The sequence below is a fragment of the Thermobia domestica genome, chromosome 7, assembly GCF_964235325.1.
Source record: "Thermobia domestica chromosome 7, izTheDome1.hap1.1, whole genome shotgun sequence".
Lineage (NCBI taxonomy): Eukaryota > Metazoa > Arthropoda > Insecta > Zygentoma > Lepismatidae > Thermobia > Thermobia domestica.
In genome coordinates, this window is record NC_137460.1 from 198660581 (window position 1) to 198732669 (window position 72089).

The window sequence follows — 72089 nt, forward strand, 5'->3', positions numbered from 1 at the left end:
TTTAATTCAAAGGTGTTTTATGTTTTCAACCATTTATGTTATAAATTGTGTAATAACAGTTATCAAGATTATAAGGCAAATAATATCCATTATTTTACACTGCTAACAAGATAACATTTTGGAATCAAATTCTGCTTTTTCAGCTACAAGTAACAGAATTTAAAAATACTATAGATTTACTTACCTTTGTTTCAAAAGATTGTTTATTCTCAATATATTTCTCTTCCCACGGGTTCCACATTGTCAAAAGAGTCAAATCGAGTTTCAAAATCAATATTTTCCTTTCGACGCTACTGAATCCTTAAATCTCGACTACTGGTAGAACAAATCAAAAGCTGCTTTCACGAACGAAAATATGAAATAAGTTTTAACAGTGCAGTGTTTCTGAGGAAAATTACTTCTTCCTTTTAATACCAGGCTGCTAACATGTAAGATTCGAATTGTTCCTCTTGAAGAGCAGCTTTTACAACTTTCATTGATATAATAAGAAAATAATTAATAGAAAATAACACTTTCACCTGCAACAATTTTAATATACCTGGGAGGCGCGTTGACAGTGGTAGAGCGTTCACCTCCGGTGCTTGGGAACATTGATTCGATCCCAGCTCGCGCCGCGTGGATTTTGTGGTGAACAAACACCGTGCTCGTGGGTTTTCTCGAGGATCTCCCGTGTTCTCCCACTTTCTTCATTCCATCATTTCATTCATCTCTTATCATCACCGTCTCCTTTAACCTAACCGGCATAAACGTGGGAGGTAAAACTGAAAGATTTCATTTCATTTTCTTTGCCCCCTCGTCAGACAGCAAATCACGTGTAAAACTGGAAGAGCAATTATTTCCTGGAAAAACATTACCAACTATCAAGTTTTGAATTATGAAGCCAACTTTTCGGACATAAAGCAATCTTATTCAAAGTGATTGCGTCTGTTAAGAAATAACACGGACTAGCATCAATTTATAATATAACATTTGGTATTGTCTTTGAAGTAACCAAGAATCGACAGAGGGTATACATTTCGTAAGAAAATATTAACCACTGACAAATTTTCGGACATAAAGTCATCTTGACCAAAGTGAGTGCCTCATATTAACAGATAAGACATAATGGTACAAACTTATAATGTAACATTTGATATCTTTGAAGTAACCAAAAACCGAAAGGGGGTATAATATCGTAGGAAATTATTACTCCCCTACCAAATCTTCGGATTTAAAGCCATCTTGAACAAACTGATTGTGTCCGTTAACAGGTACTACGGAGTGATATCAATTTATAAAGTAACATTTGTTTTTGTCTTTGAAGTAACCAATAACCGACAAGGAGGTAATAATTTCCTAGCAAAATTTTTACACCCCTACCACATTTTCGGATTTAAAGCCATCTTACCCAAACTGATTATGTCTGTTAAGAGATACTACGGATTGGTATCAATTTATAATGTAACATTTGAGTTTGTCTTTTTAGTAACAAATAACCGACAGGGGGTAATAATTTCCTAGGAATTTTTAACTCCCTACCAAATTTTCGGATTTAAAGCCATCTTGCCCAAAGTGACTATATCTGTTAAGAGATACTACGGAGTGATATCAATTTATAATGTAACATTTGAGTTTGTCTTTGAATTAACCAATAACTGACAGGGGATAATAATTTCCTAGGAATTTTTTACCTCTTTTCCAAAAGATTTCCAGGGGGTACAACTTTCAGGGGGTAAAAGTTTCCAAGGGTTAAAAATCCCTGTGACACCGGTACAGCTGAGATTATATTACTTTCATACCTATATGGGAAAAATGAATGCTTATGGAATACAAAAAGAAATGCTCTTTATAGGAGTATTGTTGCTAGAGGAACAGAACTAGAAGCAATAGTTCATGAAATCAATTTAAAAAATATTAAAATGCTTCGAAAAGGTCGGGTGCAGGTGTGAAGAAATATCCCAACCAGAGATATCTTGATTCTTGAAGCTGATCACTTTTACGCTACATTATGCAAGCTCCATAGTATATACAGGTTTACTTTTGCCGCACCACTAGTACGAATTGCTGGAAACTTATAATTCTTTGACTAATTTACTTTTTATTACCCCAAAATGGTTTCCAGGGGCATGAAAATTTCTCACTTGGCATAGATAAAATTCAAAGTGGCGACAAGAAGTAATTAAAAAAATACACTTTCTTTACGATTTGAGTATAAATGTTGCTTCCGGATGTGTAGAATAAAAGCTACAATAGAATAAACACAAACCAGCCTGAGTTGGGTGGCCAGTAAAAGAGCAAATGCCATCTAACCGAGTCAGGGCACGGCTAATCTGTTTGGAAAGCGTGATAACGCTGGAGATGCCCGAAGGGACCAGGCTTGCCAGCAATGGTAGGTATGCGCGCAATCGAAGGGTGTTAAAATAAATTGATTTTGGCAATCTTACAGCAGAAGCACTTGTCATGGTTTCATATTAGTTACATTGTAACACAGTTGTAAACATACGATACAAGTCCTGTGTACACTTTGCAGAAATATGCCGTCGGTGGAAAATAACATATAATAGAGCCATCTTTCATATGCAGTCACTTACTTTGTCCGTTGTAAAGCACTTGTAATGATTTTACACTAGTAACCCTACACCTGTAAATCTAAAATACAGGTGTTTTACTTTATATTTAATTCTGACGCCTACAAAAACATGTTTCTTATAAACATGACTTTTCATGCAAACTATTGATCTTGCCTGTAAATCTTCCAAAATGGGGTGAGCAAAAACAGCCCCTGCACCCGTTAGTAAAATGGTAAGGGTTATGATATGACCTGTTAAAAATAATCTAATATTTTGCGCTAAGAAAGATTTCGCTGCTCCTAGCCTGTGTGGTTAACATACCACTCTCACTTAGTATTCGGCGAAATCAATTCCCCGTGGGGGCACTCGGTCGAAAAAGTGTAAAATGGTTTCTCAGGATAGCCATCCTGAATGAAGTTTTCCTGGGTTTTTCTCTTTCACACTAGGCATATGCATGTAGATCTCAGGCTACTTTCTTTCTTCCCTTTCCCAGGACAGAGTGCTCGCCGAGGGACGACATCCCTCAAAAACGTGACGGACTAACATGGCACTACACGCCAATAGCCCAGAAAACTACATCCTAAATCCTACCAAAGTCGGTTTTAGTGAGTCCATTTAGCTGTATTGCGACATCTTTAAATTTGAACTCTAAGTAGCTCAGAATTTTCTCCAATTTGTCCATTTTTTGTTTACACAAGAAAACATTTTGTACCATTGAAATAAACGAGAAAGGACCATTCCAAAATTTGGGACACTTCGATCACCTGTAGTGCGACATCTTCAAATTGGAATTTTAACTAGCTCAGAATTTTGTATTCTTTTGCCCATTTTTGTCTTCCCAAGAAAAAAATTTGTACCATTCAAACAGGCGAAGGACTGTCATTTCAAAATTTGGGACACATCGTTCAGTTTTAGTGCGACATCTTCAAATTCGATTTTTAATTAATTCAGAATTTTGTCCATGTACCATTCAATAAAACGAGGGAGAGCCATTTCAAAATTTGGGACACTCCGATCACCTGTAGTGCGACATCTTCAAATTCGACTTTTAACTAGCTCAGAATTTTGTATTTTTTCCCCATTTTTGTCCACCCAAGAAAAAAATATACTATTCAAATAAACGAGGAGGGTCATTTGAAAATTTGTCACTCTTCGATCACCTGTAGCGCGACATCTAAAAATTCGAATTTTAAGTAGCTGAGAATTTTGTCCAATTTCTGTCCATTTTCGTCCACCCAAGATAAATGTTGTACAATTCATATAATCGAGGGAGGGTCATTTCAAAATTTGAAGAACGTCGATCACCTGTAGTGCGACATCTTCAAATTCGAATTTTAACTACTAGCTGAGAATTTTCTCCATTTGTTGCACATTTTTGTCCACCTAAGAAAAACAATTTGTGCCATTCAAATGAACTAGAGAGCGCTATTTAATAATTTGGCCACACCATTTATTTGTAGCGACGCCCTCAAATTCGAATTTTAACTAGCTTAGAATTCGGTCCAATTTTGTCCATTTTTCCACGAATGACAAAATTTTGTACTACTGAAATAATCGAGGGAGGGTCATTTCAAAATTCGGCCACTTCGGTCAGCTGTGGTGCCAATCTTCAAATTCGAATTTTAATTATTCAGAATTTTTTCTAGCTTTTGTGCATTTTTGTACCACGTAGAAAAAAAGTATACCAGTAAAATATACAAGGGAGGGTATTTTCAAAATTTATTCACTTCCAAGAGCTGTAGTGCGACATCTTCAAATTCGAATTCTAGCAAGCTTAGAATTCTATTATTTTTTTAACATTCTTGTACTACCAGCAAAATATTTTATACCATTCAAATAAACAATGTAGTGTCATTGCAAAATTTGGCCGCTTCGAACGCCTGTAGTGCGACATCCTCAAATTCATCCTCAAATTTAATTAACTGAATTTTTTTTCCAGTTTTGAACATTTTTGTACCGCGAAGTAAAAGTTTTGTACCTTTCAATTTAACCACGGACAGTCAAATGGTCCTCCTCCATTTATTTAAAAGGGAAAATTTTTTTACTTGGTACTACAAAAAAAATACTTGAATTTGGACAAAATTATGTGCTAATTGAAACTCGAATTTGGAGATTGTCACACCAGGTGATCAAATTGGTCAAATTTTGAAATGATTCTTCCTCGTTTATTTGAATTTTACAAACAATTTTCTTTATGGTAAAAAATGAACAAAGTTCTGAGCTACAGAAAATTCGACTATGATATTGCTGTCAACGGCTCGAGCGGCTAGGCTCACGGCTCAGTTAACCATAGAGTCGAGCCAAGAGCTCACCCAACCGAGCCGGATAAACCCGATGGCTCACCTGAGCTGAGCCGAACCGAACCGATGCCTCACCTGAGGTGAGCCAAAGCAAGATGCTGGCTCACCTGAGCCCAGCCGAACTGAGCCGGTTTCTCATTGCAACCGAGCCGGATCTAGCCGATGATTCAGTTGAGCCAAGCCGAACCGAGCCCATGGCTCACGTGAGCCAAGCTGAACTAAGCGGTGGCTTACCAGAGTCATATGAGCTGAGCCGATCGCTCACCGCAACCGAACCGACTCCATCTGAACCTAGCCGGTTGACATCACTATGAAGAGGTCGTACTACATGTCTTCGAATTGGCCAAACATTGAAATGACCCCTTGCTGTGTATCTAAGTGGTAGATTTTTTTTCTACTGGTGACGGAAGAGTATACAAAAAATAGACAAAATTCTAAGCTTGTTAAAATTGAAATTAAAGATGTTGCACTACAGATAATCTATGTACCTTTAAATTAAACCGCGGACAGTCAAATGGTCCTCCTTCGTTTATTTGAAAGGTACATTTTTTTTCTTGGTGGTACAAAAATATACTCGAATTTGGACAAAATTATGAACTAATCAAAATTAGTATTTAAATATTGTTGCACTACAGGTTATCGAACTGGTCGCGAGGGTTTGAAATTACCCTTCTTTGTTAAATTGAATTGTAATTTTTTTTGTCTTGGTGGTACAAAATGAACAAAACCTAGACTACGTTCTGAATAATTAAAATTAGAATTTGAAGATTCGCACTAAAAGTGATGGAAGTAGGGAAATTTGGAAATAGCACTAGCTCTTTTGTTGGAATGAGAACACAAATTGGACAAAATTCGAAAAATTGGAGCTAGTTAAACTTCGAATCTGGAACCATTGAAATACAGGTAAACGAAGTGGCCAAAATTTGAAATAGACCACCGTCGTTTATCTGAATGTTACAAATTTTTCCTAGGGTGTACAAAAATGGACAAAATACACAAATAGTTAAAATTCAAACGTGATGATGTCGCACTGCCGATTATCGAAGTAGCCAAATTTCGAAATGGCGTTACCACGTTTATCTAAGTTGTACAATTTTCTTTACATGGATGGACAAAATGGAAAGAAATTGGTCAAAATTCTGAGCTAGTTAAAATTCGAATTTGAAGATATCGCACTACAGGTGATCGAAGCGTCCCAAATTTTGAAATGACCCTCCCTCGTTTATTTGAATGGTACGAAATTTTTTTATTGGTTGGACAAATTTAGACAAAAATTGTACAAAATTCTGAACTAGTTAAAATTGGAATTTGAAGATGTCGCACTACAGGTGATTGTAGTGTCCCAAATTTTGAAATGGCCCTCCCACTTGTATTTGAATTGTACATTTTTTCCTGGGTGGACACAAATTGGACAAAATTCTGAGCTACTTAAATTTCGAATTTGAAGATATCCCAATACAGGTGATCGAAGAGTCCCAAATTTTGAAATGGCCCTCCCTCGTTTATTTGCATGTTACAAAATCTTTTGTTGGGTGGTAAAAAAAATAAACAAAAATCAACTAAATGGACCCGGTTTTAGTAGCTACCTAGCACGAGTTGGTTACTCCATTTTATCTACTGTTAGTTTTTATGGCATTACGCTTTATTTGTACCGATAACAGGTAAGCTTTTCTAAAGTAAATCTGCATCCAGTAATGCAAGTCATCCCTTCTGCAAGAGAAAAAATGCCGTTGAAAGAAATGGATATGTTATAATTCTAAGTATGCGTACCTAAACTAGGACTGCACGGTTTTCACTAGTAAGTTTTAGATAGTAGGTTTTCCTAATAAAGAATTTTTAATTTTACAAGATGATGTTAATTTTTTTAAAAAATTACATCATTTTTCATTATTTTATTATTACTTAATACATTGCAAGTGCAAGTTTACAATAGATCATCAAAAAAATTGTAATTTTTTGGGTAGAAATAAGTTAACTATAAATGAAGTTAACTATAACCGTCCCGTAAAAACAGGATTGTCCCATTTCTTCTCTAAAATTCCCGGTGTCCCCAAATATTTTCCCGGAACGCCAAAATGTCCCTATTTTCGTACATTGGGTACATACAAACTTCCCAACCTACTGCACTGTTTTTCCTCCTAGGTCTCTCTAGGATTACCAATTAGCCGGTTTTTCACCGGCCTGGCAGGAAAAATTGCTGTTATTTTGAGTATAGCCAGTGACCGGTAAAAACTTCGTACCAACCCCTTTGTGACCGTTTTTTTTAATTTATATCTAATTTCAAGAAATTTCATCTAGTTCGAAGTATAGATTTAAAAAGTAACTTTTTTCTGTAAGTCCAAAATTGTCACGTTTCACTACTTATCAACGATTAATATATTTTAATTCATCTGTTTAGATAATTTTAAAGAGATGACAGGGACTGTATCACGGAAAATTTGAAATTTACTTATAAGGAATTTTATACATTCATTGAGAGTGAAAAAGAAGTTCTTAAAGCAATTTCGTGTAGTTGAAGTATATGCTTAAAGTATAAATTTCATTTTCCAAATCCAAAATTGTCACGTAAAGGTTAATATACTTTCGTTCATCTGTTTCGATAATTTTAAAGAAGTGTCTGTTACTGGTAAATACAATAAAATGATCAAGACCGATTACAGATTCTGATTTATAACACAATGTATCTATTAAGCTTATTAGTGATTGTACTAAACATATGCAGAATACAGGTGCTAATGTACTTTGGTTCACGATAGTACATTTCCTTCCGAACACAGATACTTCACTTCGTTAGACCTATATCATAGGGAATTTTGAGGGGGTGGTGGTTATTTTATTTTCCAGAGTTGGCAACCCTAGGATTCCCAGATGGGTATATGACAGTGCAAGGTGCTGAAAGTATTATGAAGAACAATGTAACTTGTTTTTAATCTGTTTTTGTTGTGGTGGAAGATTGAGGCGCTTTCATCAACAATAAAGTGTTTCCGTGATTTGACTAAGATGTAACACACTACGGAAGGGGTACAAATGTATAGAACTATAAAAGTGAAAGTAAAAAGAAAACTAGTTCTCAGTAAAACAATGTTTAAAAGTAAAAAGCAAAAACAAATAAAGGGAGTTGGAATCCGATGCTGAAAGTAGTTCGTTATAAATTCTGCCGGTGATAGATTTTGTTGATTGACAGATATTGATAAATATTTCATATATTTTTAATAATGTTTTCAAAATTTCGTGTTTTTTAGTTGCTGATAGTTTCTTATTATTTAATTAATTCCACGACCTTTCAATAGTTTTTCAACTTTTCAATAGTTTTTAAAACCGAAAATTGTAAATTTGCCTTTTTTTCTGAAATACACACACACACACAAAGTGTTACGTTTTCAAATAGCACTAGATGTCCACACTTACGATATGTTTGCAAAAACATAATTCCACTTGATTGTATTATTCATGTTATATTGGACATTTCCATTCACTTTCCCATAGTGAGACCTTGGAGGAACTCGACATTTGAACACCCTGTATCTCGGAAACGAAGCAGCATCAGACCCATGTTCATAGGAATATTTTTACTTATTTAGATGTCCGCAATCACCTCCTGTCCGAAATAGCGAAACAGCCAAGTTTCGAGAGGCCCAATTTCAAATTCCAGAAACTGTACATGGTGGTCCATATCTGCAATGGTAAAGGAACTCATGCATACGCAATCCAAAAATGAATATTTCATTAATGTTCAATGGGTATACAAGGTATTCCATGCAGCGTAAATTTCCCAGACATGCCATAAACCATATTTTCAGATATACTCTGAGTTGGTCCAAACCAGGCAAACGATAAGCCTTGATATCAGTGAACACGGAATCCTTTGGGACGATGTCGGAAGTGTTAAGGATCGCCAGCAGCACGGTCTCTCTTAATCGGGAAAACGAATGCTGCAATGTTTTCTTTCAAGTTTATCAATGAAGAAAACGTGAAATATACCGTGACGAAACACATCGCATCACAGGCTATTCCGAACACAAAAATCATGAAGCTGCCGGTTCTTGACACTTCTGACTTTCCTCCGAAGCATTAGACATCCCTTGGTATCAAGGCTTACTTCCTGCATACCGTTTACTCTCCTTGAAATCAGCGTATATCTGAAAACTCTGTTCAGAGCGTACCTGAGAATTACACCCTGTGGGGAATACCCTCTACATCTATTTAAAATTGACGACATATGAACTTTGGGATTGTGTATGGGTGGCTTCCTTTACACTGATAAAAACCACCATGCATAGTTTCTGGAATTCGAAATAGGGCCTGTTGAAATATGGCTTTTTCGCGATTTTGGGCAGCCTTAGCTCTGAAACTATGCACATTCCGCCATAGGTCCATATGAACTTTTTTCTTTTATTTTGATGTTAGGAATCAGCTCTACAGTGTACCACATTCTCATTTGTCAGAATATTCTAACTTAAGTAGATATGTCAAACCATATACCGCTTACCATTCAAAACATATTGTGATATTCAATACCGCGGAATCCAAGGTATCTCCCATGAAGTCCATACTCCATCAAATGCAGTTTTAGGATCCATACCCATCTGCAACATATATTTTCCTCCGGCAACCTGTATACTGTAAATCATATGGTGTAATGAAACACCCCAAAGTACCCTTTTCAGGTGTGATGTAGCACCTATGAGGTGTTTTTGTGAATAAAACACCCTTAGGTGTCACGTATACACCCTCTCCGTGTTAAAGTGCCACATACAGGTGTAAGGAAAGCATAAGGTGTTACTTTACACCCTTTGAAAAGGGTGTAAAGTTAGTTGGCGAGGGAGTAAACGATTACGCAGAGGTGTAAACTGCTCAATCAGGAAGTTCACATTAGTCGTTTTATACTCTGGCAAGTATATATTATTGTCAGGCAGGCAAATATAGTATTTTTTTCAAATGTAAATATTTTTAACTTTGATCTTCAAACGAAATGTACGACAAGTGTAAATAATAGCGCACGGTGTAAGAAATTAGTATGACTAGTTAATTCACGTAGTGCCGGAAACTGATTTTTGAATTACATAATATTTTGCGTGTATCGTACGGGCTTTGGGAAAGAAACACAGCATTACAGGTAAAGTTCATAATGTTAGTATCATTAGGGATAACATTTTTATTACTTAGTATTGTAAAAAGTTACGAAATGTTTAAGAACGTTATATTGAAGCAACTCTTGCTTGCTTTATTCAAAACTGGAATAGACGTTGTTATATTTAATTCGCAAAGGTTGGAACACGAGATGCACTTTTCTCTGCTACAACTTTGAACCTTGAGCACAACGCTACAATGGGATGGTTCTAGATTGCTCTTAAACCAACATCTTTCATACATGACTTCGCTTGGCATTACTGCGAAATAACATTTCTGTAACACTGGGTAGAACATTGCCACAGGTAGGCCTACTGATTTCAGGAAGCAAATTAAGTAGGCAAGGTTCTACAACACAGGTCTCCCTTCCCACTGAGTTGTAATAAAGATCGAAAACAAGGTATCCTGCGGGGCTCTAACGCGCCTTCACTCGCTGACGCTCGCTCGCCAACCTACTTCTATGTTAGTGTATTACAAGAAATGCATATTTTTCTACCATTTTCTGTGATTTTCTGCGTCAATAAAAACAGTGTAACATAACTAAATACAGGGAGGGAAGAGTTTCACTCTGCAGTGTTTCCAACTATTTTTAAAGGTTGCAGTTTAGGCCCATATGTTATAAGTAGCCCAATCTGTTTGTGCTTAATAAAGAACGCCATAAATTATATACTTGTTATTGAATGGATGGATGGTTCACCATTCCTGTAGTAATGCAGAGCTATTGTGTATAATGGCATATGCATGGAAATTACCAATTTAAGAACAACGTAAACACGTAAGTGAGATTCTACCATGTATTAAGCAGCGTGCGGGTTTACGTTCGATGCACTAATCGAAATAATTGTTGAAAAATTATAATTCTTTCACCAATTTCCTTCCTATTGTTTCCTAAAACATTTGTGCTGAGTGACATGAAAATATCTCAATTTCCGTAGCTAAAATTCAAGGGGGCCACCAGAGATAATTGTTGAAAGATTACAATTCTTTTTCGATTTGCTTATTAATACAGTTTCCGGATGTATGGCATAAGAACTACAGTGGAAAAGCATAAACAAACCTGTGATAGGTGGTCACTAAAAAGCACGAATGATACCTAACCGAGTCAGATTAGGCGAAGCTGGTGTGCCCGCGGTGGGAGCGTACGAAGGGATGAGGCGCGTCAGTGCTGTTGGGTATACGCGTAAGCGAAGATAGTGAAAAAGAAATGGATTTTGGCAAATATATGAATTTCAATAGCAGTTATCATGGTTTCATACTAGTAACGTTCCACTTGCAAACATAAAATACTGCTTCTGTACATTGTGGAGAATACACCGCCAGTGGAAAATAACATTTAATAGAGTAATCTCTCATATGCACTCACTTATTTTATCCACCGTAAGGCTCTTGTAATGATTGTACACTAGTAACCCTACATTCGTAAACCTAAGATACAGCTGTATTACTTTGTATATTTTTTTTTTTCGCCTGCAGAAATACATTCCTTATAAATATATTTTTTCGTGCAAAGTATTAAATTTTACCTGTAAATCTTTCAAAATGTGGTGCGCCAAAACTACACCACTACCTTAAGCAGATTGGGTAAAAAAAATATATATTACGTTTTATTCGAGTTCATTATAAAAGAGGAGCAACCCTAAAGCACAGCACTGACGATGTCAATGACTAAAAGATTGCTTTAGTGTTGATAACTTAGAGACTTACACAATATCTTGTAACTGTAAGTTTAAATCAATTTAAGGCTCACTATGCTTGAGTTTGTTTTAAGTATAAATTTTTCGGTTGACAAATTATTTTCTCTTGTTTTAGCCAGGGAAGAATTCAGATACGTTTCCACTCGAGAACTGTGGTAGTCCTCGCCGTTGCTCTATCGGCTAGCGCATGTGCCTTTGCTGTACGTGGTTCTGGATTGAATTCCAAGTGAGAACCAAAAATTAATTTTAGAATTCTTTACTTGCTAAACATCTGTCTTCTCTATCATAAAGAGCGTAAGCATGGGACGTTAAACTAACGAATTTTCATTTCATATTTTTTTTTCGACGAATGTGAGTCCTTTGGGGGAAAAGGAGGTGAAGAAGAAATTTTCCATTATTTATTAAAAAGGCTATATGGGATTGGATATTTTCTCTTTCGGTATTGACTAGTGAAACCTGATTATAGTGCATCTTTCTTTTAGGATTATTATTGAAATCCAATATTTTGGTAAATATGGAATAAAAGTATTGATAAAACATCAGCGTGTGGATAGTGTAATTGCTTCAGCACATAATAAATTTACAATTCCTTTCAGATTTTAAGTCTCAAATGAAAAGAATTAATTTTATTGTTTTAACATACAATATAATTTTGAAACTTGGGAACCTAATGTTATGTTTGTGTCTGTTATACATACTTATTTGTCGATTGACTTCAGATGACTGAGTTTAACCCATAAGCACAATTTGCCTAAAGTACAAACAGATCAGATGTACGATCGTCTTTAATAAAATCTGACCCTCTCTTTCCTCTACATGAAAAGCCCTGTATTGTTATCCACATATGAAATTCAAAGACAAAGGCAGAGCTCCTTCGTGGCTAAGCGGTTAGCGTAAGCGCCTTTGGCGCGGAAGACCCGGGTTCGATTTCCGGCGGGAGCTCATGTGGTTCGGATTCCACGTTAATCAGTAGGTCCACGTCTCATATAGCCTCGCTGCTGAAAAGGGACGTTAAACTCAAAATCAACTCAACTCAACTCAACTCAAAGACAAAGGCAATCGTCATCAACCAGTTGTATTTTTATTTCAAGTCTAAGTATTAAACTGAGCTTCGTATGGTTGTAAAAGTTTTTTTTGTTAATCTTGAATTTAGGTACCTAATATTGGCATTCGTCTTCTTCATGAATTGATGTAAGAAGAGTCCGCGTGATTTTCGGCCAATTGTTTCATCACCGGTATCTTTGAGCACTGAGGTAACAATGGAAGATAAACTTCGTTCTTCTTAAGCTTCATACTTTGAAAAACTTATGCAAGTTGTTTTGTTATTGAAATACTCAAATAGAATGAAGAAATAAGAATAGAGTCTCATTGTTATCTTCTATGCAAAATAGATGAGTTCGCGGTGGCTCAGTGGTAGAGCGTTCACCTCTGGTGCTTGGAGTCCCTGGTTCGATCCCAGTTCGCGCCGTGTGGACTGTAATGGACAAACACCGTGCTCATGGGTTTTCTCGGAGTTGTCCCGTTTCCTCCCACTTTCTTCATTCCACCATTTCATTCATTTCTCATAATCACCGTCTCCTTTAGCCTAACCGGTATAATCGTGGAACGTAAAACTGAAAGATTTCATTTCTATGCAAAATGGAGTTAGACTATCACCACTGTTTTAATTCAAAAAATATATGGCTACTCCAAGAAATCTGAAATGGTTTGGAAACCTACCGGGGACGCTGGAGTAAAACTTCTTACCTCGATACGTTGTATTTTGCTATTTAATGATGATACACTTTGTTTCTGTTTTTCTATCTGTCCCACTGTTTCACATTTAGAGGAGTGCCCACAGACTTTAACGAAAACTGTGTTGAGATTTGGATCTTCCGCCAGTTGGCATAGGATTAGCGTAGAGACTCGAGACGGTATGTAGATACTGGAAACAAGTTAAATGTTCTGAGATTTTCCCTCTGATTTTAATAGCCGCAGTTACCTTTAGTATGAGACATCTTCGCCGTGGTTTTTTGTTTCATTCTGTAGTCTTCGCAGCTTCTTCTCAAATCCTCTAACATTGCATTAATTTTGATTTTAGATTCCGGGAATTGTTCCATCTTTTTTTCTTTTAAGAATACCTTGCAAACGCTGTACTAATTGGTTCCTCTTGTCATTTGAAAATTCTATAGTTGAACCTTGCCTGGAACAATTCGCGGAACTCTGGGTAAATTTTGTTAACTCGATACGTGATACGGTACAGAAATGAAGAAATACCTATTTTCTCGTTTTGACATCTCTTTTACGGGATGGCAGTGGACTTCATGCCCATCCTGTATATTTAAGCGCAGTCAGCTTTGGCTTCTCTCTGAAATGAAAAACATTTAGACAAGCAGATATATATATATATATATATATATATATATATAGTTTGATATCGATTGGTTTGTTTATGCTTAACACCCTTATTTGACCGCTGGGTTGAGGGAAGGGATCTGATCCCCGGTTTGCACCCTAGTAATTTTCTAGCCCACCGGGTTTCGAACCTGGAATCTTCTGACTAAAATTCGAAAATTAGATACAATCAACGTAGATGGATTGACTTTCAGATATAGAGAAATGTGAGCCTAAAGTTTACACGATAAACTATTTAAATAGAGTTTAAACCTGTGATGGCTAACTTCTCAGGACTACGGGGCCGCGGAGTGCATATTTCGAATCTCGAAGTTCGAAGCCCTGTTTCAGTTTTTAGTGTCCCTTTTATTTAGTTCATCAAATAAATAAGGGAATCACTTTTGATTGGGATGGTTGATCAAAGTATTTGCAGCGGTTTAAGGCTTTCTTTGGAAATAAAACATTGCTTGTCGGTTTTCCGAAACCTCGGGGAAAAATAGAAGCTATATCAGGTTAAAATACTTTTCTAGTTTCAGCAAGATTTCAAGCTGGAATTATTATAGAAACTTGCTGGGTTTTGCTGAATATGCTCGATGTAGGAACAGGTTTCAAAGCCGAAAGACATGCTGGAAAATTTTACTGTATTAGGCTGGTTCAGCAAAGATTTTCCAGCATATATTTAAACCTGTATAGTTAATAAAACGACAAATGCTAAAATTGTCAGAGATAGTACAAATGTTAAAAGCCTCCATAAGTTAATATTTATGCAGAGTTCCTACTGGTCAGGGAAGTCAGGAAAAATGACTTGAAATCAGGGAAATTTTATAAAACATATTTTTTCTAACATTAATTGTAGCTACACCAATATCAGCTTAGCCAACCATTAATGATCACAGTATGGAACGTTAGTCAGATTAATATGGGTAGTAAGTGGAATGTAAGTATGAGCAATTGATTACTGTTTGCCTCTAAATGTTCTTATATATAAATATTCACCGTTACTTATTCCTTATTTATATGTCAACGTCATCCAACACCAGCGAGGGAAGTCAGGAAAATTTTATAAAACATATTTTTTCTAACATTAATCGTAGCTACACCAATTTCACCTTAACCAACCATTAATGATCACAGTATGGAACGTTAATCAGATTAATATGGGTAGTAAGTGGAATGTAAGTATGAGCAATTGATTACTGTTTGCCTCTAAATGTTCTTATATATAAATATTCACCGTTACTTATTCCTTATTTATATGTCAACGTCATCCAACACCAGCGAGGGAATTCAGGAAAATTTTATAAAACATATTTTTTCTAACATTAATTGTAGCTACACCAATTTCACCTCAGCCAACCATTAATGATCACAGTATGGAACGTTACTCAGATTTATGTGGGTGGTAAGTGGAATGTAAGTATGAGCAATTGATTACTGTTTGCCTCTAAATGTTCTTATATATAAATATTCACCGTTATTTATTCCTTATTTATATGTCAACGTCATCCAACACCAGCGAGGGAAGTCAGGAAAATTTTATAAAACATATTTTTTCTAACATTAATTGTAGCTACACCAATTTCACCTTAGAAAACCATCAATTATCACAGTATGGGACATTGCTGAGATTTCTATTGTAAGTAAGTGAAATGTACATATGAACAATTTATTACTATCTGTCCGTATAGAATAAATGTTCTCATATATAAATACTCACCATTATTTATTCCTTATTTATGTATTGTCATCCAACACTTGTCATGAAAGTCAGGGACTTTCCTAGCAAATGTCGGGGAAGGTCACGGATAAGTAATACTATTTAATAGAAGTACTATTTATCCAGCGTAGAAAGTGTGGCTTATTAAATCACTTAAGAAGGCATATATATCTGTTCTTTTTTTGGGGCTGGGTCGCCATGACCTCCATTTTGTTTTCCATTCGGTGTGCACCGTCTATATTTCTAAAGTTCAAAGAATTTCTCGGTAGCTTCGGCAATTTGTTTTCAATGTAAGTACTATTTTTACCTGAATTTTAACCTGTTCTGTTTAAGAAATGGATGCTTCAAAACTGTGCGGTACTTGCCCAAGGAAAGAGCTTGACGAATCAACAGTAAATTTCATTGGTTCATCATAGCTCTGGGGAATCCATTGCGCACGCATCGCACAGTTTCCAAACGTATTTTTAAAATAAAACATTTATGATTTCGTAAGTGATTTGTTAAGCTGAACTTTCTTTTACGTTGGATAACATTTGAAATATAGGCCTCTGAAATTCATTTCCCACCCTTTTGTAAGCATATATCTCTGAAACGTATATTTTGTCGAAAGTTCAAGAACAGTTTTTTTCTTGTTTTCACATCCAGTATCTAACATTCATTTTTTGTATACGTATTAATCTAACACCCTGTATACATCTGAAAACTTCTAAATTGTGACAAGGAAAAGGCAGATAATTTTCGGAATCCTGTCATATTTCCTTTTAGGTTACTAATAGATATATTCCTTTTATAGCTTGTTTCCATGTATGTAAATGTAATGTTTAGTTAAGTGAAATAAACGAAATAACTTTATGTAAGACTAAGTTTTCCTTGATTTTGTTAAAAGTGTACAACTTGATATATAGTAAATGATGCACGTTCATTGTATGTGTTTTCACTTGTAATCAAGACTTTGTCAAACTGTAATGGAATATGCTCTCACCGAAGGTGTAAGATATCACCTTTCAGGTGCTTCCCTTTCCCGCAGGTATATGCTATTTGCATAACGTTACCGGCAATGCATTGTGTTGATTTCTATATTGTTTTACATGCAGTGCACACGGTAAGGCGTGAAGGCCTGTAGTATCTAAAAATTGGGTTCAATTGGTGGATTTAATCAAGAGTAGAATACGTGAAAGTTTATGCAACTTTTCAGATGTAACTGCTGACTACAACACTTCGCATGATGGGCTGTTCTCACTTTGTCTTTACTTGTTGGTGTGTTTTTCCTCAAACACGAAGAAGAAATCAAAATTTAAAGCACTCGCCCATCATGCGAAATGATGTAGTCAACAGTTACATCTGAAAAGTTGCACGTATACTATTTTTGATTAAATCTGCCAGTTGCACCCAATTTTTAGAGACTACAGACCTCCAGGCCTTATAATGTAAGGCAATATACAGATCAACACAATACATTGCAGATAACGTTATGCAACCAGCATTCACCAGTACGAAGGGGGAACACCTGAAAGGTGATTTGTTACACCTTCGGTGGGAGCATATTCCATTACACCTTTCGCGTAGAAGCATTTACACCCTAAGGTGTAACTCAAAGTTTACACCCCAACCCTAATTTTCCACCCTAAGGTGTAACTAGGGTGAAACAAGAAAAAATTGTTTCACCCTAAGGTGTAATGTTACACTTTAATTTTCAGTTACACCTTCCACCTTGTCAATTGCACCTCAAAGGCGGCAGCATTTAGGTTCCACCTAAGGGTGTAAGTGAAGGCAGTGAAGTTACTCCTGAAAGGTGTTTGTTTACACCCAAGGGGTGATAGTTTGGCGGCAAAATTTGCAGGTTCGTTACACTCATAAAGTGTTAGGTAGCACCTTACAAGTGTTAGTTAACACTTTTCAGTGCAACCTTACATCTCGTAAGTGTAGTTGTGCGAACTCGATACTGTACACCTTTGGGGTGTAACAAATAAGCCGGTGGAAACTTTACACCCTTCACTTACACCTTGAGGTGGAACCTAAATGCTGCCACCTTTTTGGTGTAAAGTTACACCTTTTTGATTTACAGTGTATCGTTATTACTGATATTTACGTAATTAGCATCCACCAAAACCTGATGGATACCATTTAGTTTTGGACCTTAGTTCTTGTCATTGATTTCCCTTATGGCGTGCCCCAGAACGAAGTTAAATAATGAGGATGATAACGCATTTCATTGTTTCAGACGGGAATTTTAAGTTATCCCACTTACACCTCGGAATTTGGCACCGTCACATTATCTTTATCAATCTTAGCATAATTTTCTTAATGGTTTTAAATTAGCTTGAAACGAAGCCACTAAAAGACAATGTATTCCTTTTTTCACCAGAAGCACAGAAGTTTTGTAGAGGAGGGATTATGCTGGAACGTGAGAGGGTTATAGAATAGAGTAGTCCATATTTGCCTCATGATCTTTATTCGAAATGACAATAAATGTCATTTCAATTTTGAACCCAAACATTTAATACTTTTTAGACAACCGATATATGCCAAATTCTAATTTACGTATCCTCGATATTGCAATTAAATTTCTACTACGCATTCTGTCATATTTGTTACTGTGTTATATTGATTAATTATTTAGAACTTATAGTCCCTTTCTATCACTATTCTTTTTATAAATAAATGCACAAAACACTATTCGAGTTATAATTTGAGTTGAGCACATTGACCCTTGCAGAAATTAATATTTACATCGTAATTATAGTACGAACAACGGGAAGTCTTCTTCGTTCACTTACACAAATGTTCTGATTTTGACATTTCAAAATATAAACCAAGAAACACAAGAGATATTCTATATTTTAAGAAATCCTTGCGGAATGGTTTTATGTTACTATTCAAAGGTAATGCGTACGAAGACCTTGAATGCCTAGGAAGACAATAAATCGGGAGAGAGACTTTTCGTGGGACAGTATTGTCTGTTGGAGAAACATCTGGGAGTGCGAACCCGTTCTACCAGGCGTGCTCGCCTGCTTACCCCGTCCAGTGTGTCCATTGTTTCGATTAGCATAATAGTTTGTTAAGTAGTGTTTAGCCTTCCTTTCAATATCGAGTCTATATCAGATGAGGACCCGCAATTCAGCGTGGGTTCCAAATCTCATGATATTGTATTGAAAATAGAACCTTGGTCTCTCGTGTTCGAGAAGGTAGTATTAGAGTAGTGAAGATGCTTTCTACCTTGATTTTAGCTATAACATTTTACACTTACTTCATACGTATAATATTGATTGCTAATCGATTACGTTAATGTATGATTATTGAAAAAAAACATTCTGAATTTCCATCTTAGATTAGGGCCACGGAATAACGAACAAAATCGAAAGAAAACTTGGAATCTGCAGGATCTGAAGAGAAGAAAATATGTTTAAGAATTTTTCGCTGAAAACTGCTCAATTACTTCTCATGTTATATCAACTCTGCTTTGTGTAAATAGGTTCTCCGCTGTTTTTTTCTTCAAAGTTAGATAATCGGAGTTTTAGGCGATTAATTGAAAGTTCAACTCTCAATATATAAACGCATTTTTTGCACAAGTCAAATTTTTCTCTTACGCCAGAATAACTGAAAGACATTAAAATCTAGGATTTAATTAGTGTTGAACTGATCATTTTTAATAATAATGAGGTAACAATTAAATAAACGTTAAAATTTTAAGATAAAACTGAGGTCTTTTCAATACGACCTTAGTAAATCGTAAAGACAAATATGAAAAAATTAATGTATTACATTTTTAAGCAAGAGATGGAAACTTGAATCTTCACAGCACATAACTTTTGAATATACTTCAGTTTGAATTGCAATCCGTGCTCAATGTAGTGCGCAAGTTCTCTTGTGAAAATGGAAAGATATATCGGAATGAGAGGAAGTTAGAGTAGGGGCGCAAGAACGAAGGTAAATATTTATGAACTTTTTCCCATCAATTGCTCCAATTTTGAAATGTTCAGCTTATTTTGATCCTTTTCTAACTTATATAAGAACAGTTTTTCTTTTTTCTCATATACAGAAAATAAGATTATGTAGTAAAATAATATTTTATACACATACCAAGTTGTTTATATATATATATATATATATATATATATATATATATATATATATATATATATATATATATGTGTGTGTGTGTGTGTGAAAAATGAAATAAAATCGTTAAGTTTTACGTCCCATGCTTATGCCGGTTAGGCTAAAGGAGACGGTGATGATGAGAAATAAGAGAAAGGTGGAATGAAGAAAGTGGGAGGAAACGGGAGAACCCCGAGAAAACCCACGAGCACGGTGTTTGTCCACCTCAAAGTCCGCACGACGCGAGCTGGGATCGAACCAGAGACCCCAAGCACCGGGCGTGAACGCTCTACCACTGAGCCACCGCGGGTTGCTTACATGAGGATGGATAAATCCTGACGGTTTATTGTTTTCATTTATTATTATACATAACTGCAACTTTCGCCGGATATGGTGAAATATATCATTTTAATTATATTTTCAATTCGAGTTTTCTATTTAGGATATTGATCTAGGCATAATGATCTACAGAACTCAATTAAATCGAGTCTTTTGTCATTTTATTCTTTAACTACATCAAGTTTGAATATTGTATCACTTATTGATATTTGTAAGATCTGATATACGCATTTTTAGATATAGCAAAGAATCCATATTGCTTTTAGGTAGATATGCGGCACCTCATATTATTACAAATTTTCATGCCGAAATGAATACACTATAACTTAACCCGTATTAACTTGTAACTGAACTCACTAGTATAAAATTTGAATTTGAAAGTCAAATGTACAATATTTGCAGCAGAACCCTATTTCCGTCATTTAAATTACACTATTATAATGTACTCTATTGCATAGTTTTTCTCTTGGTATTAAGAAATTCATCCAGAAGCATTTTAAATACCTTACACTCATTCAAATCAAACTATGCTACACATCTTCGACTTCCACTCTTCTGGTTAATTCGTAAGACGTGACTGTGGGTGGTATGATGGTGTGAAACTTGAAACTTGAAATCGTAACTCTAAACTGTGATTCTTATGTTACACGTGTGACAGTTTGTCACTTTCATAAATCACTTTTAATATACTTAGATTCTATAGTGCTTAATTCAAACTTTATTACACTTTACACAAATCATCACATTACTACTGAGTACAAATCCCTTTCACTCTTCGTATATATATGTTTTAAGAATATATAGTTTTATCGAAAAAGAAATACATTAAAAACAATGATATTAAGATTACAAACCAACTCATGTTATCTTTCTTCGTTTATTTTACCTGTCTCAATCATAATAAAAGTTATAAATGTTAAGGCTTACTGCAAAACCAGAATCAACATAATAGTTTACCTAGTAATTACTCATCACAATCAACACCACACAAGAAATATATATATTAAGACTTATTACTAATACATCTAAATCAGATGTTTTGCTTAATATATAAATAGTCACACCACAATGTCGCGTAACTATATCTATATGAATGAAGTTGCTACTATGATTATGAACAATGGTTCAACTTAATAGCTTATCAGATTAACTGCTGCTTGTTACCCCACCTCTTAACGATTTTCTGCTTATAACGATAAATTACAAGTAATAGTTTCAGAGTTTTGAGTTACGTTTCTCACCTCACTTATTTTGTGTTACATGCTACAACTGTAACAGTAAGAGAAACAACAGCAAAGAAGGAAAAAATCTTTTAAGTAATAGAGGATTTATAATTTTCTCTTACTCTAGAAAATGCTGTGTTTTTCTTTTTCTGTATATTACTGAGAACATTCAAGTCTTACTTAAAATGAATTCTTTAGTTTCATGTAAATAGTCTGTTTTTATAATTTTCCTCATTATACATTTCTAAAGATTAATCGGTGATAAGTTTCTTTTCTGAGTACAATACTAACCTTCGACGAACGAGATAGAACAAGGACAAAAATATAGAATTATTTACATTACCCAAAACATTTGTGTAATTTCTGGCGGGTGACACACATACCCACTTTACAGTTTTCATTCCCATTTGCAGTCAATAAAAGTGGCATGTAACATAGTGATAACAGTTTCTTCTTGCAGCCTGCTTATCGGTACGTAATACAAAATTACAATTTATAAGTATTAGATGCAATGAAACCTTAGTGTAACTAAACGAAAGATATGAACAAGATTCCCCTGGAATGCAGTTAATAAGTGAATACTACATACATAGGTAGTTTAACATATTTAACTAAGGCGGTGAATCACCCACAACTCAAAACATACTATGAAATGCATTGCGCCTATAGGCTTAATATATTTAAGACAGTTTTCGAGGGTCACAATCTGACATGATCGACATAGAAAGACAAAATGTACCAAATGTAAAGAGGAGAGTTCAGCTTCAATACGAATATCAATCACCGACATCTCCAGCTTGGAAATGGTAGAGTTGGGCTATTGTTCTACATGAGATTATAAACTGCATGAGTTAATAGATGCGTTCTTTATTTCTTGTAATTAACAAATCAAAAGAGTACTAAAATATGGCGCAAATGGAGTTCTTTATAATGTTCGTGGCAGCCTCATAAGTTGTTGCCACTATAAGAAAAAAAATTTATTGCAAATACAGGAGACATTCTGAAATTGTTTTTAATTTTCGTAATGATGTTCATCATAAACTACTGTTCCATTGTAAAACGATCACTTAGTATGGCTTCGCAGAAATTGAGTGCCTAAACCAAAATGTAAGGTCCATAGATACGGTATAAGTGAATGGAATAGGTGTTCTTGTACTTTGGTGATAGAATTTAAAGCTGAGGGCTCCAAAACTATCAGTGATTACATGTCTTAACATAGATGAGCAGAAGAGATGGTTCTGAACTCTTGCTGAGGTAAATTATTTTATTTATATTTCCTGAGCTTTACCAATGAGAGATTCAAACGTGCTCTGAACATTAAAGAATAGTTATTTCTTCTAATAGAAACTCTTACTCGTCTTTTGGAATAATTTCGCTTTTTTTTATCATCTTTCACTTTGTAGGTATAACGTCATTTCAATACTAGGTGATTTTTCTTAATTCCTCATGTAAAATATACAGGTGGAACACTTGGCAAATTATTAAAATTTAAAATATTACATAAATATTATCAGAGTATTATATTGAAAAAATATTTACATTAATGAAAGTCAACTAGAAATTATTTATCAAGAAGTATTTAATGCGTCTTTAGTGAACTAATGATTCATTGGTAGATAAGATATCTTACAGATCAAAGATATGGATATATCAGAGTAGTAACCTATGCATGGAGTTATAAAAACACGGAAATAAAAACATATGATGAGTTTAGAAGAAAATAAAATAAAATACATTTTATTTAGTGACCTATACGAGAATCCATATTGCCATCAAATACATGTAACAATAAATTGTGTTCTTACTAAGTGAGATCGTACTGTATAATGAGGTATGTCAAATTTAGGAGAATGAGAAAAGAGGAAGGTGTTTAATTTTATACTCCATTTTCACTTAATATTTCAATTACACTGTGCGACAATGAAAATGAGCGTGGAACTAAAACATTGAATGATCTATAGATTTCAATGAACTGATGCTTATGAGACCGATTTCTCACTAGCTCCTAAACTTTTATTTTGAAACGAAATTTTAATAGCACACAATTACTTATTATTGTTCTCGCTGCGCTTACCGGCCATTTTTATTACTGGGGCGGGTTTTTATCGACATTCTAGAGAGCGTCTCTATAGACCGAAAAAGTAGATAGCCACTTGGCGGAAGTAGACTGCAGTTTCAGTTATTTGCCTCAGTCATTTGCTACTTGGATCATCCAGTGTCCGTTCCTGCAATGTGTGAATATTCCAAACTCCCTTTCATGAAAAATACTGCTTCTGCGTATTTCCATCCTCCTTGCTTTCAGTGATGTGAAGGAAGTGTGTTAATTCACTAAACCTTTTCTGTTATGTGTGTGATGACTTTACGAATGTCCTAAATACATCCCATTTTAACACTTCGCCCAAAAACATGTATGTGTTTTATTGTGAATGAAAGGTAGATGAACGTAATTTTAGGGTAGCACAGAATTTTCTTCACGTTGCTACAGCTGTTTAAGAAGCTGGATACATGGAGGTCACACATCTATGTCATTTGCAGTAAGAAATTTGTGGGAAGAACCTAGAGACCACATAAGAGACTACAAGACTTATTTTACAAAAATAACTGAAATTGAATCAATCACAGTTTCATATTCAAATCTGAAATCTAAAATGAGCCTACACTGAGAAAACTTAATGGGTAGAAATTTGCCCTATTGATGCATATTTTAACCCAATCAGTTGGCTAAAACTGCTCCGACACAAATAGGTCAGTGTTTAGTTAGATTGGGTTGAAATAAGTTTAACCCAACGTGTAGTTAAATGTAGGAGCCCATCCCAACGACCAACTAGTGTCAAATCGCATAAACGGTTAATGCGTTTAACCCAACTTGATGTACATGGCCCGACAAATTGTAAATTCAATTAACCTGGTTATGCGTTTGAAAAAACATGTAGTTAAAAGTGAACAAACGCGGTGTAAAAAATGACCCCACTGTGGGGTCACTTGGAGAAGGGAGGGAGTGTAAACAACCCAATAATGGCGTAAAATTAACCACGGTGGAGTTAAAACATGACGACAGGAGGCATAAAATGGCAAGGTCACATTCACCGTTACGGGATTTAACACAACATGTGGTTAATGTTAAACCGCCAGTTCGTTACAAAGGTTGAACCCTAAATGACTACCCCGTGTTACTTGTTTTTTATTCTACACGATCTATTTTTTGCTAGCCGCAACTAGTACCCACCAAAAGGGTTACCCAATTTTGGAGGGATGCGAAGTTAATAGGAACTTTACGTGATGGGCTTTTGTCGTGAATCAAAGGAGATTTTATTAAGTTTATTATAACTCAGTACCTAATATTGGAGGATATTATGGGCGTTAACCATAATCATCAGGTCAAGAAAAGGATATGAGCACTGAGAGTAGTGAGAGTAGGGCATCGGTGAAAATGAAACCATGAGGTGCACTTGACATCACAACACAGAGAAGAGGCTTAGAGAGAAGAATGAGTGTTATATTCTGTCCAGGGACTGTTTTGGATGCAATGAAGACGAGTGCGGTGAGGTTAGTGTGGAACATAAGATGGATTGATGTATGGTGGGGGGAATTGCAATGAGTAAATCTTCAAGAAGTGGAACGTCTGGACGTGCTGAAAGAACATAGTAGTACAGAGTAAACAGCAGCGAGAGTGAAGAATGTCGTAGAGTAGTTGAAGGTTTGCAGTGAGTGACTTCGTGGTGCATAACATCAAAGAGCTGTGGATGGTGAGTCTGGAATCGCTTCGTAACGTACCTGCGTCTGAGGTCTTCTAGATGATAGAGGATGTGTGGAAAAGGTGTTCTCTCATATAAGTCCCGTGTAGGGCTTGGTAATTTAATGCGAGAGGCAAGGCGTAATGCGTGACGGTCAAAACTTTGGAGCCAGTGGTAATATGACTCGGGTGAGGAAGGCCAGGCTGTAAAGCCATAAGTCAAAACAGAGCGTAAAAGAGCCTTGGAGGTGTTAAGTAGTATGTTAGGTTTCAGGCCGCAGGTAGTCCCAGTCATGCGTCGGAGTAAATTCAGATGGTTGCTAGCTTTAAGAACAAGACTTTAAGATGAGCACACCATTTCAAATGGTAGCCGAAGATAATGCCCAGATATGTGATTGTGGGACTAGCAGCAAGCGATGTCAATGCAATGTCAATTCTGAGCTTGAATGGATTGTGGTGGACCCGATTGCGTTTATCTGGTGGTAGAAAGATAATGGCTTGGATTTTATTGGCGTTAAGTCTGAGGGGCCACGTATAACACCATTCAATGAAACAGTCGATGGCAGTTTGATGGAGGCGGTTGATGTGTTGAACAGTATTTGCCGCTGCTAGAGAATCCGTATCATACGCATATTGAAAGAGGCTGAAATTTGGAGGACTTACATGAGTAACAAGTCGTGCCATCTGTTGTTCTTATGTGCTAGGACATAAGAATAACAGATAAGAAGAAAAGAGTACAGCACTGCTCTTCTTGCATTGTGGTTTCGATGCAATGTTTTTTCTTTTCGATGATATTTACCCCGTCTGTAGCCTTCCGCTTCGGCGGACCGGAGCTAACGTTACTATAATAATCGTGCTCTGTCAAGATATAACTCTGTATTATTTTGACTTAATATAGAGTAAATAACGAACATATATTGTAATTTTTGTAGTACGTAAATCAACTACATTTAGATTATATGTTTCACACATGACACTTTCCGTTAAACAGGTATGACCCAAGAGTTGTTTGAAGATATTCTACAGTGACACATACTCATTTTGTTGAAAAAAACGTTTAATGCAGATGGGTTGCAAGTGATCACCCATCGTTGCCCAACAATCCAATTTCGTTTAAAACTTTTGAAACACACCGCGTGGCTACGTTTCAACCAATCATTTTTTTCTTAGCCCAGTGATGACTTTTCGTTCTCGTCCAATTGCAGAAACGCCAGCACATTCGTAACTGGAAGACGAAACAGAACATTTTAATGAAAAAGCAACAAACAGCCAAGGTCTTGATTACATGCCACCTATACCATAGCCCAGACCCACAGCCGCCGTCATAGGCAGGATTGAGATATGTCTAAAATATCTATTTTTTAAGGAAAATCAAACTAATTGGGTGTCATCTACGGAAAGCTGCACCAACGAAATACTGGTATAATATTCTGTAAATGACAGTTTTCTATTTCCACTTTTTTTTCACAAAAACTGTATATTACAACCACGGTAATGGGCTACTTACAGAATTTGAAGTGATTCACAACACGGACGAGTGACACCAATTTATACATATATCCTCAAAAATTATTTTGAAAGCTGTTCTCTTGAATAATGGTAATGAAAAACTTTCTATACTACGGTCCCATTATGTTCAGTTGAAATAATTCTACGAGAACTTGAGTCTACATCTGAAGTATATTGGTAATTCGAACCAGAAACGGAAAATCTGTAGTGATTTTAACGTTTTGGGGCTTCAATTGGAAATGATGATTGGTTAGATAAAATATTGTTGTTTCTTGTCTGACTGTAACGATAAGCCAAGGTCTTGATTACATGCCACCTATACCATAGCCCAGACCCACAGCCGCCGTCATATGCAGGATTGAGATATGTCTAAAAATCTATTTTCTTAAGGAAAATCAAACTAATTGGGTGTCGTCTACGGAAAGGTGCACCAACGAAATACTGGTATAATATTATGTAAATGACAGTTTTCTATTTCCACTTTTTTTCTCAAAAACTGTATATTACAACCACGGTAATGGGCTACTTACAGAATTTGAAGTGATTCACAACACGGACGAGTGACACCAATTTATACATATATCCTCAAAAATTATTTTGAAAGCTGTTCTCTTGAATAATGGTAATGAAAAACTTTCTATAGTACGGTCCCATTATGTTCAGTTGAAAGAATTCTACGAGAACTTGAGTCTACATCTGAAGTATATTGGTAATTCGAACCAGAAACGGAAAATCTGTAGTGATTTTAACGTTTTGGGGTTTCAATTGGAAATGATGATTGGTTAGATAAAATATTGATGTTTCTTGTCTGACTGTAACGATAAGACAAGGAAAACACAGTATGTAGTAAAACACTGGTCTGCGAGAGAAAGCTTCTATCGTGTTAAAAAGAAAAACGTGGTGCATGACAATGACAGCGTGCTGGTATCATCGCTGCATTTGAAATTTAACTATTTTCATCCATACTTAAAGTTTTTGTCATTTCACTAAAGTTTTTGATACATGATCTGTATTTTATACAGGTAATGGGTTCCTTTTGCACTGTACTACAGTTGTTTGAAAGTGTCGCAAAAGTTACTATTTTGTTTTTAATTAATTACAATACACTGACCAGTATATGAACTATAGACTAAGTGGTATATGTGGAATATTTTATCCAGAAACGTCGATACGTGGTGGAGCATTTCTGATTTCATTTTCTAAATCAGTGTATATAATTTATTAATGAGCATGTACTTTCAACTTGCGGTCTGACACAAAGGTTAATTTTTTTCTGTGTTATTGGTATTAAATTTAACAATTATTAAGTAATAGTAAAACAAGAATTTTAGGAATGATCAATAGTTAATTTTTGGTGCATGTGCCATAAAAGTTTGGAACGGACTGTAAATAAAATTTTCATACTTTCTTTTACGGGATAAACACATCATACTGATAAATTGTTAGTTTTGGTTTGGCTACACTATATATAGTTCTCAAAAAATGGGGCGTACATGAAAATGTTTCATTGAATTAAATATATTGAATTTTGTGGATCAGGGGCCACAAAATTTCTGAACGATCAATAAATCGAGTTATGGTATTTGTTACGGAATAAGCATATCATACTGAGTAAATTGTTTGTGTTGGTTTGGCTACACTGTACGTAGCTCTCGAGATATAAGTCCTACAAGTAAATTTTTGCTTGAAATATATTAGATCTTTTGATCCAAAAATCGTGCATTTTTAAATATGAATCAACATTAATAACCAAATATAATTAATACGAAAGTTGATAAGCAAGGCGATTTCGCGATAGCTATGGCAGGTTTGCTAAAATCTGCTTGATGCAGAACACAAACTGTGTTTTATTTCAGTAAGAATATATTGAGAAGGTAGAGAAAGAATATGCCTACTTATGTTTCATTAGACAGATGAGTATAGTATACTACATATTTAAAGATAAATATAATACTATTTAAACATATTTGTTACAATTCAGTGTCTATTAATTTATGCCTTTATGAAAATATGTGTCTTATATATTATTAATGCAAATATTAATTTAGAGAAAAACATTATATGTTTTGTTTGTCTTAAACTTATCTCTTTGTATACTTCATTTCATGCTGTAATTACGGTTGCAGCTAATGTTTACAAAAGAGGAGGAGAATTGGCCTCAAAGTAATATAATAAATTATTTCTGCCACACTCATTATGCTGGCTCCCGTAAAGAGTGCAAATGCTCCAGCGACACAAACTAGAAAGAGAAAGAAAATGCATATGTTAGTGTCTTTTGTATGTTCTATTAAGTAGCTTACATAAACATTCTTAATTTTATGTGTGCTTATGCTACAGCAGTCATTCCTCTCCTTGTTTACATGGCTCCTTCCTTTTATTGAAACCTTCCTTCCTTTTATTCACATCTCATGCCTTTCGTCCCCCTTGCCATTCGTTGGTTTGACCCCTCTGATATCATAGTCAACATCAAATCCTCAAATAAAAATAATGTCACTAATTTATTTTCATGTTGAACAGGGTGTTGATATGTGGTGAGAAGTGGGTCCTGTCCGAAGCTCCACGGCACCGTCATAATTGGTTAGAATCCCATGAACGGATTCCAAGATAACCGATACCAGCACTGCATCAGAAGAAGGTCCTCCTGATTGTTTGCTGGACTGCTCGCAACATCGTGCTAGGATGACCCAGGACGCCATTCTACATCTTGGATGAAAAACACTATTGCATCCGCCATATTCCCCGAACATTGCACTGTCGGATTATCACCTGTTCCATTCCTTGGGCAATCACCTCAGAGGACGCCAGGTCCAATTCCTAGTACAGGTGCAAAATGTACTTGATACTTTTCTCTCGTCACGGCTCACCAAATTCTACCGCGATGGAATACATGACCTTCCAGAACGATTGCAGAAAGTCGTCGATGCTGATGGGGACTATTTATGATCTTCCATGTACGTCTTAGATGACATATCGAAGGTGGTTGGGGAAAAGCGACAGCACTTTCTTGGTTACCTTTATATAATTCAGTACTCACATATCAAGTATTCAATCTAAGTTTGACTGTCTTGATTGATATCACTGAAGTTCCATCAAAATTTAGTACAGAAGAAGAAATGGGTGAATACTGAGAGTATTTATAGAAAAATGTAAAGAAATAGGAGAACCAAATGAGTGTTATATATTTTTAGCTGTTAAGTAGTAGTGGTATGTTCTGTATATACTTATATGAGACTTGTATTCTGAATCCTATGGTATGAAAGAAGGAAAGCATTAGACGTAGGTAACGACAGTAATTAACTGATTGTATTAAAGTATATAATTGTTATGTTACGACAAAGATGCTTAATATCAGTGGTAAGAAAAACACTTGTTGGAGCTTCAGTTGGAACAGTGGCGAACATTGTGGAGGTGTCGAAAGGCAATGTGTCCAATGCCACGAGGACATACACAATTCATGGGCAAACGACTTCCGCAAAGCACAACAGTGGTCGAAAGACAATCCTGTCACATAGGGACCGGAGGGCATTAAACGGATTGGAGCAGCTAAAAAGAAGACCACTGCAATGAAAATTACGTCTGAACTCAATTTCGCCCTACAGACCCCAGTTTTATCGAAAACAGTGCGACGGGAACTTCATAAAATGAACATTTATGGCAGAGCAGCTATCGCCAAACCTCTGGTCACATCAGTAAATGCGAAGAGGCGTACTCAGCGGTGCAAGGATCACAAGGTGTGGACTCATGAGCAGTGGAAACACGTAATGTGGTCCAATGAATTGACTTTCACCCTGTTTCTAACAACTGGTCGGGTTTACGTATGGAGAACACCATCTCAGGCCTATGATACGGACTACCTGCTCCCAACTGTAAAGCATGGGATGATTCTGTTACAGAATGGGTAGTGATATCGTGGTTTTCCGCAAGTCCCATCATAGCCCTGCATGGAATGATGAATGCTAAGGTGTATGAGGCCATTTTGGGGAACTAGGTTCTACCCATGGCCCAAATATTGTTCGCTGATGGAAATGTCATCTACCAAGATCATTTGGCACCCTATCACGCTGCAAAAACGGTGAAATAATGGTTTGAGGAGGATGACCAGGAGCTATCACACCTCCCGTGGGTCCCACAATCACCAGATCTCAACATCATTGAGCCATTGTGGTCTGAGTTAGAAAGTCGTGTTCGGTCTCATTACCCTCACCAGCATCCCTTAAGCAACTGGAGCATGTTTTGGAAACCAAAAGTCATACATATGGGACAATGATACCCAGTACCGGCGGAAGGGCCGGGCGAGCCAGGCGACCGCCCGGGGCGCCAAATTTTAGGGGAGTTTGGGGGGCGCCAAAATCCTTGCTAAATTTATATTATTGTAAACGGTGAACTAAAAATTAACTTATTCATAAATAGTGTAGCAACATTGGTTACTACCTCATGCCAAGGCCTCACTCTTTATAACAACCCCGGTTTCTTCTTGAATCTCCTATAAAGGAAATCCCTTCATCCCTTCACCTTATTTGTCTATAAAAAAATCTCCGCTGATAAAGCTAAAAGCTATTGTTGAGAGTTGGGAGTTATGAGCAACAATAACACGCTCTGACACTTACAACCGCCGCGGTGCCGACAATTGCACTCCTTGCGACAAAGCTATGTCGGCCGCTCTAACAATACACACAAACAATATTGAGTTATTGGCAACCAAAAAGAAATTAGTCCTGTTTGTACTGTCAAATGTCTCGTGAAAGAAAATTATAAATCAGAAGTCATGTACATGTAGTGCAGGCTTCATTGTGTGCGTGTTCTTCTTTTGTCTCCTGAATTTCGACTCTTAGTAGAAGAATCGTTGCGTTAATATGTTCTTTATCAACATGTCGGAAAAATAGAAGAATTCTGGAAATGTATACAGAAAAAGAAGAGCACAATTAGCGGCTGAAAATGGGAAACAGGCAGCAGCATTAAAGAAATTCTTTCGTACTCCTGAAACAGACAATAATGGAAATGAAAACGTAGAACCAGAGAATGAGAAAACCAGCAAGAAATCAACAAATATTCCAGAAGATAACAACACAGTACAGGTAAGGAGGCTTACATTACGTAACGTATTTTCGTTTTATTACGTTTAATAGAGAAGAGGTGTTTACACACGTAGCGTCTTAGCAAGCTGGGGTGGGTAGGGTGGCGGCCTCTCAGATAGGCGGCGAACTTCAGGCTCAAAGAAAGTTCTTTCCCCATTGATATAAGTAGCAATAATTACATTCTATACCAACACTGATGCTTGATACATGTACCAAAGCGATAAAATTTTTACTTATTAGATGTGTATTAACCAACTTTAGCTGTATTTCAAGCATTAATCTATTAATTAAGTAGAGGGCCTCCATAGTCTAGAGGTTAAAGCGTTGGACTCATGTCTACGTGCTCCTGGATTCAATTCCCGGACTTTCCGCTTTTCAACGGCAGGAAAACTGGGGAGTCACACAAATAAAGATATGACGGTCACTTGGCCTGCAAAGCTCCTAATACGCCTGTTGGCGGGTAGTGACGCGACCGGCTGACCCGCGTTCTGTTACCCAGGTGGATGAATTTTTACCACTCGCTATCAGATGGCGTTGGAGTAGGCCCAGGATCTATTGGTATGCCGTGGCAGTGATTATTATTATTACTATTATTATTATTATTATTATTATTATTATTATTAGTAGTAGTAGTAGTAGTAGTAGTAGTAGTAGTATTGTAGTAGTAGTAGTAGTAGTATCGTCTACTAACTAGAATTCTGAAGAGTTAAAATGTATGATCCCCGTGGAGTTCCCCGTTAACAGATCCCCGTGGAGTTTCGCTATCACAAATTTTGCAATAGACCCATTATTTCATAAACATATCGTAAATAAGTAACACGTACCAGTGTAAGACTATATAGATTATGTTTCTATCCAATACGATTAACGTGACTTAAAGAAAAAGTGTTCGGGCTTCGGCAGCTAATTTGAATGCATTCGCATCTATTTTATGAATGCGCTGATTCTTGATGATTTCACAACACAAAGTTGTTAATGAATACGGAAAGAATTTAATTTTTATGTACAGTTAGCAAAAGAAAAAATGAGGCCATTCTTACCTAGATTCTGTAAGAATCGCCCCATTTTTTGTTTTCCTAACTGTACATTTTCACAATGAACACGGAATATGTAGATTCAATATTTATACGCAGTTATTTTATCATTTATGCATTTTCTTCACCTTTAGAATGCAAATTAAATATATACTTTTTTCGTTTAAGAAAAGAAACTTTATTTGTAACGTATTAGTTCTTTTCCTTTCCACAGGTGGATCGATCGATTACGAGCATTTCGCAGGAGGAAGAAGAAGAATTGAAATCTGGAACAATTGATATACGAAACGAAGATGGATCATCATTTCCACAGGAAATTGTAATAGACGTAAGTTAAACATGTTGCTATTTGAATAAACATACAATAAACATACACATGAAGGCTTTCCAATCGTGGTTTGAACTTGCAAACCGATTACAGTCAGGTAAAACAGTTGACGCTGAAAACCAAGCAATTATTCGCAATGAAACTGAGCGTTGGAAAGAGGTTCTCAAACGACTGCTGTGTATAATTCAGTTTCTTGCTTCCCAGAACTTGGCATTTCGTGGTCAAAATGACACTATTTACTTAAGAAACAACGGCAATTTTCTCAAACTAGTTGAGTGTATTGCACAGTTTGATGTTACTATGGCTGAGCATTTGCGACGAATAACATGTAAAGAGACACATGTACATTATTTGAGCAAGGACATTCAAAATGAAATAATTGAACTCCTTGGGTCAAAAATAAAGGATAAAATTTTGACTGATTTAATGAAAGCGACATATTATTCCGTAATATTAGATTGTACACCAGACGTAAGTCATACAGAGCAAATGACACTAATTGTTCGTTTCGCGAAGGTAGAACTGGGTAAGGAACCATCCATTGAAGAACATTTTTGGGGATTTTTGTGCATAAATGATTCTTCAGGAGAAGGACTAACTACCACTATTTTGGAAGAATTAGAAAAACTGAAAATTCCTCTCTCACACATGCGTGGCCAAGGGTATGATAATGGTGCCAATATGAAAGGAAAGCACTCAGGCGTTCAAAAAAAAATATTAGATCTAAATAGTCGAGTATTTTTTGTCCCTTGTAGCTCCCAATCATTGAATTTGGTTGTGAATGATTCTGCAATGTGCTGTAGTGAGGCTGTAAATTTTTTTGCTTTATTGCAAGAAGTATACAATTATTTTTCTAGTTCCACATATCGTTGGTCTGTTCTGCAAAAACATATATCCAATTTTACTTTGAAACCTCTTAGTCACACTAGATGGGAGAGTTGTATTGATGCTGTCAAATCGTTTCGCTACCAGTTAGGAGAAATTTACGATGCTCTTTTCGAAGCATCAAAGAACTCAAAGATAGACGTTATGGGCAAAAATAAGGGTTGTTCCCTGGCTAGGAAGCTCCTGAATTTTAAGTTCGTTTGTGTTGTGGTGTTTTGGTATGAAGTTCTTTCTTGTGTTAATGTGGTTAGCCATGTTTTCCAACAAGAATCAGTGGGCATTAAGCAAGCAGTTGATCTGCTTAAGAAAACCAAGTGTCGCCTTGAGAACATGCGAAGTGATGAAGGTTTCCAGAATATTTTGGTTGATGCCAAAGTAATTGCTGAAGAGCTCGACATTCAACCACAATTTGAGAATGAACCAAAACTCCGACCTAGGAAAGTCAAACGACAATTTTTGAAAGAATCTGAAGACGAACCGATTAATGATCCATACAGTGCGTTTAAATGTAACTTCTATTTTTGCGCATTAGACACAATTATCTGTTCCCTGAATGAAAGATTTCAACAACTGAAGCAGCACAGCAAAATATTTGGGTTTTTGTATGACATCCATCCAATAACGGACAAAAAGTATTTACTAAAGTGTTGCAAGGACTTACAACTATCTTTAACAGACAAAGATCACTGAGATATTGACGGATTTCAGTTATATCAAGAGCTCTTACTTTTACCTTCATTTCTCGGTTCTGAAAGTGGGAGCAAACCGTTGCAAGTACTTACATATATTTGCAAGAACTCCCTTATTGGGTTATTTCCAAATGCAACTATTGCTCTAAGAATCTTACTAACTATTCCTGTAAGTGTAGCTTCAGCAGAAAGAAGTTTCTCCAAGTTGAAACTTATAAAGAACTACCTACGATCAACGATGACGCAAGAGCGTCTTGTAGGCCTTTCTATGATGTCTATTGAATGTGATGTTCTGGGTGAGCTTGACACTGATACTTCAACCCTGGGAGTCCCAAACGGGACCATTGGACCCATATGACTTTTCGTTTATTAATTACAGATTAAGTTTTCGTGAGTGGTCTCTAATATTCCGTGACTTTTTCCTTATGGTGCTCCTCTCCCATGTTATGTCAGAAATACTTTGTTCATTTAAGTCATGCATAAAAATTATAGCATTGGGTACCAGGTGGGTCCAGTGGACCCACTGTATGCTTTAAATAGGAATACTGGTTCAACTTTGGTTTTGATTTACATTGTGTATAGTAGATGGCAGAATTAACGTAAATGGTGTTTTCTCCCTGACACCATTTCTCAGGGGCATATTATACATTTCTACCTATAATATATTCTAAACCAGCCAGTGCACGTTTCACTTAGTATGTGAGGATAATGGAACGTGGCGGACTTTCCGATAACGACATACGCCAATGTCTGTTGGCAGAAGAGGAGGTGATTCGACAGATGATGGAGAAGTGGACTGCGAATTACTAGATTTATCTGCAAGTGAGAGTGATTTTTGTGATATTAGTGACAGCGACGTGCAAAATGAAGGAATTTTCCGCTCTAGAAGTTGGTTAGAACATTGGAATGTAGTACCCTTTACTGCCAGTCGTTGGCGTGCTGGTGCTGTCAATGTAACTAGAAAGGACCGTGGTCCTCCACGGTATGCTAACAGGGAAGTTTATGATGAGAAATCTGCTTTATGTCTATTTTGTCATAGGAACATTCTGGAAATAATTTGCAAGTGGACTAACAAGGAAGGTAGGATAACATTTCCTCGTGACTGGAAACCTGTTAGTGTTGAGGAACTTCAGAAATATGTCGGCGTGGTAATGCTTATTGGGGTATTCAAATCAAAGAATCAAGAAACTAGGCAGCTCTTGAGTAAGGAAAACGGTCGACTTATCTCAACTCCATTATGAGCAAGAATCGTTTCCAACAAATCAATTCCGCTCTACGTTTTGATGATGCAGACGTCAGACATCAGAGAAGACCTGATGATAAACTATCTCCAATTCGTGAAGAGTTTGAAGACTGGGCTAAAATTCTACAGGACGCTTATATTCCCGGAGATAGCATGACGGTGGACGAACAGCTTGTGACGTTTCGTGGACGTTGTCCCTTTCGGCAGAACATACCAAGTAAACCGGGTAAATATGGAATAAAGTTCTAGTTTATTTGTGAAAGCTATGTGTAGAAGATGCAAATATATATAGCGAGAAAAGTCCAGAACAGGGAACAGAAGTCAATCAATTGGAAGGAGTCGTTCTTGAACTGACAGAAAAAATTGCTGGAAGTGATAGAAATATTACTGGAGATAACTTCTTTACAAGTCATTCTCTTGCACGTAAATTGAAGGAAGGAAAATTCACCTACATCGGAACTATACGGAGGAGTAAGCCAGAAGTCCCAACTTCATTTACCAAAGCGGATAAAAGTAGGGCTGTAGGAAGCAGTTTCTTTGGATTCCAACAGGATGACATGATAGTTTCGTACTGTCCAAACAAGTACGATACTGTTACTCTACAATGCATAACCAGCCTGAATTTGACGCTTCTACAACAGAGTAAAAGCCAGAAGTAATCCTTTACTATAACAAAACTTAGTCTGGCATCTATACTATGGATCAGATGAACCCGCTGTTACAGCACAAAGCGAATGACCAGGAGATGGCCTCTTGTAGTATTCTTCGGCATGATTGATATAAGCGCACTCAACGCTTATATTATATTCTTGTCACAACAGAAGAAAAATAAGAGGCAGAGATTGAAACGCTGTAGCTTCCTGATTTTCCTCTGCAAACAATTTGACTATATTGGAGAAGACTTTCCACAGAAGAGTAGCCACACAGAAACTGATCAGCTCACGAAAAAAGAGCCATCCAAAAAGAAAGATCGATGCGGGATCTGGCCATCAAAACGGGATCGCAAGACAAGAACCTTCTGTACCCAAATGCAAGAAATGTGTGTTCTGAGCACAGAGGAGTTTGTGAAAAATGTTTCGTACACTAACCTTAACAATTGCAAAAGAAAAGGCAAAGGAATCGTAATTTTCGTTTTTTCGGAAGAAGAAAATTTTTGCTATGTGTAATCTAATGTTGTTATTACGTGTATGTAAAAGGTTGACTATTCCATAATGCATAAAAATTAAAACTTCTATTTGAGCTAATATAAAGAAATAGTAATACTGCTAAGTTACCATATTTCTAGTGTACAGTGTAACTACGATAACTACGAAGTGTATTTTATTAATTCGTCTTAAATACATTGCAAAATGACATTGTTTAGTAGTTCGTTGTTCATTTTCTCCCAAAAGGTATAAAAATATGTCTGGAGTTCCAGGGTTAATTAAAGACTTTGCAGAGAAAAAGGCACGAAAAGTTAACTTTACTTAGCATTGTAAACAAATCAAAGGACAATTTGCATTAAAACTGTATAAAGATATAAAATTATATTACTGGTTGTATTATTTGTATTACGAAATCTTTGTACAATGCTGTTACAAAATATATTTGTATGTTCTTTTGTTCATGTGTTCTCTTTCGCAGTTAACAAGGTTGTTTATGTATATATGTGTAAATAAATGCTGTATCGCATCATCAATCTTAATTTTATATAAATCGTTGTTTCTTGAATCGTTCTGTAAATTTCTAATCAGTGACGTAGAATATTTTGTATGTTCATGTGTAAATAATTGTTTCGTATATCGTTAACCAAAACTTACTCTGTGTATTTAACTGACAAAAGTTAAGATCTTACTCAGTTTGATAACTGATTCTTATAGTTATAGAGTTCAAGGAGTTATCCTTTTAAAGCAGCTATCTGTAAGGTAGCATAGCAAATTTAAACTCAGTAATACCAATGGGTTGTAGGAGGCGCCATATGGATTCTTTGCCCGGGTGATATTTTCCCCTTCCGCCGGCCCTGATGATACCACAAGGATATTAATTCTGATTGCCAAAGTTGTGAGTCGGAGTACGTAAGATGCGGTTAGATACATGAAAAAATAACACTGTTCGTTGTTTTATAACAGTTATTTACAGTATCTGAACACGATTCTTTTAAGGTCTAAATATGGATCTTAAAGACGAAATACGTCCAACATTAGTAAAAGTGGATTTGCTTCCTTAATGCACTAAACGCGCTGTATTCATTCAACAATGCTTCCATAGCTTCTTTTTGCAGGGCAATTTAAAAAACAAATGCCATTCCAGGCAATGTTAAATTTAACTGCAATTCTCTTATTGTACAATTATGTGGTGCATATTTAATGTAATGTCAATAGTCTCAGATTTATAAACTTATTTAGATCTGAAATATTTAATTAATTTTGACTCAGAAATACCTAAAAGTGTGGTATTGATTTAAGAGGTTTCAGAATATACTGTTTCTGTATTTTACAGTCATATTTCTCATTTAAATCACATTTAAAAGAGGAAGTATGTAATATTATACATATAATTAAAATAATGTAAATCTAACTTCGTGCAGCCTTCTAAGTTTATCTATATAGTAATTTCTAGTAAGGCTTATAATTCAAAAATAAAAACGAACTATTTATTTGACTAGGAGAAAAAGGGAAAAAAGTATCGCTAAATTATTGTTAAAATCTTGTTGTAATTATGTCGTCACAGGAGGTATGCAATCGTTTGAAACACAACAGCACATATTTGTCCCAAGTATGCAGGACTTTATATGGGTTGAATAGAACAGCAATATTAACAAGTTGACTGCCAAGCTTTCCGATGGAATTTTTCCATTCAGGCCATTATTACTATAAGTTCCCATTCCTTCTAAAACGTTTATTTATTATCTTATTTGCTCACGTAGAGTGACCGTTTCGAAGATTTTTTTTTTGATTGTCGGTCACGCGTGCCCGACGCGGCGTAGAACTTAAAATTCCTCTGTCTGCGCCGCGTCGAGCACCCTGTCGGTCACCGTCCCGATTTGAATCTTCATTATTATCTTCAACACCTCACGGGTTCTGGTGATTTTTTTTTGTTTTATGCTATTACTCTAGCCTGGTATGTAGAAAATATTGAAGTATTAGTTATGTCTGTTTCATCAAGAACTCATTGTTGATACGAAGAAACCTTTTTTCGTTTGCTGGAATTATAGTGCGTTGTATATAAAACTGCAATATGTCTAAACGTAAAAGCACTCTGAAGCGACGTAAATTGTTTGTATCACCATCAAAAATTGAAAATACACTTTATGAGGACATGTCTGATGAGAACTTCGATATATCTTCCGACGATGATTCAGATTATATACAAAGTCTTTCAGATGAGAATTCTTGGTGTACATCAAGTGACAGCGAAGCTGAAAGTGGTAATATAAGTGGTAACGTAGAGAAGAAAGTACATAAGAAGGTTCTCCTCCGGATGGATATGATCTTCTCTCCTCTGTCTCTACGTCTCAAGGAGAAAATATACTCAATATATCGCCCAACAGTTGTATATCTTCAACGCTAACAGCACATAATCTTCCACGTTATCATCAACGAAGTAAGTAAGTAAGACCTGGTACGTACCAGCAATGGACACAACCTACGGGATGCCAAGCGCAAGTAATACAATTTATGGAAAACGAAGGTGTGAACCCAACTTTTGCTGCAGCTTTAGCACAGAGTGAACCTGGTGAGTTTTTCTCTTGCATGATGGATGATAAGGTGATAAATTTGATATTTGATCAGACTAATGTGTATGCCACTCAAGCGTTAACAAGTGTCTATGATGTAGGACCGTCGTCAAGATTACACGATTGGGTACCGACTGACAAAAATGAAATAAGAAAATTTCTAGGTCTAGTTGCGTATATGGGAGTAGTGAAAATGCCATCGTTGTCAGATTATTGGAGCCAGGAAGACATGTTGAGAAACACTTTCGCGCCTTCTATCATGTCAAGGAACAGATTCGAAATTCTTCTTCGTATGATCCACTTTGCTGACAACAATACGTGTCCTCCAGGAGACCGGCTTCATAAAGTTCAGGGCCTGATTGATTTATTAGTTGGCAATTTTCAGAAAGCTTACACACCATCTGAAACAGTTTGTGTGGATGAGACTCTTCTACCATTCCGAGGGAGACTTATTATGCGGCAATATATCAAACAAAAGAGTCACAAATATGGTATTAAAGTGTTTAAATTGTATTGTGGTTCTAGTTATACATATAGACTTTTAGTATATACTGGTAAAAACTTGGAACACACCAGAACAACTCCTACATCTGTTGTTATGTCTCATTGTGAACTCCTTTTGCACACCGGAAGAACAGTTTGCACGGACAATTGGTATACAAGTATTGAATTAGCAAACAAACTTCTAGATGCCGATACTCATTTGATTGGGACGCTGCGTTCAAACAGAAAGGGCAATCCTCAAGATGTTGTAAACAAGAATCTAAAAAGAAATGAAGTTGTAGCTAAACAAAATGAAAGAGGAATAACGGTGTTAAAATGGAATGATAATAGAAACGTTCTAGTTCTGTCGACCAAACATTCAGATGAAGTTGTAAATGTGCAGCGCAGATGCGGACAAATCGAGAAGCCTAAGATGATAGTGGAATATAACAAAGCAAAGTCGTCTGTAGATATGTCAGATCAAATGGCGGCGTATTCATCAGCTCTAAGAAAAGCTTTGAAATGGTACCGCAAGCTGGCCTTTGAATTACTACTTTCTACATCAATGGTGAATGCCCTGATTTTGTACAAAGACGTTACTGGAAATAATACAAAAGTTGTGGAATTCAAAAAATCAGTAATCCGTTACTGGTTGCTCAAAACATACAACCAGCAGAAAAATCAATTCCAATGTGCAGGTCCAGAAGATTTCGACACGAATTAAGAAGACGACAAGGAAAAGCAAAACAAACAAGAAAATACTGTAAAAACTGTTACAAAGAGAATACTACAGTGATGTCAAGGAACTTGGCAGCAAATCGAACGAAGAAAGTTGTTACCTACTGCACAGGATGTGAAGGTGAACCAACGCTTTGTTTGAAGTGCATCAACAAATGTCACAGAGATCTTTCCATGTAAATAAATGTTTATGTTAGGTTTACAAACATTCATAATGTAAGAGACAAAATTTGATACTAAACAATATACTGTATGTAACATTTTCTACGAATTTCACATAAAAATATTTTTCCATTTAACATGCATTACATTTAGTGTGATTTTTTTTCTATCATAATTTAAGCAATCAAAAACCATAATCTAACCCAATATAACACATATGTTATCACCTACATATATATATATATATATATATATATATATATATATATATATATATATATATGTGTGTGTGTGTGTGTGTGTGTGTGTGTGTGTTGTTTCTATTTTATGTAAGCATTTTGTAACACAATATTGCTTCAAATATGTAAAACAATATTTGTATATTGACTAATGTATGGAAAATATAAATATCTCGCTCCGAAATTTATTGTGTTCTTGAAAGCAAAAATAGTAATTGGGGGAAAAGTTTCGTAGTGCACTTTCTTCTACAATCCATTGTGTGCACTCAGAAGCAAATTTAAAGTTTGTGCAGTACTTCAGTTCTATCGTTGAAATAAAGAAAGAAACCATTGTTGTGTCGGTCACCAGTGACCGACGCGGCGGGTACGGATTTCTTCGAATCGGGCACACCCGCCCGACGCGGCAGTAAACGTGTTAATAGGATTCTTTGTTATCGTTGTTATAATTTTGATATATAAACGCGGATGAAAAGAACGCTATAAAAACTAGAAGTTTCCAGTGCGACCAACGTAAACTAAATGTTTCAACATGTGAACATTTGTACTGTTTTTTATACTGAAAAAAGTTGTCTAAGCATATGAAAGAACGTGTCAGAAACCATTGCCAGAACTTTTTCAATGAAGTTACATATGTATTTTTGACCAGTGATAGAGGCTTAATTAATTATAACAGTTACGAATGATAGACAAAAGTGTATTATGGTAGATACATTGCCTCTTGCAACTTTTTTAAATTTTACTTCACGACCATAACCTACTATTTTTATAATGTAGGAAGAATATGAAATGTTAGCAATTCACCTGTGATGTCTAATATGTCTCGTATAACCCTTAGTCTTCTTCTCGTATCCTTCAAAACAAAAGTAATTATGATTTCACCAAAGTCTCCCATTTCTGCTCGGCCTCCTCCATCAGTCCTGTTGTTATTAAAATAACACACAGTAAGTTTTAATACGCAAAATAATTTACATTTATATATTACGCACATAATTACTCGAAAAATTTAGTGAGAACATTTAAATTATACATTTAGTTGCACTCAAGAATTCTATAACTGTTTTATCTTCAAATTTCTTCCTGAGTTTTTTAAATAATAAACACTTCTGACCAGAGTATATACACTTTATTAAAAACTAAATTACAGTGTAACGGTTTCGACAACTTAAGGTTGTCTTCATCAGACACTAACTGAAAGAGATATCTTAGAGCGTAGATATTTATACTAAAAGTGAAAGTCTTTGTGTGCATGGGAAGCCACCTGGGTCGTACTTCCCAGGGCGTCATCTTTCGGCCACCTGCTCTTACTTAATTACCCTCCCACCTGTGTTTATCTTTTGCAGACACACCTGTTGTTTATATTTGACCAATTGCCTTAAAACTTTCTCTTAATCTTCCTCTGATGCCTATTAGATATAAATAACAGACTATACTACATACAACTGATTATAAATACACCAATATAAAAATATATATAGACATAAAATAAACTATAAAATATAAATATAAAATATAGTTATATATAAAACTCTATATAACTATATACAATATTTTAAACTATATATAATATTAAATATATGAATATAAATTACATATAAATATGTTCAATATTGATTTTTCACTTCAATTTGTTCCAATAATTTATCCCATAGATCATGTATTAACAGTCCACTTGTCCAGTTCATTAATTTGTCACTTTCCTCTTTCTTTATCCTTCGTGCTTCCTTCCATTTCCTTATCGTTGGTCTATTCTCCCTTTCTAGACCCTTTACACCTTCCCAATCTATATCATGCCCCGTTTCTTTAACATGTTTATATATGACATTGTTTTCTCTCTTAAGCCTCACATCATCCCTAACTAACTAACTAACTAACTCTATGGCCTATGGAACCCGGAGGTTCAGTGCCGCGTTCACAAAAGCTCTCCACTGACTTCTATCCTTAGCTAATTGCATCCAGTTTCTACTTTGTATTCCTATCTCTGCGAGATCCATCTTAATATTGTCCTCCCATCTGCGCCTAGGTCTTCCTAATGGTCGTTTTCCTATGGGTCTACCAGTCAAGACTTTGAAAGCGTTTCTACTTTCTTCCATTCTAGCTACATGACCTGCCCACCTAAGCCTCCTAGACTTGACGACCCTAACAATGTTGGGTAAACCGTATAAACTATGTAGTTCCTCGTTATGAAGCTTTCGCCATTCCCCATTCTCGTTCCTCTTGGGTCCGAAAATTCTTCTCAGGATCCTGTTTTCAAATACTTTCAGTCTATGTTCTTCCGTCAGAGTAAGCGACCATGTTTCGCAACCATACAGAACAACAGGCATGATTATCGTTTTATATATTTTAAGCTTCAAATTCCTATGTTGTTTAATTCCTAAATTCACATCATCCCTATGTTGTTTAATTCTCTCCCTAAGTTTTTTCCCTGTTTCCCCTATGTATATCATATCACAATCCTTACACGTCACTTTATACACTACACCTTCTTCTTTTTCACATATTTCCTTTGTTCTACTTTTCGCTTTCTTAATCAATTCCAAAATTATTCTTCTTCCTTTTCTGTACGTCTTCACACCACCTCTTCTAAGTAAGTTCTTTAGTACTTCTGTCTTCTCCCCAATGCTCTCTATTCCGTGCCATTTGTTCTCTTCCTCTACCTTTCTCTCCTTTCTCCCTCCTTACCTTCTTTCCTCTTCAATTCTGTTCTTCCTTAACTTCTGTTCTTCCTAAACGGTTCTTGAAAGTTCCGTGGAATTCAAATTGATCTACCTCCAATTCTCTTCTATATTACTTTCCACTCTCTTATTCAGCATGTCCGCAATTATCTTTCTACTTTGGAAATAAGATTAAATTGTTATGTGACCACTACATGTATTCACTTGTCTTTTCTAAGCTAATGCAACCATTGTAACATCTAGAAAATCCTTGGGCCATTCGCCACTAAGGAATGTGTTGCGAATAAGTGAAGTCAGCACTTTCACTACGTTGTAACGAATTCCTTGAGCAAATCCTTCGCATGTCTTTGATAGCCTGCACTATTTCACTTTTCAATATTCTGAATCCTTTTCCTTCTTCATCCACCTCTTGCTTCGTTTTGGGCATTGTTTCAGGACATATAGATCCTTTATGTATTCCTCTCAGATCCTAAGGATGTTTAGATGGTCAGTGATTATGCCATTGTCGTTATTCAATTCCAAACACACCAATAATTCCCTGACTTTTTCACCTAATCAATATGCTTTCTAATACATCACACCGTTAAATTGCCATCATATCACATGTATCTTCCATGTACTTCACTCTGTCTCTGTCGGTTTCTCTTCTAAAATCCATTATTCAGCTTTTTGTATTCTTTGATGTATGTGGTTTTTGCCCTTCCGCGTTCAACCATTTTCTTAAGCATAGTCGTTTACCCACGGTTTCATCGTGCTTTCTCTATCTTTCAATGTTGCTTTTGCGTTCATCCTGTAGAATCTGATAATTTTTCCCCAGCTGTTTCTTACGCTGACTACCATATGGTCCATTATAAAAAAGTGAAGCCTTTCCAATAAATCTTCTTGTTTGTTATTTTCAGAGCAAAATAGGATCCTGGCAAATGAAGAAAACTTTGTTTAGTTAAAGAAAACGCACATCATTTCAGATGCAGACCTTGGCATCTGAACGGTTTAAAAAATAAGAGGATCTTAAGAAGTTTCATCTGTGTCAATACAACTGAAAGATAATTCTACACTGTATTTCGATAGTCGTGTGTATTTAGCTTTATCTTTATATTGGAATTCAAAGTTTGTGAACCTGGTTCGAATCCCACTGCGTACTTTAATTTTAAAAAATGTTTCTCTGTCGTTCTTAGTCTATAATTTCCGATTTTATGATTCACTTCCTCTTCCTTCCTTCAGAACGGATCATCATTTGGAGAGTCAATAAGCAATTACCGTTTGTATCCTACAATTTGACAAACACTATTGAAATGAAAAATAAGAGCAATATTTCTGTTTTTCTTTTTTAAAGGGTACATAGAATATACTAAATTGTTACTATAAATGGGTTCAGACTATTCTTCTTTCCAGTGTGTGTATTGACGTGGTGATGGAAGTATTTCACCCTGACCAGAATATGTGCTTGCTTGAAGAATAAACTTTTCATCCCTTGCAAGGTTAACTTTCCCCCTTCTAACACGGGAGAGTCCCACAAGTTGTCGCTAAAATCTGATTGCCACATAGCACATCTGATAGAGTATCATGAGAAATGAAAATGAGCAAAATTTAAGGTGCTATGGACCAGAAGGATAGGACCTACTGGGCTTCAAATTTTGAAAATCCAAACAATTATATCATTGAATTATGTACGTTTAAAGTAGATACCTTGAAAATCGTTAGAGCAATCAAAACAAAAGTTCCACAATATAATGAGAACAAAATGTCCTATCGAAAACCATAAACAGTGTTCCCAACTCAGCATAAAATAGTTGACTTGAAATAGCACCATATACAATTGTCCACATATTTAAAATGCACTACTATCATTAAGCATAACATTGAAGTGTAGTGGTACAGTGTGCTGAAAATGTACAATAGAGAAGTCTGATATGTGGCAACAAAGGGTAATAAAGAAATGCACTAAAAGGAAGTGAGGATTCTACGTTATAATTCTTTAGCAGGGATGAATAAGCAAACAACTCGCGAAAAAAATGAATACACACGAGAAAAGAAACACGTGTTTTCTTAATTCTGTAAACTGGTTCTCGATAATCTTATCAATATTTAGAAGAGTACTTTCTTGGTTTGTGTCTTCTGTATTAAGTGACATATTCTTTTACTTCCTATCCTATATACCATACCATATGATTATGTCTGTATACTGTAATATTACAATATTCACATTGGAAATATAATTATTTTATTACTACTTCATTTTGTTTTTAGTCGGCCGAATAGTCGTGTGGTATAGAAGGCTAGACAACCGACATATTAAGCATCACGGGTTCCAATCCCGCCTCAAACATGGTTTTGTTGTACTTTTCACCTTTCATTTCTTTGTAATATTTCTCTTTCGTAGTGATTTTTATATCACTTTACACTCCTATATAGGTTCGGAGCTGACACAGGACGTAAGAATGGCATTACTCAATTTCGTTTTTCAAATGCGTCAATATTTTGTGACACTGCCGACATTTAGCTATGTTATACTATCTGTGTTATGCATTTGAACTAAACTCATAGTATGATACTCAGATTCTTTTATTACGGTCTGTTGACAGATATCAGACTTCTCCATTGTGCACTCATTTCCAAAATTATTGTCGCATGTCTATAAATATGTTGTTGTAGAAATATAATTTGATAACGAATTCGCCAGGTATTTTTATAATGTTAGTATGTGTATAATTGGCAAAGACATGTATGTGGCAAATTTCATGCCAAAAGAGCAGTAAATAACACCAATAAAACGAAAATAAAACCTTCGTTTCCACTTAGCAACATTTTGTTTTGCTCATTCTAATTTTCGTATTTATAATTCTTTTCCTATGAAATTTACCACAAGTATACATTTCCCGATCACACACATAGTATCAGTATTAAATCTACCCAGCAAAATCATTATCAAATTATATTCTTACAAGAAGACAGCTATGGATATGTCACAACCATTTTGGACATGACGGCACATTTTCAGCGTACGTAGCTCCAATTGTGTGCAACACTGTACCACTACACTTTACTGTTTTGCTTAGTGATAATAGTACATTTTAAATCTGTCCACTTTTGTATATGTTGCTATTCAAGCAAAATATTTTATGCTGAGTTGGAAACACTCTCACCTATGGTAACTCTGTTTATGGTTTTCGATAGAGCATTTTGTTCTCATTATATTGTGCAAATTTTGTTTTGATTGCTTTAAAGCTTTTCAAGATATCTACTTTAAACGTACATAATTGAATGATATGATTTTTTGGATTTTCAAATTTTGAAGCCCAGTAGGTCCTATCGTTCTGGTTCATAGCATCTTAAATTTTGTTCATGTTCATTTCTCATGATACTCTATCAGATGTGCTATGTGGCAATCAGTTTTTGGCGACAACTTGTGGGACCCTCCCGTGTAAGGATGTTTTCGAAAACTTCATGAGGTTAGAAACAAGGAACAACTTTCATTTCGTAGGCGGAAATACTACAATTAGGAACACATCTTATTAAGGAGATTAGTTTACCAGAACTCCATTATATATTTATCCTGTCCGTCTGTCCGTTCGTCTGCAATACGAAAACATTTTAAAGGAGATCTTGAAAAATTACGACCAAATTTGTTCAGTATGTAGCGAGTCAGAAGTTAGGAATCGAATGTGATTATGGAGGCAATATTCAAATCGGCAGTAAAAAACAATGTTAATAAAAATAAACAATTATCTGGTTTTAAGTTGATCACTATAGAGCAAAAACGGTAACATGTGTATATGAAAAAGAGGCTTTCTGCTATCAATTAGGCATCCCAAGTATACGTTTCATCTACATCCTTTACTCTCTCCTAAAACTAGAAGCAGTAGGAGTCCAATGCGTCACTTTGTTTCAGTATTGATCTACACAGACCAAAAGTATTAAGAGATAGCGAGAAGTTTCAGAAACCATTTTAGCGTTCTAAGAAAAGGAAATATCTTCTGTCTTAACATCCCATTTAAGCTCGAAGTTCCAAGTAGAGAAAGCTTCCCTATTTTAAAGAAATGCATTCAGAATGCCTTGTTGCTTCAGTTGTCGCAGGAAGAAATGCAAAATAAAGAATAGGCTGGAAATGAATCAGTTTTGTTATGAATGTATAGCAAATGGAATGTGAATGGTAAAGTGCAACTTAACATTGATTACTTTCAGCTGGAGTATATTCATGTGACAATCGAAAAGCATTGATTCACTGGAAGCATTAGTTGAGGATCTTTTAACTGAAGGAAAAGTGCTTTCTGCGAAACAATTTAAAACAGTTTTAAATTGAAATTCTGTTGTTTCCGTACTCCTCTGGGCTAACATTTGTCGTTACTTTATCGAACGGAGGTTAATCTTCTACTTTGGTATCTCCTTGACAGAAACAATGTGCTGTTTGGAAACGTTAGGGTCCTGTTGCTAACTTCATATGTATTTCCACACAATGTGTACATAATCCGATCATGTTGATCTTATTTCTTTTACTACTATTACTGTTATTACTACAGGATGTTACTCCATCAAGTTTTAAAATTTTCCCAAAACTTAAAGGGCATACAGATTTACTAAAATTTGATTCTGACAACGCAGTAAATAGGAAATCGGGTTGTGATTTTATGCAGATGAATATTTTTACGATGCCTGAATAATGAAACTAATCACAAATTTACAAAAGTAAGTTGATCATCAGGCCGATTATGTGAAAAAAAATAATTATTGTGCTCTGTAGGATAAAAATCTACTCATGTGCTTTTGATAGCTTTATACCGATGAGTTCATCCATTTATATATAAAATACAGTACTTTAGCTTTCTGTATGTCCTCATATGGAATGTATGTATAACTAGTTTGTGTTTTACGTATACTGTTTTAGTTATAATATCTTGATCATAGCTTACCACTGACTGGATTTGAAGGAAACATGTGTGATCATTGATTCAATCATAGGGGAACAAATAAAATTGACGCTGACGTAACAATTACGAATTCTAATAAATACGTCAATTAATCAGAAATGTTATCATCAATCATAAATAAAATGAGGTTGCCGATTTGGAGTGAAAATATTTATTTCCAAGTGACTCCATGTCAATATATTAAATATGCAAAATGGAGAGGCAAATATAAGCAAAAATATGTGTTTAATATTTAATAGTGTAGGAAACTTCAGGTTTAATTTAGAGAAGTTAGTTTTTCTTCTTCATGGAAATGCAAAACCTTAGTAGGTTATGTTCTTTTTCAATGGGAGTAGTTCTGAAGATGAATATCCTAACTTAAAGGAAACTGATATCTACATGAGGTAATATATTATGTTCAATATAAAATATTCATTACTTTCGTAATGAGTATTCGGATAAAGACAGGTTTCAAATTAAACATGTCTTTCACATCAATATTTTACACAGACAATGAAACAAAGAATATCAAGACAGACTAGATAAATTGAAAGTCAAAGAATCAGGTGAGAAATGGAGAGCGACAGGGAAATCAATAACTTAAAAAAAAACGATTACTAATAATACACCTGGCTGAGGGGAGTCTGTGACGATTATAAGAAATATGATACATATTATAGATCTTTATCATAATCCAGACTTACTGCATATGATAACTTGACGTAATTGTATTTGAAACTACTACGTGAATTTCATTCCTGATTGGAAACAATGCGTTTATACGTTATTGGTGAAAGAGCTCATTCATAGGTTCTATAATGCCTAGTATGACGTTACCAACTTCGTATAGATTCTCTAATTATATTTAAATATAATTGAACTTAAATTAAAATATTGTCATTATCTACAATTACCTATCTCAAAGTTTTAGTGTGCACAATTTTATCATTTATGCTCATCATCAGTTAAAAACACATTTCATGTTTATACAAGTATCGCAAATCAGTTTGCTTGTGTTTTGAAACAAATTTTATAGTAGCAAAACATTTCCTTTTTAGAAAGGATGGTGGAACATCTTTGCACAAATAATGCAGGAAACATGATCAGTAATATTCATTTTAACTGCACAGAGCTAAGTATTAAATACCCGAAAATAAATACAATTTCGATATTTCTTGTAGAAAGTTAAAAAAAAACAACTTGTTGATTTAGATATTATTTCTAAGCAAAATCACAGAATAATTCGATAACTCTCATAACATGAAATATAAATTAGACAGAGTCACACCGTGATGTGATTGAATGTATTGTATACATGCACAAGGTAGGTGAATAAAAATAACAAACGCAATGCTGGTATTATTATTGAATACTACGCAATTATATTAAGTGTATTTCCTGGTGTAGATTCACGTAGGCATACTTACGTTGATGAGTATATTCTCATTAATGTGTCTTGAGTACACAACAATTGGCAGTTACACTTGAGACCAAATTTCTTCCGTTCTAATGGAGAAACCACGGTAAGTTCTTCTGTTTAGTACATGGAAAAGAGAAAATTGAAAGATTAACAATAACTTCGGGGGAAAAAAATAGAAAAGATTTTCAATTTTTAGTCACAGCTAGAATTTACATATATACTGTCAATATATGTCTACATTGCAATATTGACTTCAAATATAAGGAAACTATACAATTTTACAGATATCGATAGGTTTATCTAATATCAGGCCTGTATTTATATATTGTGCCTCCCCGTGCTCTTAATAATTTGTCACACACAGCAAAAGATTGTGTCTCAAACAAGGGAACAAGGAAGCTTTTGCAAACATACCAGCTCTTATTGAGTAACAGTTCAGTTATTACAAGTTACAAAAATGACAATGAACTTTTAAATGGCCTAATTCTCTCAACGATGATTACGATGTGTTTCCCAGCCCGAAGGTAGGTGTTTGGCAAGAAAGCCCCTAGGTCTACTCCCCATGAAGGGGACAAGATTTTAAATGTAATAGAAAACTACAGATATTAGTGTTGAATTCATAGTTTTCGAGGTTAGTGAGTTTATCGGTGTCAGTTTTCATGCTGTTCAAGTTCATCCTCACCGCTTGGGTGGGGGTGGGAGAGGACGACTATTTAAAAATAATCAGATAAGCCAGCTAGTTAGTAACTACTCTAATTAGAGGAAATTAAATACATTAAAATATCTTATCGTGCTCGAGCAGGATTGTGCAGGTTGCTAGTTTTAAATATTACTTTATTGTTAATCTCTTTGAAAAAATCCAAAATTATGCCGCCACTAAATTCTGTCCCCCTGTGCTCGAGCAGAGAATAGCACTTACCTAAATACGCACCCGTCTAACATACTTTATGTATTTTATCTATATTAATTTGTTCGAAAGAAAAAACATATATGACACAGTGAATAGGCCAGGTGTTTGCTTCGGAACATGTTCCTATGAATGATGTAAAATATGGTTTTAATTTTTTCGATCTAATAATTTCTACATTCTTTTCTTCGTTAAAATGTCGACGCTTTGATGGGAAGCATCTTATAGCAAAAGGGAAAAGAAACAGTACTATCATCTAGTGCGGTCCCGTATAAACGGGGGTGTAGGAAGCCTGGCTCCCTAAATTTTTATCGCTTCCCTGTAATTTTCCCTTTAGACTTGCAAATGAACAATAATATGGTGATGAACTATAGTATGCTTGGATCGGGCACCCTAACTACATTTCTCGGCTGGCTACGGGCCTGGTCTCTTGAATATTCTTATCGTCTGAAGTAAACGTAATGGCAGGTATGAGCGCAAAATCCAAAATTGTGACAAAACGTGAATTTCATATAAATTATTTAAAATTTGCAAAACTCAAATTTACTGTATGTTAACAAAACTCCACCACCGTTTTTTTTTTTGTTTGCTAGCCGGAGGCTAGCACCCTATTAGAGGGGTACACCCTCTTTGAGGGGGGAGAGGTATTGAGGATTAATGGATAGAGGGTTAACAGGCAGATGGGCTAAGTGATTTTATTTATTTATTTATCATCGAATATCTGGACATTATGACCTTTCCGATCATAATCATAAATTAAGGAGAGGTGAAACTACTTAACTATATAAGTATAAATTGATGTTACACATTTTATATACACATAGAATGAGTGAAAAGTGAACCACCGTTTTTTTCTTTTTAATGCTAGCCCTTGGGCTAGCTACCCTGTAGAGGGCTACACCCTCTTTTAGGAAAGGGATGGAACGGAATGAAGGAATTGAAGGTTATAATCGTTGGGCTAAGAGATATTTCTTTATTAATTACTTTATATTTTGGGTCATTATAGTCTTTGCGACTATAACCATTTTAAAGGTGAGGTAATTAACAACAAAAAAATTATATTGTTACAAGTGCAATAAATATGATTAGAATAATACAAAACAGGCTTGTGATAAAAATTCAAACCTGTATAAATGAATATGAGGTATGAAATGAGGTGCGATGCACGCCACAACACATAGGGACTGTTAGTAAAGACAAATGCTGGTTATCTTCTGCCTAGGGGCGACGCTAGGCCAATGTAGACAGAGGAGGCCCTGTTAGATGACAGAGGAGTTACTGTGCTTGATGTGACAGGTAGATATGCGGTAGATGGACATGAAGGCGGTGATCCTGCACAAGTGCGAAGTCTGGATAATTAAGTGGTAAAATATAGCAATAGAGTGTGAAGAGTAAATTAAGAGGGAGATGGTAATATCGTGGCCGAACAGATGATAGAGCGAGGTAATGCATGGTTTCGGAAAGCAATGATTGTTCTTGCTGATAGCGAATGGTGATGAAGTTTCGGCGGAGAGATTCAATGTGATAAAGCAATGTAGGAAAAGTTATGAGCGAATACAAGTAGCGAGTCGGACTAGGAAGAGAAATACGATGAGCGATACGAAAGGCATGGCGCTCGAAGGTTGCCAGTTTGAAGTAGAATGAAGATGGAGCTGATATCGAGGGAGTGAATCCATAGGTAAGTACAGGACGAAGAAAAACCTTATATGTGTTGAGAATGATGTGTGATGTTAGTCCCCATGTGGTGCCAGTCAGACGTTTTAGAAGATTGAGGCGGTTATAGACTTTAGTTTTAATGTAGTTTAGATGGGTAGTCCAAGTAAGGTGTTGATCAAACATAATGCCGAGATAAGTCACTGTTTTGCTGAGACGAATTGGCGAATTCTGAATGGAGAGAGAGAGAAGTGATGGATTTCTGTGAAATCTGGAGCGTTTGCGTGGTGGAAGAAATACGATGGCCTGTGTTTTTGAAGCATTTATAGCGAGCTTCCATTTTCGACACCACTGAGGAAAACGATCAATTGATTCTTGTAATATTAAGTTGATGTGTCTGATGGTACGGCCGAGAGCGAGGAAATCAGTATCATCGGCATATTGAAAGGTATGTACGTCTGCGGGCAGAGTCGGAAAGTCGGAAACGAATAGCAAGTATAGCAAGAGGGACAGAGCTGATCCTTGAGGGACGCCAGAATGTAAAAATATTGGATGAGATAAATGATTGTTAATATGAACATAGGTAATGCGGCAAACCAAAAAGTGATAGATAAAACGGATATATGGAGATGGCAATTTAAGTTTGATGAGTTTGAAGATGAGAGCGAGATGCCAGACTTTGTCAAATGCTTTTTCTAGGTCAAAAAGCACAAGACAGGATGGTCGCACAGAATTATAATGATTTGTGATAAGGGTGCTTAGTCGTTGGAGCTGATCATTGATGGAGTATGACGGGCGGAAACCGGCTTGGAAAGATGGGATGAGATTGCGTGCACGGAGATAAGGATGAAGCCTATTGACTAGAATGCGTTCCAGTACTTTGATAAAAGTCGAAGTGAGTTGTATAGGGCGGTAGGAAGATACGGCGCTGGGTGGCTTATTCGGTTTTGGGAACATAAGCGTTTTAGACATCTTCTATTTGGCAGGAAAAAAGCCTGTGCGAAGGATGAAAGTGAAGATAGAGGCTAATAAAAGGAGGAGTGAGGGTGGACTTTCCTTGATATGGCGATATGTAATTGAATCAAAACCTGGAAGTGATATCGGCAACAGTGATGGGAGAAGTGAGTTCATTAGGTTGGAAGAGAGGGCTCGCTGGGTTGACTTTATCGACTGGATGAAAAAAATATGATCAGAAGGTTGTGGAGTGAAGATGTCCTGGAGGTAGTCGGCAAAAGCATTGGCCTTGTCTTGATCAGAAGCAGCTGAACTATTATCGATGATGAGTGGGTAAGGGGTTTTACTGAATTTGCCACAAAGCGCATTGAAACGTTTCCAGTAACGTGATGGATGTGCTGTGTCGGCGAGAGTGTTACAAGTTTTAATCCATTGGCGCTTTTTGTATGCTTCAAGATAGTTTTTTACGGAACGTTGTAGCTGAATGTGAAGGCGTAGAGCTTCAGGATTCCGTGTCCGAACGTACTCATGATATGCTTGGCGGGAGCGTTTGATCTGAGCGAGGTAGTGCGGAGGCAATTTAGATTGGTATGAAGTGGAACTGGTAGTTGGAATGTATAATTCAGATGCACGGGTGATCTCAGAAGTGATTGTAGTGACGTGTGCATAGAGTTCGTCAGATGTTGTAGGAGGGTGGAGATCTGCAACAGCAGTTGTAAGATATGTACGATATTTATCCCAATTGGCTCTATCAAAGCGAGGCGTTCGGAGTGGTGGAGGTGCATTTTGCGGACGAAGAGTACTAAGATGATATGAAAGTTTGATCGGTGCGTGGTCACTACCAAGGAGATCAAGGACTGTGATTTTACTGTTAGTGGTAAGTGTAGTTGAGGTGATAGCGATGTCAGGTGTGGTATTTGACACGGGCCTGGTTGCAGAGGGAGGAATATGCATTATGCCTGTGGTATGAGTTGTAATGTGGTCTGTAAAGCGTGTGCGTTCATTTGGTGTGCGACTATGAAAATTGCTATCGGCAAGAATTATGTAATGTTTATAGGTATGAAAAATATGACTGAAAAAATAAAGTGGGATGGGATGGCCTGGACGAACATAAATAGTAGCAAAAGTAATTATGATGGACTTGAAGTATAGGGTAATGATCATATGCTCAGGAAGATGTGGAACAGGACAGATGTGGTGGCGATGTGGTATGTGATTGCGAAAGCCAATTGCTACTCCGCCGTTTGTAAGTAGGAGGGAACTGTATTGTCATGACGAATGAGTGTGTAACGAGGAATTTTACAGATAATGGATTTTGTGAGATAGGTATCATTTGCAAAAAGACAGATGCGTGCTCTTCGAGTAACAGTGCTTCGAATAGAAGTTTGTTGGTAGGTAATGAACGAATATTCATGAAAAGGAAGACTAAATCCATGATGATGTGTAAGTTAAACAGTTGTTTCTTGACGTGAGGTATGGAAATGAACATAATTGTTGGTGTAGGTGGCTTAGAAATTGACGTTGAAGACAGATTTAGCAGCTTTAGTAATTCGTTGTAGAATATGATTGCGTTGAAATGGATGAATGTTTTGTAGGGCGAGCGTGAGAAATTGAAGAAGCTGCTGTATGGTAACTGGATCTGTGGTGCGGAGATTGGTTGGAGGTGAAGCGTCTGGCATCCGGAGCGGAACGACTAAATCAGGATGTTGTTGGTCAGGTTGAGGTTTATTTTTGCATTTATAACTATAGGCCGGATGTTGGTCGTGGCAAGTGGGATATTCAGGTGGCTGCTGAAGATTAGTGCAAAGGCGCTTATGATGTAGTCCAGTGCAATGTCCACAGACTGGCGGATTTTTGCAATTAGCAGTGTAGTGGTCATTGTATTTTTGACAGTTTTCACATCGCACAGGAAGAGGAGCTGGAGTGCGTGAAGGTTCAACCCTGTGGCGACGTTTGTAAATGTATGCGCCAGTAGTGAGCAATGTGTCGATCGTATCTTGTGAAGCTGTAAGAACGCGCACCATGTATGTTGCCCCTTGATTGTTCCGTAGGCGGATGACTTTGTGAATGTTATGACCCTCATGTTGAAGTTCTTCTTGAATTTCGGTGTCGGAATATGTTGGGTCAACTCCCCGGATGACAACAGACAGAAATGGTGGGCGTTTTGGTGGTGGTGCTTGTTTCTGTCGTGCAGAGGAGAGAGAGGTAAGAGTGGCGTTCTTCCCAAAGATCTCAAACGAGGCCTTGTTTCTGACGATGATAGCGAACTGCGGGTCTGTGGACTTTAAGATGTAACCGTTACGAGTCTTGATGACTTCTGCTAGTGGAATGCTTGGTAGATACTTCCGTAGTTGTAATGTGATGAACTTCATATTACTATACTTTGTGTCATAATTTTGAAGTAGGAAAGAATGAAGAATGTGGCGATTATGAGGCTGATTATTGGTGAGAGATGTTTGAGAGTTTAGAATAGTTGTATTGCTATTCTCATCGGCTGCATCCATATCAGAAGTTGCTGAAATGTCGTCTCTGTGCTGCTTCTTCCACTGATGACGAGGCTGCTTGATAGTATCAGCATACAATTGTGAGTTTCGTGGGGACCTAGAACGGGTGGAGACATTTGAAGCTGATGAAGCTGTAGAGCTACCGGATATGGTTCGCTGCCGGCTGCCAGTGTCCTTCCGCTTGACCACCTTCGTGCTCGAAGCGGTCGGAGTGACAAATACCGGAGGAAGACCACCGTGCCGTCCATCCATCTTTGGTCCAGAAGCAGCTTGATCTGCCATAGCAGAGACCGATAAATTTCTAGAGAGCCGTGAGACCCGAAGATGATGTGTAGAGAGTTATGAATATGATGTAGGTAGGACAACCCGTTTGGATAGTTGCCCAGGAGGAGCGGCTACTCTGGCTCGATCCGTAGATCCGGACGCCCTTGGCTTGATAAGTCTGTCGGACGGATCTCTAGTAAGAAACAGAGAAAGAGGCTCAGGATATGGAAAAGGAAGGATAATTCAAAAATCGTCAGCATATGCAAGGTAAAGCTTGAGAGGTAAGTTTGAATGGCCACCGTTTTCACTAAAGTAATTATTAATTTACTTTAAGAATGGCGTCTACCTGAGAGAATTTGCATTGGTATTTATTCATTTAATATGAACAAAGCTTTGCGAAATATCTTTGGCACTTATGCCAAGTAACGAATAATGTACTATGTTTTCTGTAATATGTCACAATAATAATGTTGTAAACCTGTGAATCGTCTGACAACAGTTACATAGACAACAGTTTGCCATCTTATGTTCATATATGCTAAGACACAAGAATAACAGATACAGAAAACAGATGGAAGCACAGCTATCTGTGTAACTGTTGTCAGATGATTCACAGGTTTACAACAATATTATTGTGACCGATTACAGAAAACATAGAATGTCATTAGTTGCTTGAAATAAATGCAAAATATGTTTCGCAAAGCTTCGCTCATACCAAACAATAAAGAATATTGCAGATACTTACAGCCAGTAACGTGGTATTTCTGATATGCTCTAAGGCGATGCTTTTGGTGTTGGAACTGACCATCTGGAATCTCTAACCAGGTAAAAAAAAATAGGGTATGCGTAGCTGGCGGAGAAAAATAAACAAGTCATTTAGTGTGTCCATCCCCATTGATTGAATCGCGAACCTAATTAATACGGTTGGATTACTTATCTCTTTGAGGCTGAGGAAACAACCGTCGAATTATATTTAATACCTCTACGGAGGTTAACGCACGAAATTGATCTTTTCTGTTGACGACCTTGCTATTCCTCTTGGCTTAACGATTTATTTTTTATACTCTCCTCTTCGGAGGCAGAGATAACTAAAACTCGTTGACGACTTTGGCACCTCTACCGGCTAACGATTCGTAGTGCTTCCTTTTCGGAGGAAAAGCACCTTGACAAACTAAAATCTTAGAGCACTGCTCTAAGTTCATACCATTTATTGGGAACGCCACTACCCTTCTTGTAAGGTGGCGCCATCCCCTAATCTAACAATAAAGATGGCTTCTCAGAAGACATCCACCCAATCTGAGAAAAAATCTCAATCGACGAAGATTCCTGCTATTAGGGGCAAAATAATCCGAGCCACATACAAACCAGAAAACTTTCTTCTGCCCTTGGGCAAGAAGAAGCAAACAGCCATTCCAGGGGAGCTCAAATCAAAACAAAGTACACTTAAGCAATCAAGTGCCTCACAACCGTCTACTTCAAACAAGCCTGAAGATATGGACTTTACAATAGTGGGAACACTAAAACGACGTAGGTCTTCATTGGAAAAACCTCAACAAAGCAGACTATCCGCCTCTCCCAATCAGCAATAGGTTTGATGTTTTGTCTTCCACCCAAGCAGATAATGCTAATGCCAGCAATAATACTGCCCCGCCAAAACAGCTGCTCAGTCATAAGCCTCCTCCAATTTTCATATACGGCATTATAAATACATATACTTTCATAAAGACCTTGTCACGAGCATTGAAGGAGCCTCCATTAGCACAACCAAATAAAGAGCGCATTCGAATTCAAGCGTCCAACAAAGATGATTATACCACCATCAAAACTTATTGTGAGCAAACGAAGACTGAGTATGCCACAGGTGTAGCAAAAAATGAACGACCTATTAAGGTAGTTGTCCGAAAACTACCTATTCACACAGATTTAGACGACCTAAAGGAAGAATTCTCCCGACTGGGGTACAAACCAACCAGCGTCCACCAAATGTCTCGTAAAAGCGAGACGGATGACAAGAAAATAATGATGCCACTGTTCTTGGTTGCTTTAGAACGAACTGCAGCAGTCAAAGAAATATACGCTATAAACAACTTGCTTTACTACCGGGTTCAAATTGAACCTTACAAGACTCCCTCAGTCTTGCAATGTTACAGATGTCAACGCTTGGGGCATTCGCAAGACACCTGCCAAGCCCACTCGAGGTGTCTCAAATGTGGGAAATCACATTTTACACAGTCATGTACCAAACCAGACACATCCACACCCGCCACCTGCGCAAACTGTCAGGGAGATCACCCAGCAAATTACCATGGCTGTCCGGTATTTAAATCCTACTCAGAAGCTCTCAAATTGCCGGTGCAACAACCGAACAAACACCCAGTTATACCTAAGAAAAATTTCCACACACCATACTCAGAGAAAACTTCCATTCCAACTGCTGATAATATACAACCAGTGACTAAGGATAACAATGATGTTGAAGCTCCCACTTCTTCTCACACCCAACCAGTTACTGCCGTCCAACAAGAGAACTCTAACGAAGATGTTGACTTAAAATCATTCTTTCATTTCTTAAGGGCTTACATTTCCGTAAAATACTTCCACACATTAAACGTGGTATCACACGTTTTCGACAAGCTGCAGACTCAGCTTCCAAGGCTGCAGCAGTAATCGAAACAATAGCGGAAATGGTTGACGATGGCTGTTTCTAAAACCGGCGTCCTACACCACACACTTATATTTGCTACGTGGAATGCAGATGGTCTTGAGGGGAGAAACAAACGCTTCATCGCTTTCTAATAAAGCATAGAGTTGATGTCCTGTTCATCCAAGAAACACATTTTACTGCTCGCATCACTTCTTGGCGCCTATCTAATTACATTGTATACAGACAGGACAGAGTGGGTAGACAGAAAGGAGGATTGCTGCTCATCATCAAAAAGTCATTACCAGTAAGGTCGCTTACAATACCACCACTACTTACTTTAGAGGCACTTGCTGTTGAGCTAATAACTCCAGGAGTTCCATTAGTACTGGTCACTGGATATAGGTCTCCGGCCACACACTTAGAACCGACTGACTTGGACATCATCGCAAATTTAAGGATCAAAGTTATCTTAGCTGGTGACCATAACGCAAAGCATGGAGAATGGAACTCCATTACTCCAAACACTGCTGGAGACGCTTTACATCAATACCTCCTCACGTCCAACTTTATCATCAGTGCTCCACCAGATCCAACTCATTATCCAAAATTCGGCGGCCAACCTGACGTGCTTGACGTTGCTCTTTGCAAAAACGTATCCTTTAGTATTCATCCATATGTTCTCTCGGACCTAGACTCAGATCACGATCCAGTCATTTTTCATGTCTCCCACCGTAGCATCGCCCACACTGCTCCTATTCTTAAACACATAGAAACTGATTGGGATTTGTTTAAACAAGAATTAAACACACTGATCGACCTAAGAGATCGGCCCGCCACCATTTAGGACATCGATCAGGCAGTTTCTCATATCACAGTAGCACTTCGTACAGCAGAGGCAGCAAGCTCCACTACTACAATCTCTCCAACGCAAACAGTTCAATGCGACAGTCTACATCTGCAACTCTATATTCATTTAAAACGTTGGGCTAGACGTCGCTGGCAGCACACGCTTCATCCAGCCTACAAGACACTGGGGAATAAACTGCGTGCAAAGATTAAGATGCTGACTCAGCGACAAAACCAACAGTACTGGGAAGATACTTTTCGCAACCTCACAGTAAATGACCGTAAAATTTGGACATACTCTAAATTCTTCCAACGGGCTACTAATGCTTCCAGAGCTAGAGTCCTACAAGGACCACAAGGACTGACTCAAGACCCTCAGTCGCAAGCAGCTACTTTCGCTGACGCTCTGCAAGCACAGTTCCAGCCCAATAGAGGATAACTCGATCCTTATTTCCAACAGCACATTAGAACTACTTTATATAGTATACGAACTCAAAACCCTACACATGACATCAACCCAGTTACACCTCGGGAAATAGACAAACACATCAAATGTCTACCGACAAAGACAGTATCTGGGCCTGATGGGATTCGACCTGAGATACTGAAACATCCAACTCGAAAATTACTGGCCTTTTTGGCATATTTATTTAATGCCATCTTTCAAATATGCTACTTCCCGAAGACCTGGAAGGAAGCTCGTATCATCACCATCCCTAAACCCGGAAAGAATCCGCTGCTTCCGGAAAACTGTAGGCCGATAAGTCTTCTGTCACACTTAAGTAAATTATTTGAACGTGTGTTCCTCTGGAGGTTGAAACAACATGTCGCCAATAGTGATCTTCTACCCTTCCATCAGTTTGGGTTTCGTGCTCAACATAGCACTACTACCCAACTCGTACGAGTAGTTGACCACTTAACAGTGGATTTCAATAGAAAACACAACACCCTTGGAGTATACCTGGATGTGTCAAAAGCATTTGATAAAGTATGGTTAGTTGGATTATTATATAAGCTATACACTCAAGATTTTCCGGATCGTTTTCTGCATTTACTTCGTTCTTATCTCATTGACAGAACATTTCATGTGTCGGTTGATGGTGTCAAATCCTCGTCTAGTCCAATTAACGCAGGTGTCCCACAAGGCGCTGTACTTTCACCGCTTTTATATAATCTCTATACAGCAGATCTTCCGACTTTACCAAACTGCTTTTTCGCAACGTATGCCGATAATACCGCCATTTTCACAACAAGTAGTTCACTTGCACAGTGCTACATCTATATGCAACGTCAACTAGACAGTTTTCAGGAATGGGCCAGGCACTGGAGAATTAAAGTAAATGCCGACAAAAGTTGCGCTGTCATCCACCCTCGAAATCTAATATATGAGAACGCACACATTCCTCACGCCACGCATGCGAAATATTTGGGTGTGACATGAGATCATGGGCTCACGTTCGCCCCACACATCAAAGATATAAAGCAACGATCATTACGGAAAATCTCGACATTGTATCCCATTTTTCGCTGCAGTTAAATCTCTCATGAGGTTGGCGTGCACACATTTAAGATGATAGTCCTGTCCACACTTTCTTATGCATGTCCTGCTTGGCAACATGCTTCTAATAGCCATCTTCAAACACTGGAAAGTGTGCAAACGAGAGCCGGTCGCATCATCAATGGTCACTACAGATATACACGCAACAACCAAATTCTGGAAGATTTAGAGCTGCCTTCTGTTAGAGAAGTTCTACGGCATCTCCATCATAAGTTCTGGCATACTTTACCAAGGCATGTTAATCCAGCTATAGCCACCATCGGCACCGAATGCGCTCTACGGAATGTTCATCGCACGCCACGCATTTAATATAATTCCATAGCCCGTAATAACATTATCAGCTACTCTGCGACAGTTGCAGATGTAGACTTCCAGACATAACAAAACAATAGTAATACCCAACTAGCCACCTGCACATCTAAATATATTCTTTATGCCATCTTACTCATGGAGTCAGGGGCTTCGGCCCGATACTCTTCACAAAACTTCAACATTACCGTGACCGTGACCGTGACCGTGGCGTGGTGTTGACAATGTTGCCACCTGAATATCTTTCACTTATAAGAAAATCCAGGGACTATTTCCGTGAATATGAAAAGACACGAAATCCAGAATATTTGGCTCAGGCGCGTCGTTGGCAACGCACAGTTCATAACTATATTGTTGCGCACAAACGGCTTAGCTGGAGTAAAACATGCAACAAGCTGAACACTGAAACACATCCTACAAGGTACTGGATTTACAAGGTACAAGGTACAAAAAATTTAACCTATTAACTGGACAGAAAGTTAGTACTACATACCCTCTTGTACAGGACGATCATCTTTTGCAAATAGATCAGGCAAAAGCTTACGCTTTTGCATCTCATTTGCAATCAGTCTTTACACCACCTGTTTCGACACATCGCTTAAGTCCAGGAATATCTGAACTGGCAATTAGCAACTTGCTTCAGCCTTCGATATCGCATGAGTTAGATAACACCAATCCTTTGACTCAGGCGATTACTACTGATGAAATACGTGGAGTCCTCAAACGCAAACGCAATACTGCTCTTGGTTTTGATAGTATATCTTATAGAACTCTTAAAGAATGCTCACTGCAGTTTTTTCTCTTCTTAGCAACAATATATACGTTTATTTTACGCACTGGCTATTATCCGCAGGACTGGAAGGTGTCTAAGGTCTGTATGTTCTTAAAACCTAACAAACCACCTTACTCCGTGACTTCATATCGACCCATACAATTAACTTCTACTTTGGGTAAACTGTTTGAAAAAATCCTGGTACGTGGTCTCCATCCATATCTTAGCGAACATAACCTTCTGCCTTCTCATCAAACAGGATTCCGGCCGCTATATAGTATCAATGACCAACTACTTCGACTTACCACTATAATTACCAATCATTATAACAAAGCATTACCGTCTTGCCTCGTACTCATGGACCTCGAGAAGGCGTTTGACCGCATTTGGCATTACGGCTTATTTTATAAACTACTGAAACTCTGAATTCCTCTTACTTACCTTCGAGTTATATATCCGTTTATATTGAATCGTATTGCATATGTGAATATCAATGGTACATTATCACATCCGATATTCCCACTGACCGGCGTACCGCAGGGTTCAAGCTTATCAGCACTTCTTTACATCCTCTATGCATCGGATTTACCATCTCCAGCACCTAATACATACTTGTTCCAATATGCGGATGATACGGCTTTTCTCACGCTTGGTAAAACAATTCAGCAAATTAATATCCACTTACAGGCTACAATTACAGCATTTCTTCAATGGTGTGATAAATGGAGACTCACCGTTAACGAAGATAAGACACAGACGCTAGTAATTTTACCGCCCAACCGCGGCAGTAAGTTTCACCGTAATCCAAATTTGCTACGGATACGTCTTGGTGTTCATCTTCTACAGCCGACTAAAACTGTTACCTATCTAGGTATTGTTTTCGATGATAAATTGCGGTGGACAGCCCAACTCCAGAAACTTGTTGGGAAAGCAAACAATCGATTACAGCTTTTACGCCGACTCGTGGGTCAAAACTGGGGGCTAAACTCTAAGTTATTACTGACTATTTATTAAGCCTTTATGCGTAGTGTCCTCACTTTCGGTCATATAGCCTGGTGCTCTGCTCCGCAGAAGTTTTACGATAGATTAGAAATTCTCGAACTTCATGATATCAGACTCGCATTTCGCATAAAACTACCATACCCCAATGATGATCTTTATAATAAGATCGATTTTCCCCCGCTTGTCCAATATATTGCTCTCTTACGGCAAAAATATATAACTAACTGTCTCCATTCATATAAAGATATATTTCTAGAGACCATATTCAAAGACTTGGAACAAGGCTCCCAGTTCCGATACTGCTATACACCACTCAGCATCCTCATTTCCATTTATGCTCGATCACATCCAGACGATCATCATGCAAGATTTTTCCGACGACAGCTCATTCATCATGATATTCCTCATCTTTTACCATCATAGCACTGTCTCCCACAACACTAATAAGGGCTTCCCAACGTTTTTCATCAGTCTTGAGCCGCCCCAAGACAGAAGACTAACCAGCATTTGTCTCACTAACTTATTTCATTGTGTTGTGATGTGATGTGCACTGCATTCATTATCATGAGCAAGAATGTCGCCCATTACAATATGCCTATATTTCGCTAGCACGTTTTTCATATTTTGAATATTCATTTATTTGATGCTTTCACTGCACCTCTTTACTATTATTTATCTAAATGCACTTATTATTATATTATCCTATTATGTGTTAGTTATTGTTAATGTTTATATTTTGTTTTTGTTTCAAGTTTTTTTTATATTGAAATGCATATATGTGTTTGCAACAACTTGCGTTTTAGTAATTGTTACTTACCAAAATTTTCTTTACAGCACATTGCCCAGCGACAATGTAATAAAAGTTAATTGATGCTTCCACATCCCAGGCCAAGAGAGAGGGCGAAACCTTCTAGTGGCAGTTTTTCATATTTCCAAATATTATGCAACAATAAAGATTTCAATCAATCCTGTCTTCCTCAAAAAAAAAAAAAAATGGTGTTGAATCGACACACAAGTAACACGCTAAAGTGGTAGTCATTTTGTGTTATTTCAACACCTGATTTTTTGCAGTTTACATTTTTTTTAGAAGAAAACTTTTGTTAGATATTTACTTTATTCTTAATTACAGGTAAACAGTTAAGTTCAATTTCCAGTAAGGGTAAGATCCCCTAACACATCTACAAAGGTGAGTCTAAGGAAGTAACATATATAATGTTTCAAAAAGTCTCATATTAGCCTACAGTCCATAGTTTTGGGGTCACTGAGATAAAAAGCAACGGTTCTGATGCCATATATGTTCAAATTCAACCCATTAGTCCCCCTGTATTGAGAGGAATAGTGACATTAAAATATATTTAAAAACGACTGATATTAGTATCGAAACCATAGTTTTCGTAGTCCCTATCTTAATTGTTGATTCCCTATATATACAATTCAAGGCACTACGTGTAGCTCTCATTAGTACCCTTGGTTGGTCTGAAGGGATTGACATGTAAAACGTAGAATTTATAAGTGGCGTTCGTCAAGCTATTAGATTACAATCGCAATTACATTTGATGCCAGGTTAAGGCATGAACGAGCACGTCAGCCGGATTTTCAATTTACAGTGGCAGCATCGAAGGCACTTCTTGCACATGTCTAAATATTTTAATCTATGTGTATAAATAGATATATTCCAGCGTAACTCCGAAATTTCAAGAGCAAACTTTACATTACGTGCTAGACATATTACTTTCAATCTAAGAAAAAATATTGTGGTAGTAAGATGTCCCAAAGGGTGGAAGTTGCGAGGAGTGACATGTAACAATAATGTAAAACGGCTGATCGTAGTATGTTATGCATAGTTTTCTGGGTCCAGATGGGTAGTGGTTGGACGTGCTAATATCGCACTCCGTGTCTTCGAGCCGTAAAGGTCAGTGGAAGAAGTATTCCGAACAATCTACGTTTTCGTAGTTCAGTTACAGATACAAGAACGGTATAACATTTTCGTATCTATTCAAAATCTTGTGCAAACATTACTTTCCTAATTTATAGCTGTTTTGTTTGTACGAAGAATTTATAGTGAAATGGTTCCCTCTAAGGCTATCAAAGGATCGCAAGCAACCAATGTGCTGGAAGCAGAGAAAAAGGACTTCGTGCGGCAAATCTGCGAAGAGGTCAAGGCAGTGGTGCAAACCCCTCAAGTTTTAAAACTAAACGTAGATGCCATAACTGAATCAGTTACGAAAATAGTGGAGGAAAGACTGCAAGAAACTCTGAAGTTCAATTCTGAATAAGTGCATGACCTTCGAAAAGAGCTGAAGAAAAAGGACCTAGAAAGTAGTGGTCTGTAGCAGAAGATTGCGAAATTCGAACAATATCAGCGGATGGGAAACTTTCGGATCTTCGGAATACCGTAGGGAAGAAATGAAGACATTGACGCCATAGCCATAAAATTTTATGAAGAGCGGCTAGGTATTCCAATGGACATAAACGACATTAGTCGAAGTCAGAGGATCGTTCCCAAATCAAAGGAAAAACAACGTCCAATAATTGTCAAGTTTGCAAGCTACTTAACAAGAGCTAAGGTGTTCAGCAATAAAAGAAAACTGAAGGGCTCCAACATCATCACCAAAGAAGACTTGTGCCATCATCTTCTGGAATTGTTGCATTCTGCAATTGTGATGTAGGTCTACAAGCAAGTGTATACTCAAGACGGAAAGATAGTTGTCCTTAAAAACGGAACAAGATATTTTGTCTCTACCAAGGATGAACTTAACAGCTTGTGAGGACACATAGAAATAGCGGATATCGAAAACAGTTACCGGCATAATATCCCGGCACGGAACGTGTATATATTCTACTGTGAAATGTTAGGGATTTGTTTTTCTTTTACTATTTTATTAATACCTATATCCTCTTGTTAAATGTATATCCAAGTATGAATATTGTGTGCAACTGAGTTGTTTGTGTGCATGTGCATGTGTTTCCACGTAATTTGTCTCATTATGTGTGCGTACTTGTCAGCGTTTACATTCTACAATACACAGAAGTGATAACTGCAATAGCAATTCGTATTACAATATTTTCAACAAGTATGGTGTGCTTACTTTTCTCTGAAGCGTGTGTGGGTGTGTTACTATATTTATCTCGCGGGAATATTTTGTGTTGTATGTGTCTATCAATGATGTGTATACATGTATTTTCGAAGCATAATATAAGTGAAACTTCTAGCGATTCTATTGTGAGAATGGATACAAGTGTCCTCTCCCACCACCAGCACAAGAAGACCTCCCCGTCTGTGTGCGTTTTCATCCCTGTTGTTTCCAGTTTCTGGTCGTCCCCTCCTCAAGGTCAGTGCTATGTTTTTTTCCTCTTCTTCCCTCCCTCATCCCCAAGACACCAATAGCCACTCCGTTTCTGGAAGAGCAAGAACCTCGTTTGAGGCAAAATCCGTATATTGTGAGGCAAGGGATTTTTTTAACATAAACAACTAGGAAACAGTAAATCTACGTTCTTTTTTATTTTCTCTAGTCTTTATGATTTGTCGTACTAACTGTCATTGAAGTATTCAATATTACATGAATACAATGACTGACAATATAAGCAACAAACATAGCCCCTCTTCATTCGTTTTAACCGAACTGAATAAAATATGTACCTCTGTTTTCAAGGACAATAAATCTTTACAGCTACCCAATCTCCAAGTGTCTTACGAAGGCCCTCAGTATTCATTGCAAACACAATTTAATAAACCCTTGTCAGATATTATCCTGAGTTCCAAGTTCTTTTTCATTACATTGAGAAATTGCATACAATATTAGTTTCAGAAACTTGGTTAAAACCAAATCTTTCTAATGATCTGGTATTGTTAAATAATTTCAAAATTATCCGAAACAATAGCATTAACAAAGGTAGTGGTGAGTTGCAATCTTTCTGCGAAATGACATTGACGCAAAAATTCTTTGTCAGTCAACTTGTCATTATAGATTCGAATCTGAGTACATTATAGTTGAGATATGTATTGCGAACCAAAAAGTTACTTTTAGCTTCTGTGTACCTCCCACCAGAAGCATCATTCAAGAATATCAAACGACATATATCTCACATCTTAACACTTTATATGCATAGTCTTATACTTAGACATTTCATTTATTATCCTCTAAGCGTGAAGTAGAAACATTCCGCGAGATTATTACATCATTAAATCTGTAAGCTCGAAGCTACGCATCATACTACTCCCTGAGATTCACTTGTCGACTTAATCGTAACTGCTGACCTTGATAGACTTCTTCATTTCGTTCAAATTTCAGTACCTGACATTTTGCATTATGATCTTATCTTTGTTTGCTATTCTACACGGTATTTCAAAACAACACCGACAACGTTTGGGAGGTAATTCCTGACACCAAGATAAGGCAAAAGTATAGATCAACCTGGGTGCATAAATACTTCCTTTCGGAATTATAGGCTGCCGAAAACGTAAAAAAAAAAGAATTTTAAAGGTCCATAGCTCCACACATATGGGGTCTACCATAGCCGGGCCAAGACTTTACTCAGGAACTAATATGTGCTCTATCCAAAAATACATGCTTCAGAACCCTGCAGTAATTTCGCAACCATTTTTATACAGGTAGTTAATGAGTACTTCAGATTATATGACCGTAAGCAAACTGCCTGTACAAAAACTATTGCGTGAGAACCTTAAGTTTTGGAACTATGGACCCTTAAAGTTCATTTTTTCATGTTTTCAGCAGCCTATGACTTTGAAAAGAAGCATTTGTGCACCCAGGTTGATCTATACTTTTCGTCTTATTTTGGTGCCAGTAATCACTTCCCAAATGTTGTCAGTGTTGTTTTAAAACACCCTGTATAAAGACTCCCAAAGTGAAGCCTAAACTTATTTTATATTTAGCCAACCTTAACAATTAATCACTCTGAGGCTGCGTTAATGCCCTGGCATCTAATAAATTCTTGTCCTTCCGAGGATGACAAACCATCTTATTTAAGTGAGTGAATTTTATATCTCCTTAACATTCATGCCCCCTTGAGAGAAAAACGTGTTTCTCGTTCTCTTTCACGATGGATTCCAGATGAAATTCGAAGTTTAATAGCTTGTCGCGACAAGGCGTATAGTAAATTTAAGAAAGAACGTAAATTAAATCTACCCAACTTAAATGACAAATTTGAGGAATATAGGATGCTTAGAAATATATGTAATCAAGCCCTGCGTAATGCGAAATTCTACACCATGATCAAATATAAGAATTCCTAACATTTTTTTTAGAAATTTGAAGCTACTTAGCAATCATAGCAGCAAAAGAGGCCAGCCTGATGTAAGTTGTCCTTTCTGTGCCGATTATCGTAATAACTACTTCTGTAGAATTGATATTTCTAGCTCACAAATAAATGCAAGATCTGATAATACTGAACAAATCCCTAGTTTTGAAGAAAGTGTTTTTTCTTTCACTTGTGTTACCCCACAGGATGTAATGAAAACTTAGTTTCTGGTCAGCGCAACCTCCTCTGTGGGATTCCTCAAGGTAGTGTTTTAGGGCCTCTTCTTTTCTGCATTTATGTTAATGACTTAACACTTGTATGCGGACGATGTTCAATTGTATCTATCATCTTCACCAAGGCAAATAAATACATGTATAACAAAGATGAACTAAGACTTGAGTAATTTGGCTAAATGTTCAGCAGATAATTGATTATAAGTCAAGTTAATTTAAAGTCAATTTTAATTAATTCCAAACGTGCAACAACGTTAATAGATGCTTCGCTTATTAGCAATATAACTTCAGAATGCGTAAATATTCCCTTATGTTTCTCTGTGAAAAACCTTGTCGTCATACTTAACAAATATTTAACTTGGTTCCATCAAATTAACGCATCATGCAAGAAGGCTTACAAATTCTTCATTCTCTCAGTAAATTAAAAAAAAAACTTTTTAACAACACAGTTGAAAATAACTCTTGTTCAAACTCTAGTGGTACCACATATGGAGTAGTGTGACACCGTCTTAACTGACGCTGACATATATTTACAAAACTGTTTGCAACGAGTACAAAATGCTTGTATACGTTTCATTTTTAACTTAAAATTTTCTGATCATATAACGCGATTCTTTGAAAAGCTACAATGGCTGAAGATGCAGCAAAGGGGTAAATTGCACAAGTTAGCACTGTTCTATAAAACAATTACTTTTACAGAACCTTCTTAGCTTCTAAAACACCTGAACTGTATAAGCGATTTCCATGACAAGAAAACAAGATCACCCAGCTTGCAATTACTGCTAATGTATCAACTTATTCTTCGAAGACATACATTATTTCAACCTGTCGTGATTGTAATGCTTCGCCAACTTGGGTACGTGGGTCAAACCCTCTAGCATCTTTGAAAAGGGCAATGTACAAACTACTGTTATCGAAGCAGGGTTGAATTCACAGAGAGGCGGAAGAGCCAATAGAGAAGATTGTCATAAAGATATACAACCCAGCATTTATTACATTATGTAACATATATGCACTCTAGTGTAGCACTATATTTGTGTCATATATATATATATATATATGTGTGTGTGTGTGTTTGTAAGTGAACATCTATCTCTATTTTTTATTTTCTAACTTTTTTCTTTTGCTAATGTTAAGTATAGTATTTGAATGAATAGTATTTCAATTTTGTGTCATGTTTAGGTGGTAGATAATATTTCATACATCCTTTACCTCGACATGTAAAACAAGTCAAAATAAATAAATAAATAAATAAAATAGTGATGCCGCCAATTGTGTTTATGTCCAAATTCATCCTCATCTTCAGAGAATGATTGGCTAGGAGATCCGGAAAATAAAATGTAAGAAATTACTTAAATGTTTGTCAAATTTATAGTTTTCGGTGTCGGGAAAGCGTTTCTTATATTTTGGGAGGTAGTCTGTACCCACTTCGAGAAGGGCTTTTTAATCATATCATTTTCTCACCTTGAAAAATGACCATCTCAACTAGTATATGTATCAAGACAACTTTCGCAATCGAGAAAAATGTGTGTATTGTGCATTGTAGACCGCATCTTCTGAACACTGGTGTATTTGTCTACGTTTTTCTACTTTTAAGACCTCCACTTTTCTTTCTTTTTAAGCTGCTTCTCATGAAGAAAGAAGTTCAGTCACTTTTGGATTTTGATACTTGCGATTGTAATAATAGCAAAAGGACTTACTACTTGTCATTTGAGATAGAGCCTGAGTTTTTAGAGAAGCTAACTACTGGATAAAGAATTTTTGAATCATCTGTAATATTTTAATTATGATAGAAGCAAATTAAACTACCCCATGCCGTAAACATCGCCAACACCGGCCCAGTGACCCGATTGCAGGCAAATGCAAATCGTCGATATAGCGATGCGTCGAAGGATTCCCACTAGTGTGCCACTGCCGCCAAAGTTTTTCTGAGTGAAAACACATATCTAGGGTCGACGTTACCACTTCGTAGCAGCGAGGACTTCATTTTGGTCCGCGCTCCTTCAATTTGTCACGAAGAATCACTATGGAACCAACACGAACTTTCGTCAGCCATATGCATGCGGTCATTATTATATATATATATATATATATATATATATATATATATATATATATATATATATATATATATATATATATTATTTCCTCACGAATTGTCCATAAAGTGAGCTCCGTGGTTTAAATCTATGCTCTGCCTCTACATCACGAAGTGAAAAGTTTTGAGATAAGAGCGTATAATTGTATGACTTTGGATGACTATTGTCGCCTATCATTAGAAAGTTAATATGAAAGAACTATGAAATAAAGTAAAGAGACTTGTCATTTTATGATAAAATTACATGGCTAAAGCATTTTTCGGATCCCAAACGGTCATCGTCAAATATACACATTTGATGGAGCACTCTGATTATCCAAATTAAAAAGATCTCAACGATTTACCAGCTACCTTTCCTTCATTTCCTCTGTGGCTAAGTCGGAAGAACAAGCGCCCAGTAATAATAAGTTTGGTGTTTCACGCCTATTCCTGGGTACTTCTTTCTAAACTTTTATCTAGTTTTTTTTAACACTCACCTTTACGTAAACAAATCATGCATACAGGCAATTTAACATGTTTTGAAGGAGTAATTTTGTGTTTCATAGGCATTTCGTTGCGTCTCTACCGCTTGTGTGCCGATGGTGGTATATTTTTAAAAAAGGATGTGGGATTACCGTGGATCATCGCCGCGACGCCAGTAATTTTAGCAAGACGTCGCCTGTTGGTCATCGGTGGTCCACTGACACTTACGACATCAGATAACTATGCGTTATCATCATGCTCAAATTGTAAAGTCAAATGAAATGTCTTTTGGTATATAGTTAGAACCCAATCCCAACTGGGAAGTATGCACATCGCTATCATTATAATATCCTAACTGGGAGTGGAATTCCA

The 72089-nt window shown here is 36.7% G+C and overlaps 1 protein-coding gene across 1 annotated transcript; it reads left to right on the plus strand.

Annotated features, from left to right (window-relative positions):
• The first annotated feature begins 33150 nt into the window (after positions 1 to 33150).
• On the plus strand, positions 33151 to 34677 carry LOC145689461 (zinc finger MYM-type protein 1-like). The gene has a single exon (XM_081763625.1). The coding sequence runs from the start codon at positions 33151 to 33153 to the stop codon at positions 34675 to 34677; it is 1527 nt and encodes a 508-aa protein (XP_081619751.1).
• The last annotated feature ends 37412 nt before the right edge of the window (positions 34678 to 72089 follow it).

Excerpts from the sequence above, each read along its gene's own strand:
- LOC145689461 (XM_081763625.1), top strand. The coding sequence starts at position 33,151 with ATGAAGGCTTTCCAATCGTGGTTTGAACTTGCAAACCGATTACAGTCA.